General features: G+C 41.0%; 4 protein-coding genes, 1 long non-coding RNA gene and 1 other non-coding gene across 10 annotated transcripts; 3 read left to right on the forward strand and 3 right to left on the reverse strand.

The window, feature by feature from the left end:
* The first annotated feature begins 16,139 nt into the window (after positions 1-16,139).
* Positions 16,140-18,934, forward strand: LOC122045102. Of its 2 annotated transcripts, XR_006129897.1 has the most exons (3): positions 16,140-16,236; positions 16,305-18,608; positions 18,727-18,934. It is a non-coding gene; the product is annotated as an uncharacterized LOC122045102 (long non-coding RNA). The 2 variants fall into 2 exon arrangements; XR_006129896.1 differs by having other exon boundaries at positions 16,145-18,608.
* A 1,372-nt stretch (positions 18,935-20,306) lies between these two features.
* TRNAQ-CUG lies at positions 20,307-20,378 on the forward strand. Its single transcript has one exon. It is a non-coding gene; the product is annotated as a tRNA-Gln (tRNA).
* A 41-nt stretch (positions 20,379-20,419) lies between these two features.
* LOC122045103 (WD repeat-containing protein 5-like) lies at positions 20,420-25,936 on the forward strand. 2 transcript variants are annotated; one of them, XR_006129898.1, is made up of 3 exons: positions 20,420-21,135; positions 23,948-24,306; positions 25,116-25,936. XR_006129898.1 is itself a non-coding variant. In XM_042605171.1 (2 exons), the coding sequence occupies exons 1-2, from the start codon at positions 20,494-20,496 to the stop codon at positions 24,233-24,235; spliced, it is 930 nt and encodes a 309-aa protein (XP_042461105.1). In that variant the 5' UTR covers positions 20,421-20,493; the 3' UTR covers positions 24,236-24,444. The 2 variants fall into 2 exon arrangements, 1 of the variants encoding a protein (XP_042461105.1); XM_042605171.1 differs by lacking the exon at positions 25,116-25,936 and having other exon boundaries at positions 20,421-21,135; positions 23,948-24,444.
* A 665-nt stretch (positions 25,937-26,601) lies between these two features.
* LOC122048089 (transcription termination factor MTERF8, chloroplastic-like) lies at positions 26,602-27,768 on the reverse strand. Its single transcript, XM_042609694.1, has one exon. The coding sequence runs from the start codon at positions 27,766-27,768 to the stop codon at positions 26,602-26,604; it is 1,167 nt and encodes a 388-aa protein (XP_042465628.1).
* Positions 27,769-43,408: 15,640 nt separating this feature from the next.
* On the reverse strand, positions 43,409-46,151 carry LOC122045104 (transcription termination factor MTERF2, chloroplastic-like). Of its 2 annotated transcripts, none has more exons than XM_042605174.1 (2): positions 44,834-46,151; positions 43,409-43,897 (listed from the first exon to the last, which is right to left on the reverse strand). In XM_042605174.1, exon 1 carries the CDS (start codon positions 46,040-46,042, stop codon positions 44,876-44,878), a length of 1,167 nt encoding a protein of 388 aa, XP_042461108.1. In that variant the 5' UTR covers positions 46,043-46,151; the 3' UTR covers positions 43,409-43,897; positions 44,834-44,875. The 2 variants fall into 2 exon arrangements, with proteins under 2 accessions (XP_042461108.1, XP_042461107.1); XM_042605173.1 differs by having other exon boundaries at positions 43,409-43,926.
* Positions 46,152-57,980: 11,829 nt separating this feature from the next.
* On the reverse strand, positions 57,981-60,470 carry LOC122045105 (transcription termination factor MTERF2, chloroplastic-like). Of its 2 annotated transcripts, none has more exons than XM_042605176.1 (2): positions 59,152-60,470; positions 57,981-58,215 (listed from the first exon to the last, which is right to left on the reverse strand). In XM_042605176.1, exon 1 carries the CDS (start codon positions 60,358-60,360, stop codon positions 59,194-59,196), a length of 1,167 nt encoding a protein of 388 aa, XP_042461110.1. In that variant the 5' UTR covers positions 60,361-60,470; the 3' UTR covers positions 57,981-58,215; positions 59,152-59,193. The 2 variants fall into 2 exon arrangements, with proteins under 2 accessions (XP_042461110.1, XP_042461109.1); XM_042605175.1 differs by having other exon boundaries at positions 57,981-58,244.
* Between the last annotated feature and the right edge of the window lie 6,846 nt (positions 60,471-67,316).

The following is a 67,316-nucleotide window of genomic DNA, read 5'->3' on the forward strand; positions in this document are numbered from 1 at the left end:
TGGAGTAGGTGAGGACGCGTTCCCCGTAGAGGAAACAGTAGGCGTCGGGTCGACCTACGATTTCCGGTTGGAAATCCGAAATCAGACCCGGACAGTCCGGAGACTGTCATCATACTCTATTATTATATCTATATTGTTTTGTGCTAACTTTATTTTGCAGGGTATGTGTTTGGGACTAACACTTCTTGCAGGACCAAAGGAGCACAACTTAGCCTCGGATGAACAGTGTCCGAGGCGCCTCCATGGAGCTTGGAGGCGCCTCGGATGCAAGGCTGAGCTGTCCACGAAGCAAGCTTGGAGGCGCCTTGAAGGGAGCTCAAGGCGCCTTGGACTGGTGGATGAAGGCGCCTTGGAGAGCACAGAAGACGCCTTGAAGAGATAAGTCACAACCAGTTCAGGCTTGATCCACGCGGGTGACTCGGCTTGTTTAAGGCGCCTTGGATGGGCTTTAGGGTGCCTTGAGCATTGTTTATAAGGAGGTTTCGAGCAGTGGCCTAAGCATCAATCAAGAAAAGCTTTCTTCTTCTGTGCTCTGCTTAAAAGCTGTTCCTGAAGCGCTACAGTGACCTTCCGACGACCTGGAGCTTCTGTTTACATTCTATTGTTGTCGGTATTATTGTTTCTCAATCTTTCACTTATTGTAATACTTGTAAAACCTTATCGAGTTTATAGTTGTTATTCACGGAAAGCGATCAAGGATCGCGGGCCTTCGAGTAGGAGTCGTCACAGGCTCCGAACGAAGTAAATTCCTTCGTGTTTGTGAGCTTGTTCTTATTTTCCGCTGCCTATTACTCTGTTAAGTTTTTCGTACGATTTACGAATTCGAAAAGTGAAAGCCATGAGCGTTATTCACCCCCCCTCTAGCGCTTCTCGATCCAACAATTGGTATCAGAGCGGGGTCGTTTTGAATCAATGCAACCACTATTCAAAATTTTTTTTTCATGGCATTTTCAGATTTTCGGAGTCAAATTAGAATTAGCTTAATAGCTACATTCTAATTGTTTTATCGAATCGGTTTTGCTTGAGGTTGGTACAATACCACTTGAGCTCGTTTTCCCTATTTCTCTCGCACTACTAATCCAAGACCCAGTCTTGGAACTGGTTTTATTGTTTTTGTCGTTCAGATTTTTAATGGCCCAACAGGAAGGTTTCAGCATTGTTCGCCCCCCACTCTTCTCCGGAGAAGACTTCGGATATTGGAAGGGGCGAATGGAAACCTTCCTCAAGACTCAGTTCGATACGTGGATGATAATCAAGACCGGACTACAACTCCCATCCGACGAAGACGACAAGCCGACACCCTGTGAAAAATGGGAACCGACCACAATCAAGAAGGTGGAAGCTGATGCCAAAGTGACATGCACCCTCCAGTGCGGATTGACCAAGGAGGAGCTCAATCGAGTTGGTCCGTTCACATCAGCAAAGGAGCTCTGGGAGAAACTGATCGAACTCCACGAGGGAACTACCGACACAAAAGTAAGTAAACGTGACTTGTTGCTTAATAAATTGTATAACCTAAAAATGCAGGAAGATGAGACAGCCTGTCAACTCCACGCACGGATACAAGACATCCTCAACTCCCTCCACACAATTGGTCAAAAGGTAGAGAATATGGGCATCATAAGGTATGCACTCAATTCTTTTCCTAGGAGTACATTGTGGGCATCAATGGTAGATGCCTACAAAGTCTCCAAAGATTTATCTTCAATTAGATTAGATGAGCTATTTTCATAATTCGAACTTCATGAGCAGACTAATACACAACCTTCCGAGAAAGGAATTGCTTTGCTTGCAGGTACCGATGGAACTCGAGAATCAAGATCACGATGAAGAACTGAACAGGAGCCGGAAGCAGAAATCGACTCAGATGAAGAAGACAATGAACTAACCATCGAACTCATGAACCTTGTAAAGAGACTCTACAAGAAGAAGAAAGGCTTCAACAAAAGAGATCTAAAGAAGGTGATCCAATCCAAGGAAGCTCAACCTAATTCTAAGGTAAATTTTGAGGTGATCTGCTACGGATGCAACCAGAAGGGGCATATCAGGGCCAACTGCCCTAACCAAAAGGAAGCAAAGAAGCAGAGAAGGAAGAAGGCCCTGAAGGCGACATGAGATGAATCTTCTTCAGAAGACGACAACGATGAACTCGATCAAACGAGTTTACTTGCGCTGATGACCCATGACCAGATCAACCTGTCCGAGAGCGAGAGCGAGTCAGAGGCCGAGTCCGAGCGAAGCCACGGATCCGTATCCATTTCCGAAGGGCCCGATACCTCTGTAAGTATCTCTCGACTCAATAATTTAGTTAATTATTTATTACGAAAATTAGCTAAATCAAACCTTAGAGTCAAGTCACTTCTAAAGAAAGTCGAAGTACTTAAAGAAGTGACTAACTCCGAATCTTTGACTGAACCAGTTCAGACTGGAAACTCAACTCAAGTCCAAAAACTTGAAGAAGAGAATTCCAGCCTAAAAATTCAAGTCAAGGATCTGGAGAAAACACTAGAACGGTTTTCTTTAGGTTCCAAGAATCTTGACCTAATTCTTGGGACACAAAGAGTCGTTTACAATAGAACTGATCTAGGATTTAAACCAAAAAGGAAATATAAATCTTATTTATCTCTTGTACAAAAAGCAAATAGAAAAATAGTCCAAGCATGGGTCCCCAAGTCTAAATTGATTAATCAAGTTGGACTTGGTCAATATTGGATCCCGAAGGATCAAATACACTACCTCGATAGACCATATCGAGGTTATGATCCAGGGGGAGCAAAAACAAAAATGATATTAATAAAAATTTGAAATTAAATAAAAAATTAAAAATTAAATTAAAAATTAAATTAAAAATTCGAAATTAAATTAAAAATTAAAAATTCGAAATTAAATTAAAAATTTAAAATTCAATTAAAAATTCAAAATTAAATTAAATTTTTTTTTAACTTAAATCAAATAAAAATAGAAAGAGGATCCAGAATAGCTAGCACCCCCAACTAATCTACCCGGCAGGGTAACCAAACCTTACCTACCCTGCAGGGTAAATAGGGTTAGATTAAAATGGGCTAGGTTTAACTTGACCCACGGTACTGGTGAAGTATTGGATGATAGTACGTTGGGGAAATTTAGTCATCGCATATCTAGGAAGATATAGCTTCGACCTGGTGCATTTGGCTAAGTGGAGCTGACCAAAACTACCCTTTATGGATCCAAACCAGTTAGACCAAGGTTTGGTACTAAGTTCAATGGGTAGGACTATTTGAAAAACCTCGAAGGCATGGTTACTTTAATGATGTCCTTGTGACTCACCATAGCCCAGAAGTTTATCCAAAGAACGCTTACTTGTTGAACCCAAAGCTAAACCTGAATCTAACACAAAGTTAAACTAAACCCTAAAATTGAACCTCAATTCATCTCACAATAATTATAGGATTACCTACTTGAAATTTTAGATCGGGTGAGATGACTAAGATAAATAAAAATTAATTCAAAATTTAATTCATAATTAGAATTAAAAATTAATCAACTTAAAATTATTTTTCAAAATTAATTAAATTAAAATTATTTTTCAAAATTAACTTAAAATTATTTTTCAAAATTAACTAAACTAAAATTATTTTTCAAAATTAATTAAAATTATTTTTCAAAATTAACTTAAAATTATTTTTCAAAATTAACTAAAATTATTTTTCAAAATTAACTTAAAATTATTTTTCAAAATTAACTTAAAATTATTTTTTCAAACTTAATTAACTTAAATATTTTTTTCAAAACTTAATTAACTTATTTTTTTTAAAACTTAATTAAACTTAATTATTTTTCAAATTTAATTAACCAAAAGTCTTTAATCCAAAATTAACTTACCTAATTCAATTATAAATACATAAATAAATAAATAAAAAAAGGCACACGCGGCGCCTGAACAAAGGCGCCTCCCACAAGGGAGGCGCCCTCAACAGCGGCGGGAAATTTCACGCTGACCTGTTTAAGGCGCCTTAAGGAGCTTTTAAGGCGCCTCCAAAGGCGCCTTAAGGAGCCTTTAAGGCGCCTTTATTCCGCGTTTTTGCCACGAACAGAAGCTTATTCTGTTCGTTTTCTACCGAAACACAACCCAAGGCTCTTGTGCGATTTTTCCCCATCCAAGGCGCCTTCAACCCATTTCTTCCTCCTTTAATCCTAGCAATGCCTCCTAGGTACACTCTAAACTCTTCTCAATCATCTATTACATAAATTTCGTGCTAGTTTTGTTATTTTTCTTGTATAATGTCAAAAATAGGAAGCGTAGCATTGTGGATCCTACACCGGCTAGGGCCCCTTCCACGGACCCTAGATTCCCCTCAGAGCAACATAGGATAGATTTTGCTAGGTTCACCTTTGAGTCTATTAAACCTAGATATATTAGTAGGAATATCCCAATTCTGTCTACCCGTAATCCAGATGATAGACTACTATCATCTAGATAAACTGGTTGACTGCACCACTACAGTCAATCAAGACCTGTGTGCCCAGTTCTATCACAACCTTGAAAAGGTTGATGATAACACCTATACCACTAGAGTTGGTGGCACTGACCTTCAGTTTACTCCTTCCCTGCTTCATACCAGCTTAGAGCTTAGGGAGTCCCATTGTACATTTTTGTGTTACCCGAGTAGGGACCTACCTTTCGGTGATCTCTATTCCCACATTACCTTAGATGACATCTACATGCATTTTTTTGGGGAGGAGAGACCCTTTGGCCTGACTGAGTTCAGGTCTACTCTTCTTCGAGTTCAGGACTATGTTATATACAGAGTCCTGATAGCATGCATTCTACCCATCTCATCTCGAGACGTCTCGAAGATGTGATCATCCCACTCATTCTTTTTGTACGCACTCAGTCAGTGCCTAGATATAGACATAGCACTGCATATGTTTCATAACATCATTCTTGCATCTAATACAGTTACATCTGGAGTGATTCATATGCCCTACTGCCATATCCTGACTCAGATATTCTCCGATTCTAGGATAGACATTACCAGGGGGCACTCATACCACTGACTATATATGATGAGTTAGGTCAGCGTAGTCTTAGATTAGCAAGTGCTGAGGTCACTGCCGAGGGGATTCTGGCATGGAAGGGCCGACCACAGCCAGTCGCTGCTCCTGATGCTCCAGAGGCTCCAGAGGCCGAGGACGTACCAGGTGAGGGTGAGGAGTGGCCCGACTTCCTGGCAAAGGACTTTTTCACAGATCCTTCCACCTCTGCCGGACCCTCCACATCAGCTAGGCCCTCGACTTCGACATCACTTTCTATCGAGGACAGACTAGCCCGTCTTGAGGTTCAGTCCATCGAGACTCGATGCGCTGTTCGAGAGAGTCACTGCTTCCTTTGATCTCTTCGATCCGAGATTGTTGCAGGGTTCACGTCTCTCCGAGGTGAGATACGGCGTCAGGGACAGCCTCAGCCTGCACCCGAGCAACCCCTTGCACCACCCCCAGCCGATGATCCCTTAGCTGTTGATCCTCCAGCTGACGATCCGCCTGCTTGACTCTATCTTTTTAGATTGTTTGGATATGTCACTCACTTTTTGGACCTGGATATCTTACTCACCTTTTGGTTGTATCTTGAAGTTGGTAATCTTATATTCACCTTGACCTATGCTTTAACTCAGCACTTACTTGTCACTTTATCAAAATTGTGAGTATAATTTCAAAACCACTTTTAAATTGTTTTGAAAATCATAGGGAAAATATATTTTCAAAATCCCATTTTCTTAGAATTTTTTAAAAATATGGAATTAGCCTAGGCTCTACCCTAGAAATCATGTTCCCCTAGATTTAAGCCAGAGCATCTCACAAACACCTTGGTATACCTTGCTTGTGTTTGAAATACATAGAACGACGTGAGATGCATAGGGTACAACCTGAACTCAAGAATGCTTATATCTGTGCATTAATATGAGTCTGGGTATTAAACACTGAGTAAACATTAATCAAGTCAAGTCTTCCAGCACTAGTCAAATCTAACTGGACCTATTGACTTAACCTGACTAACCAAGTGAAAGCTGCTGCCCTCTAGGTAATCAGCAAGTAGCTAAAGGTTAGACAGTTGGTGAAGGAAATGGAGATTTTAAGATTGAGCATGCTTGTACTTTAGGGCTCTGATACCTGCTCAAAACAATTTGAACAACTTAACATTTATTTAACCTGACTCATGCTTGGACTTAACGACCAACTAAATTTGATTAAATAACCTAAATTAAATATTTAATTACTCCCTCTTGGTCCTAAAATTTAGTAAATTCTTACTCCTATTTTCATCAAAATTAAGTTTTTTAAGCTAAGTACCTTTTTAAGCTGAAACTACATTTTCAAAATTCAATGTTTGCAAAAGGCTTAGCTAAGTGATTCATATAGCAACTTTCAAACTTTCTCAAACTTAGCCACCTTTATAAATTTTTTCTAAAATACTTTTCTAAGTTACCTATTAGATTCATTCTATACTTAGCTAAAAGTATTAAAAAGAATATTTTTTTTACTTGCAAAATTTATCTCATTGCGTTCAAAAGATTTGTGCTAAGTAAAAAGAAACTTCAAATTTTAAAAAATAATTTGGCTCCAAAAATTCTTTAAAATCTAGCTAAGTTTTTCAAAATTTCCTCTAAAAACAACTAAGTTTCAAAAGAAGTCAACCATATATTAACCTTTTAAACTTAGGTGAAAAATATTCCTTTCTCTCCCTTAGCTAACAGTTTTTTCAATAAAATTTAATTATAAGCTAAGTGTTACACAAGCATTTTTTCCTTCTTTCAAAGCCTAATCTGTTAAAACTTGTTTTAAACTGGCTTATATTTTTTGATAAATGGCAAAGGGGGAGAGTAGGAAATTCAAAAGTAAAAATCTAAAAGGAAGCTCTGTATTAAGGGGGAGCTTCACAAAGTTTAAGTGTTAGCTTAAGTTATGCTTTTATTTGAATTTAAATACTTAAGCGTGCTCACTTAAACCTTTTTATATATATTTATGCAATTGTTTTACTTAACTTTGAATTTGGGTTGCCATAATAAAAAAGGGGGAGATTGTTGGTGCGGGAAGCATCCGACGATCGAACCTGAGTTTTGATAATGGCAAAGGATTCAAAGTTAAGGTGTGTGGTGATCTAACAGTCTGAATGAGATTGCAGGAAAGTCCTAAGTGCACTTAGGCAAAAGCCCTAACTATGGTTAGGCAAGGTAAAACCCTAGGGGGTGGTAACCCTAGGTCATAGGGGGTGGTAACCCTATGCGGAAAGTCTTGGTGGGTCGAGTGCTTCAGGCAAAAGTCCTAGGGGGTAACCCTAGGTGGAAAGTCCTGGTGTCGCGAACCAGGTGAAAGACTGGACCAGCCGGGAAGCGGAAGTCCAGCAGAAAGTCCGGAAGCATCGAGCGCTGAGAAAAAGTCCAGTCGATCTGGAGGATCGCACTGGCAATAGGTAAATCTCCTGAGTGGAGTAGGTGAGGACGCGTTCCCCGTAGAGGAAACAGTAGGCGTCGGGTCGACCTAGGGTTTCCGGTTGGAAATCCGAAGTCAGACCCGGACAGTACGGAGACTGTCATCATACTCTATTATTATATCTATATTGTTTTGTGCTAACTTTGTTTTGCAGGGTATGTGTTTGAGACTAACACTTCTTGCAGGACCAAAGGAGCACAACTTAGCCTCGGATGAACAGTGTCCGAGGCGCCTCCATGGAGCTTGGAGGCGCCTCGGATGCAAGGCTGAGCTGTCCACGAAGCAAGCTTGGAGGCGCCTTGAAGGGAGCTCAAGGCGCCTTGGACTGGTGGATGAAGGCGCCTTGGAGAGCACAGAAGGCGCCTTGAAGAGATAAGTCACGACCAGTTCAGGCTTGATCCACGCGGGCGACTCGGCTTGTTTAAGATGCCTTGGATGGGCTTTAGGGCACCTTGAGCACTGTTTATAAGGAGGTTTGGAGCAGTGGCCTAAGCATCAATCAAGAAAAGCTTTCTTCTTTTGTGCTCTGCTCAAAAACTGTTCCTGAAGCGCTACAGTGACCTTCCGACGACCCGGAGCTTCTGTTTACATTCTATTGTTGTTGGTATTATTGTTTCTCAATCTTTCACTTATTGTAATACTTGTAAAACCTTATCGAGCTTATAGTTGTTACCCATGGAAAGCGATCAAGGATCGCGGGCCTTCGAGTAGGAGTCGTCACAGGCTCCGAACGAAGTAAATTCCTTCGTGTATGTGTGCTTGTTCTTATTTTCCACTGCCTATTACTCTGTTAAGTTTTTCGTACGATTTACGAATTCAAAAAGTGAAAGCCACGAGCGTAATTCACCCCCCCCTCTAGCGCTTCTCGATCCAACATAGACTTCTTAGTTCTTTGGAAGAGAAAACCTGAACTAGAGGTTACTTGGGAAAGAGATGTTACACTTTCACAATTTGAAAAACAAATTGAGGTATAGTTGCAAAAGCATTCGACGACGACGTCGAGTTCTTTTGGTGGGGGTGTTTTGTTAGCCCCTTAACTCGTTGGCAAAGCTGGGCACACGGATTGACTTGTTGCTCCTTTGATCCATCTTATTAGGCATGTGCATAAGGCATGCTAAGCAATGACAGGATTGTGGTAGCGCGCAGGGGATGTCCAAGAACAAGTGGAGTAGGAGGTCAACTTGATGGTGGCGAATAAATGAAAAGATTGGATATGCGTATTCTAAGCATTTAGCCAAGCAAGGCTTGTAGAAAAGGAGAGCCATAACATGCAGCAGGGCTCATGTAATGCAGCACTAGGGATGGAGCAATAGGAAGGTTGTTTTCGCCTAAGTTTGTGGTGCAGAACTTAGGTCATGCATTGGGCATGCTGGCTAACTTTGGGCATGATGCCAAAGCAGCCAGTTTGTGGAGTCGGGACTAGGCTAAGCACAAGGGTGTGAGCTGATGTTTGGCGTGGTGCCAAAGCAGTAGGTGATGTAGACAAATAGTTGGGACATGTGGCATGATAGTTTGACGAAACTGCTTTGCAACTGCTTATAACTATTGGAGCAATTCCAATGGTCAATGCGTTTTGGTGTTTGGGCAAAGGGTTTAAGTTAGGATTATCCTCATTATTTGATATGTGTATGTGAGTGTGCAGGTTACAGGATACACATATGACTCAGCTTGATGACTTCAAGTCTAGTGAAGGATGGAGCATCTGAGGGACCATGGACAAGGCGGCAAGGACAAGAGCAAAAGGAAGTGTTCTTCGAAGCATACACGAAGAATGATATTGGGACGAGCCACAGGCTTGGATACATCTGAGAGACGAGAGCCAAAGGAAGTAAACTTGAAGACAAGAGGTCAAAGCTACTAAGAAGAAAAGTCAAGTGAGTCGTGAGGGTCCGAGTGCGAGAGAAATGTACTTGGGAAAGGGAACTTTAGGTTTAAGGTTATACCAGTCGGCTGGTCTGGGATCAGTCGACTGGGGGAGGGCACAAAGAGCTTCTGTGCCCGAAATGGCTGAGATCAGTCGACTAGTACATGACACCAGTCGACTGATAGAGAGTCATTGGGCTGGTACCAGTCGACTAGTGCAAGGACCAGTCGAATGGTAATAGTAAAACCGCAAGGTTATTTTCTTCCAAGCTCTATAAGAAGGAGATTGGGATGGCTAGCCAAGGTGACGAAATTAGACTTGGTTAAAGCCTAATTAGTAGTCATTAAGTGCTCAAGGTTCTCTTGTAGCCAAGTGTTCTTGGTTGGTGTTGTAGTGAGGTTTCTCCACCCACAAGGAGTTACTTGAGTAGCCAGAGTTTGTCGGGAACAAATCCACCGAAGAATCAGGATCATCCACCTCAAGGACAGCCGTAGAGTAGGAGCCCTAATCAACGAACCATGTTAAATCGACGAATACGTAGGAAGAGATCAATTAGGGTCAACGTCTATTCAACCCCCCTTCTAGCCGGCCACCGTTCCTCTAACGAGTGGTATCAGAGTAAGGACACTCTCCTTCGGACTAACCGTTGAGGAAGCAAGGATGCCCAACTTGATTGAACCGTCGAAGTTTAACTGAGGCTTATGGGACGTCACCTATTGGATGATGAAGATGGAAGTCTTCTTCGACATAGATTGGGATACCATGATGGTGGTTAAGGAGCCGTTTGAAGTCCCGAAGGACAAGAAAGGGAAGAAGCTTCAACCATGATATTGGACGGAGGAGCAAACCACACAATCATAGGCAAATTCAAAGGTAATATCTATTTTGATTGATATTTTGCCTAATGATGTGATGAGTCTTGTAGGTGAATACGAGAATGCTCACGATTTGTGGAGCAAGATAAAGAAGGTTCAATGGGAAGAATCTATGCCTACACAAGAAGAAAAAGAACCCAAGGAGATGTGTTCAATTGCTCAAGGAAAGGAGGTGGAGCAACCGGAAGTTGAGTCATGCTCAACATTCGAGGAGGAGGAGGATGAGGAAGCATCATCAACATCCTCAAGGGTTGAAGAAGAATCCAAGACGGATGAAAAAGAGGTCTTGGAGGTCAACTTAGTGAGCGTCTCCATCGAAGTCAAGTCAAAGTACCACATCATTTGCTTCGGTTGTAATGAGAAGGGACACTACAAGAGTAGGTGTCCATTGGGTAAGAAAGAGATATCTCCTAAACTCAATTCAATTTCTTTAGAATCTAATTTGAGTTATAGAAAGAAGAAGGAAAAGAATCACATTAGGTGCTTTACATGTGGTGAAATGGAACACAACCACACAAGATGCCCAAAGAAGAGAGAGCTCAAGAAGTTGGAGCATTTGAAGAAATGTGAGAATAAGAAGAGAAGCTCAAGTTAAGGGGGAGTTTCAAGGGTAAGGGAGGTATACCCTAATTTGAAGTGTAATTCAAATTCAAATTCTTATACTCTCATGCATGCTAGAAATAATTTCATTATTTACCCATACAAAATTTTGGATTTAGATATCATGATAGAAATAGGGTAAATGTTAGAGATAACCCTAGGAGACCTATGCATGATAAATCTAGAAATGGTAGACTTAAGGAAAACCAAAGTATTAATCCCAAGAAGGGGAGACACATGGCTAGAAAGGATAGGTCTAGGAATATCCAATTTGAACAAATCAACTCTAGGGTTAGGGACCTAGAAAGGAAAAAATCAAGCTTTGAAGGTAAAACTTGATCAATTAGAGAAAACCCTAGATAGAATCAATGTTGGATCTAGAGGGTTATGTATGATGTTGGGTAGCCAAAGAACCAATAATGATAGATCAGATTTGGGATACCGATCTAGTGTCTCCAAGACTAAGGAAAAGTCTTATACTAGGATTGCATATGACTATAGTAAGGAGAAGCAAATGATGTCTGTAGATTGTATACACTTGTTTAGCATATTTTGACGCACATTCACATACTTTGTACATGCTTTATCTATGCACTTTCGTACTTCCAGTTTTCCTTTTGAGCATATTTACTCTTTTTGTTCAGAGATATGCTTTGTGCATTTTGTGTATACAGGAGTCTAATTTGGTGAAGATTTTGACACTTGAACAAGGAGGGAAGGCACAAGCCCTGTGAGCCACACGACCCTGCTATGGGGGGTTGCCCAGGCCGTGTGTGGATCACTGCCTGTGTGACTACAGAAGGAAAGGAAGTGGCCTTGGCCGCGTGAACCTCGCATGGCCGTGCCAAGATGGGAAGCCAGAGGAAGCCAGGCCGTGTAGATCTACACGGCCGTGCAAGTCTTCCAGAGCCGAAGAATGCCCTGGCCGTGTGCTTCACACGGCCCATGCAACAATTCCAGAGGCCAAGAATGCCCTGGTCGTGTGCTTCACACGGCCCGTGCAAGGAGTGCAGTGGTAGAGCCAAACATGGTCATGTCTCACACACGGCCGTGTGAGACAGGCAGAGAGGGGAGTGAGCCAGGCCGTGTCCCACACATGGGTAGGTCCTGGGGCCGTGTGGCGCCCGAGTTTCCCCCTCTATATAAAGGTTTCTTCTTCATTTCAAGGGGGATCTTCTCACTTTTGGGGGGAATTGAAGATTTGGGCGCTCCTCCACCTACTTGGAGTGATTTCCAATGATTCTAAGGGCGGATCTTCAACGTTTCGACTCCGGGGAGCGAGGATTGGATCCGAAGATGGTTCTTCATCGTAGATAAGCTTTTCTTCCCTTTCTTTCTTAGATTTGGGGATCAAGATGTTTTTCTTTTCTTGTTCTTTTGAATTCTTTCCTTGTTCCATGGATTAGATCTCTTATTTTAGGATGGAGGGAGTATTTGTAATGGAGATTTGATGTAAACTCTTGTGGATTCGCTAACATTTCTATTTCTACGACTTTACCCTGTTTGTATCTATTCTTTCTTGTGTGGATTGTTGTGATTAGGGCTTAATTACCATGCTTGATTGAATGTTTGAATATTTTGTGGATCTTGTAGAGGTAATTCCTCATTCGATTTTCTGAGGGACATTCGTGACAGGAACATACCCGTGTAAGGACGTTTGAGGGGTAATCTTGAAGGGGAAATTAGGTATTTCAAGAGGGTAGGATAGATTGTATGCATTAATCTTTATATCTTAATGAGGTTGAGAAGTAGTGGATTTCTATGTTGATTTTCCGAGGGACGCACATGACAGGCAAGCCCGTGTAAGGACAACATAGGGTTCATTCCTAATTGATCGCATTTAGATATATTTCAGTCCTACGCTGGTTGTTTATTGCAAGAGGGAACCGACAACCTTCTACAAATGATGGACAATTGAGAAATAAGATTTGGTAGATCATTACATTGAATAACATTACAAAGAAACCAAAACTCTTAGAACATACCTTTATCATTGCCCTTATTCTTGTTTCTTATTCCTTCATTTCTTTGTTTACATTTCATAGTTACACTTAGATTTTGTTAATCAATTGATTGGTTGTTTAGCTAACTCGCTTTGAGACATCTTCAGTGCTTATTCCAGTCCCTATGGATTCGATATCCTTTATTATTACTTACGACATATCCGTACACTTGCGGAGGTCAACAACAAATAAATGGGAAATGAAAGCCATTTAATGGTAAGAAGAAATTAACCAAGGATAAGGTGTCCAAGGTTAAAAAGGTTAGGTTTGGTGCACCGATGTGGCCTAGCAATTGTGGATGAGTCATCTAGGGAGATGACCAAGGTTAAGAGCTCTTGGGGGAGATCAAAGAGTCAATTTAGGACTCATGCCCAATGAATCTCAAGTGGGTTTTACTTGGGAGTCTAGAGGAGCCATGAAATGTGTCAAAAGGTTTTGGAGACGGATTTGAGTCTTAAACTTAGGGAATTGACACACGTAGTTTGTGTTTCATGCAAGAAAAGATGACATTGGAGTCATATTGCATGATAATTAGTTTTGGATGTATAGATGCCATATAAACCAATGCTAGGGATGCATTGTGGGTTAGTATGAGCAAATACATCAAGAGGAAGCCAAAACTAGGACTTTAGGTCAAGGTTCAATTGGACCATTTAGATAATTTTGAGTTTTGTCTCAATCTTGGGATCCGAGATATATACATTTTAAAATGTATTTGTTCTAAGTAGATATTGGTAAAACAGATCTCTCCACAAAATTTAAAAATTTTTAGAGGTTTGTGGAATTTCTGGTGTATTTCTGAATTTGGGTCAGAAATATTAAAAAAGATTGGAAAAGGGTACCAGTTGATTGGTGCAGTTACCAGTTGACTGGTAACAGTATTTTTCGACCATAGAATGCTTTTGTAAGGTTGTGTCCAAGGGATCAGTCGATTGACACTTAGGGGTAGTCGACTGATACCAGCTTGAAAGTGTTTTCAGCGCTATTCTTAACCGTATCAACTCGTTTAAATGTATGAGATCCATGGGGGATAAATGTATGAGTTTAGGGTCAGTTTGGATGATCAATTTTCAACAATTGGAATATTGTTGGAGAGCTTTTTGAATGTTAGGTAAAGGGGGAGAAGTAAAGTTTAGTTGGGAAAATCTTTAGTGTCTTTGCATATGGAGAGCCTTGTGATAGGTTTTTAAAAATTCCTATGAGAAAATCCAAATTCATTGGGGAGCTTAGGTGTAGGGGAGCATTGTGATAGGTTCCAATGCATGTTTGCATTTTGTTTCGACGGTGTAAGTCCAAGTGTGAAGCCTTGACAACGTAAGTCCATTCGGCAGTGTAAGTCCAAGTGTGTAGCCTTGACAATGTAAGTTCATTGTCTCTTTTTAGCATGTTTATTTGCTATATGTTTTCTCTAACTTAAACGTATTGTCAAATATCAAAAAGGAGGAGATTGTTGGAGCAATCTCAATGGTCCGTGCGACCATGTGTTTTGGTGTTTGGGCAAAGGGTTTAAGTTAGGATTATCCTCTTTATTTGATATGTGTGTGTGAGTGTGCAGGTTTGTAGGATATATATACGCCTCAGCTTGATGGCTTCGAGTCCGGTGAGGGATGGAGCATCCAAAGGACTATGGACAAGGAGGCAAGGACAAGAGCCGAGGAAAGCACACTTCGAGGCATACGTGAAGGATGACATTGGGATGAGCCGCAGGCTTGGATGCATCCGAGGGACGAGAGCTAAAGGAAGTAAGCTTGAAGGCAAGAGGTCAAAGCTGCGACGAAGAAAATTCAAGTGAGTCGTGAGGGTCCGAGTGCGAGAGAAATGTACTCGGGAAAGGGAACCCTAGGTTTTGGGTTGTATCAATCAACTGGTACTGGGATTAGTCGATTGGGAAGAGCACAGAGAGCTTCTGTGCCTGAAATGGTTGAGATCAGTCGACTGGTACATGACACTAGTCGACTGGTAGAGAGTCGTTTGGTTGACACCAGTCGACTGGTGCAAGGACCAGTCGACTAGTTACAGTAAAACACTAGGGTTGCTTTCTTCCAAAGTCTATAAGAAGGAGTTTGTGATGGTTGGCCAAGATAACGAAATTAGACTTGGTTAAAGCCTAATTAGTAGTCACTAAGTGCTTAAGGTTCTCTTGTGTCTAAGTGTTCTTGGTTGGTGTTGTGGCGAAGTTTCTCCACCCACATGGAGTTGCTTGAGTAGTCGGAGTTTGTCGGAGGCTAATCCATGGAAGGATCGGGATCGTCCACCTCAAGGACAACCATAGAGTAGGAGTCCTAATCTCCAAACCATGTTACATCGACGTGTATTGGCTTGCATGTTCTTTTTTTTTGTTTTTAGCTTTCGTATTCATATTAGTATTTGTATTTCCACTTGCGCACTAACGAATACGTAGGAAGCGATCAATTGAGGTCAACGTCTATTCAATCCGCTCTTTTAGGCGGCCACTGATCCTCTAACAGTAACTGCCAAGTCAACTTCTATCTATGCATTATAAATAGAGGAATGTATGAGTAACCTATTAAAAGTCCACTTTGTAATCTTTTATTGTGAATACAAAAGATTGAAAGTTTTTCTTGTATATTGGGCATTCTTGCTTATGACTGATTTTATGCCCTTATCTCGTGTATTCTCTTGCACTTTGGTAGTGTGTTTGTAGGTTAAATTAAGCATTGGATTTTATCATCGTGTCAAAAATTTGGATGGTAGAAATTATTCATGTGACAACTACCAATATTATAAAAAATGAGGAAGGTAAAATATTCTAGAAGAAAGAGTTATGATTATTATGAAATATTAATATGTGATAAAAATTAATAATTATAAATTCATCTCTATACTAATTTAATAAAATAAGTGAAAAGAGATGAGGGAGTTAAGCTATCTATGATTTAATATCATTTTTTTTAATAATTATATTTTTAGAAAATGTAATTTTAAAGAATTCTACAGTATTTTTTTTTCAATCAACCATTTTCTGATTAAATTATGGGTTAAAATTGGAATAACATTATGCGAATTCTTAACAAAGGCAACAATTGAGTATAGAAATAAAATATATATTAAGTATAGAAAATATTAGTAAATTTGACTACAATTTTGTATAAAAAACTTTATTAATTAATTAAAAAAACGAGGGACTTTTTCGTTAAAGAATTGGGCGTTGAACCGGCATTCTCCAATTCTCACACGGCTATTGCATGGTCGCGCGAACAAGTCGGTTTTGGCGTGAGCCGTACGCAATCATTGACCCAGTCTCCCTGCTCTGACAAATTAAAATCCGCCACGTGTTAGACGTCCATAAACTATTCGTAAGGGCAAGCGCTGGCTATATAATATCCACACGCAGCTTACCGATTTAGGGTTTCTTGCGATCTGGATCTGGCCCTCAACCTGCCCTTCCTTGATCTGCAAATCGCAGGTGATCTCGTCGAGTTTGGTTGGCTTTTTCTCCCTCACAGGTGTTCGAGTGTTCTTGTTTTTATGTAGAGATCCTGGTGAAGTCCCTTTTCACGATCCAAGCGGTTCTCTGCGGTGTGGTTCTTCGGTGTTTTGCGGATTAAAGATGGTTATTGCTTCCGATCAGTTTCTTGCGTTTCGTTCTGTTCTTGCTGCCGAGGAAGCACTACAGGCGCGGAAGCAGATCTGCGGCTTGAAGTTCGGATCGACGGGCGTCTTCGATGCACAAACTCCAGTTTCCAGGAAAATAAACGTTGTTGGCCTGAATGATTAAGTTCTTGCTCAGAACTTATCAGTTGTGAAGGAGTGGGTGCCTCTTGGGGATCATAACAAGACGGATGGGCTGGGTTCTTGATGATAGATTGGGAAGGTAATATGCATTTGAACATGTTGCATCGACCTTTGCCATGTTGGGTGCGCTCGCATGGCAGGTCACCCCTGCTTAATAAAAAGTAATATTTTTTGGGTGCTGGCGGGGAGATCGCACGGGCCATTTGATTTTATTCCCCGGGTTCTCCATCGCCTGTGTGTGTGTGTGTGTGTGTCTGCCTCTACCTCTTTGAATTTCATGTTCCCTATCGTCCCATCTCGCTATCAGTTAAATGCGGTTTCATGGCGATATCAGCAATATCCCGATTCAACTGCTGCATATTCAATTGCCCATCGCCTACGCATCCATTCCAAGTGGTGAAATCATGGGGTCCCCATCAATTTGAACCATTTTCTGAAATGATAAGGTACAATTCTTATAAAGACTCAGTAGCTCAGTTTGGTATTTGCTTAACATGATTAGTGGATTAATTCTTTAGTGATATGAGACAGACGTATACATGTTAATTTCGCCGCAATCTGACTGAAGAGGGGCAAGTTTTTTGATAAAAAGCAACGTGAGTGAAAGAAAAATAGAATTCTATGAATCTTTATTCGTTTTAGGTTGCATTGTATATAGAATGGAATGAAATGGTTCATTTCCTCTGATTTATTCATTATTCCACTACATTCAAGTATATCACAATGTCAAGTTATCATTTCAAAACTAAATGTTGATAAATTATATGAGTGGCTTGGACTGATTTGACCATCGATATTGGGTCAATCCTATCTAGTAAGACAATCTGGCTGGCTAATTCAATTGAGTGAGCTTGATGGTCAGTTCCTTGGATTTGACATGTTGGTTGGTTTGATCTGATGGATCAACCAAGCTTGGCATGCCAGAAAGACAAGTAACTCAGGCACATTGAACTTATCAAAACCAAGTAATATTGATTACGCATGATTAAAACAAAATAATGAATATAAATTGATTATTCCTCTTAATTTCATTCCGTTCCTTTAGTTTTATTCTAATTATATTTCATTCGATTATACTCTATTAAATTTACTCATTATATGGGTACATTCATTACAATTTTGGTTCATTATTTTGCAGACTGATTCATTTAAGAACTAAAGATTATCAAATTTGCATAATTTTTTTTGTCGAACTTACAAATCACTGGTATTGTTAGATGTGGTTCCTCTTCGTAATCCACGGTTTGTGACTTAACCATTGTAAATAGTTTCTCAAATACAGTAAATTGCAAGGTTTTTATGTTGACTAATACTTTATAGCAAATGATACCTTACATCAAATTATTATAACTAGTTTGAAATGTTTTAATATGGATCAATGTCTTAAGAAGTAATTTTTCAAATGACAATCAATTTCTTGTTTCTTAAAAAGTAATTTTTGTAGTTAATATACCTCCATTAGTTCCATATCATCATATACAGTTGGTAAAACTTAACCAAAGCTAAATATGTTGAAACAATTCCATTGAAGGGTTCAAATATATTTGCAAGTTCATGATCGATGTTGAGATTGCTTAAAATTTTACTGTCATCTCTGCTGTTTATTTCTACATTTTTCTGTGGGCTGTTTCCTATTTAATCTTATATAACAGTTGTAAAGTCGGGTCTGATTGGGTGACGGGTTTGTTGGGAAAAAAGTGTAATCATGATTGGGGTAATTGTTAATGTAAAATCATGTAGTAGAAAAGGCACTTATGCTCTACTAATTACATGCATTACAAGAGGCTTGGGAGTTCCTGAGGCTTGGGAGTTCCTGACGACCGGGGTAAAGATTTTGCAGCTGAAGCTCTTTAGAAGTTTGTCAATTGTATTCAATGTTACAGATATTGCTGCCAAAGATTGTCTGTAGTTCTGTCAATTTTGTTTGAGATTGAAGATTTTGCTGCTTTCTAAAGCTGTCAATTGAACTCGAGGCGCATGTAAAATAACTGGAAAAGACTTGGAAGTCATCTCACCGTTAATTTTGGTGGAATTCAATTCGCGGTACAAGATTCTGACTACTTTTGTAGAGATTTAATACATTTGAAAGTTTTTCTCATGTATATATCTCATTTTGGCTGGATTTCTTGCTCTAACTAACTATGGGTATATTTCCTTGTAGCTTTGGATTTGTTGGTACCTGAAGCTTACAATTTCATTGCCACATCTCACCGAAATTGAGATACATTCATGGAGCAAAAATTGGGGCGTATTATGACTATTGTTTTTGAGCACTCTTATTAGATGTCAAGTTCTGAAGACTCCTGTAAGAACAGATTTGAATTTGTAAGCCTGTTTTTGGACTTAAGTTCTAGATTCCTATTTGGTAATAGTCAAATTCGTCAAACACTTATAATTGTTTGTGATTGCAACTTTAACTATATCATTAGCCGATGACTTTGACAACCATTTTGAATTGCTGATTATGCACCCTATTTGGTCGTTTTATTTGAGGGAGTAGTAACATTTAATTTATTGATTTGGACGATTTATTTTATTTGCTGTGAAAAATAGTTTTTTTAATTGCTAAATTTTATACTATTTTCAATTAATTACTGCAAATCTATTTTTAAAAAGAATTGGTTGAACCTTGTACAGCATCTGTGGCTCTGCTTAGATATATATATTTCGTTTCGTCTTTCAGAATTTAACGGATCTGCGGAAAGTGTTTTTTAAACGGCTTAAACTTGCACATCAGTATCTGTGGCTCTGAATTTCAAGGTATCTATATTTTCTTCTTGTCAATTACAGAAGAAATTTGTCTAAGAATGATTGTTTTTCATATAACACCATCGTTTTGCACTGGGTCTTTAGCTCAAAATGGTAGAGCGCTCGGTCATCCATTGTCCTGTGATGGCTTGAGGTTGGTGGTTCAAATCCACCAAGATTCGTGTTCGTGGATTTATTTTTTATCATTATTATTTTATTATTGTTTTAATATTTTGTCCTATTGAATTGAACTGGCTGAAAGTGAAAGGAGGACCAGTAAAGATAAATGATTTGAGCAATTGGTAGTAATTGGTAGAATTTATCTCTCACTGTTAGTCTCATGATTAGGTAAAAATGAGTTTTTTCGGGGCGATGCGATGGTTAAGATATGGGGTATTGTCACATGAGGTCTTGGGGTCGAAACTAGGCGTGACCGAGCATAACCTCCTCCATGTCTTGGTCATTTGCACTAATGATTAGTAGCCATCTGTGATTTACCTCCTCCGTGTTGGCCTAGGGACGAGTTGACGGGGGCGCTGGGGGCGAGCGAATCACCTTTTTACCACATGATTAGGTAGAATTTTGTCATATTGAATTGCCATTATGAGATCTGGGGTTCGAATCTCGACAAAGCCGAGTAAATGTTTCCTTTATATGCTAGTCACTATTCCAAAGGCTAGTAGCCATCCGTGATTTGCCTCCTCCGTGTTGACCCTGTGACGGGTTGGTGGGGGGCACTAGGGACGAGCGTATTCATCTTTTGCCATCATAATAAGATAAATCGAAAAATTACAATTAATGGAGGAGGATTTTTTTTTTCTTGATTTTATCAAGATTTGAGCTCTTAGATAGTAATTCTGTTCTGCATTAGCCAACTAAACCTTATTGAGTAGGTTTCGAGCTAGTTGAGCCATTTGGAATGGCCAGTGAGTTGGAAACTTCAGGCATAAATCATTAGATCATATTAATAAATCTATTAATTCTTTTCGTTGAGGTCCCATGGTCTAGTGGTTAGGACATTGGACTCTGAATCCAGTAACCCGAGTTCAAGTCTCGGTGGGACCTTAATTTTATTTTTTAAGTTCAAGGAGCCTATTCATTTTATTTGGTCTCTTCCTTTTTTTTTTGAGGAAAATAAACCCCAATTTTCGCACTTCGCCACCCGAAAACCCTATCAGCCATGCCGGAGGCCGACGCCATTCCCCAACCTTACGCACTGCACCGCACCCTCAACGGTCACAAGCACGCCGTCTCGTCTGTCAAGTTCTCCCCCGACGGCACCCTCCTTGCGTCAGCCTCCGCCGACAAGATTCTCCGCGTGTGGTCCACCTCCGACTTCTCCCTCCGCGCCGAGCTCTCCGGACACGATGAGGGAATCTCGGATCTCTCCTTCTCCGCTGACGCTCGCCAACTTTGTTCCTCCTCCGACGACTTCACCGTCCGCATCTGGGACCTGGAGACTGCCACCGCCGTCAAGACCCTCTCCGGCCATACCGACTACGCCTTCTGCTGCTCCTTCAATCCGCAGTCGGACTTGATCGCATCAGGCTCCTTCGACGAGACCGTCCGGGTGTGGGAGGTCAGGTCCGGCAAGTGCCTCCGAGTTCTCCCCGCCCACTCTGATGCTGTGACTGCTGTCGACTTCAACCGCGACGGAGGCCTTATTATATCGGGTAGCTATGATGGGATGTGCCGGATTTGGGACTCGGCCAATGGGCATTGCGTCACTACGCTTGTTGAGGATAAGAGTCCGCCCGTTTCGTTTGCCAAATTTTCCCCAAATGGCAAATTTGTGCTCGCCGCTACCCTTGATAGTACACTGGTATGTATACACAAACTGCTCAAATGGCTAATCCTTCCTGTTTAAAACTCGGAGATATACGAAAGATATTGGTTTCTGTATCTACGTTATTTGTAACCAGAGAAGCTTTTGCTAAAATGGATTTTTGATTAGTCTCAATTAGTGCTGGACCTCAAAGTGAACTCTGGTGCAATTGACGCATTCCAGATCCTTTCTTTGGCTCTAGTTATGTGTATTTTTGATCAGCATATTTGTTTTTTGTTTTGGCTTGTAATCTTGCTGGAGGTCAAATTGGATCATTTTCAAGCTTGTTTATCACAAAGCTTATCAGCCTAGATACACGCTTGGTCTTGCAATGATTTTTGAATAACTTGATCCAGCAAATCAAATAGAATGTAGTTGTGAGCTTATTAAAATTATTATGATTAATTTAAAACAGCTCCATTTGTAAATTTTGTCTGACCACAGACCAATTGGGTTGTGTTTTTTGAGTATATGCATCTCATCTCAACCTAATTTTTTTTTACCTTTCTTAATGATCTTTTAGAGTTAATTAAATAGTGTTTTTTTTATTGTAGCTTTTCTAGTAGTTGTGTACATCCATCATACGTCTTGCAATATATATGTGAAGATGGAGTAATTAGAAAATAGTTGATCTATGTATTGCTGATGTACATGAAACACGACAGTTTGGAGATAATACACCTGTTACTATATAAATATAGATTATCTTTAATCTAACATAAAGACCATGTTTCTATACATTGTTCAAATACTACTGATGGGATCTTTTACATGGAAATTCTTCATTAGTTGGTTACAAATGAGCCTCGCAAACTAGCCCATTTTGAGTGTGTTCATTTTTTATTTGTTTATTAATTGTAGTGCAAAAAGGTTTCCAAGATTGTAGGCCAATCAAACCTAATATGAGCTCTCATCGAGCCTTGTACCTTGCTCGTTAATGTTTTGTTCAGTAATAACCATATACAAGGATCCATTATAGTATGAAAGAAGGGAAGGGGAGGTAAGTTGAGAAAAAGAGAATGGAAGAGTATTATGGAGAGGAAGCATGATATTATCCCACTCAACAACATGAGCTTCTCTTTGTATTTCTGTTGGTTTTTTGAAATGCTTCATTCAGGTTGATATGTTGTACATATATATCAATTTTTTTTTTTTTTTGCAAACCTTGGATTCCAGCATCAAGGTACTTTTGGCACATTAGTGTATCGAAATAATGTTGCAATATTTGATCATTTTTCCATCACCCTCTTGTTCTCAAATTGGTCCATTCATTGACTCTAAATATGACAATATTGTAAAAGAATTGGATTCCATACTCCCCAATTTTGGACTAAAAGATTTTTTGTTTTTTGTAGCTCAAAATTCTTCATCCTTGTTTAATTTTGTGATTATAATTATTAGCATGGGATCTAGTTCCAACTTGACCTAAAGGACTTGAGGTTGGCTAACTGGTCTAGTTTGAATTCATCATGACAAACTCAAATGGTTAAAGAAAATTTAACATGGATTGGACTTGGCAAAATTTACAACCTATCTCTATAGAAATCTACTAGGCTCTTGTTTTAGCTCCGACCTTTGGTTGTGGAAGAAGATCATGAACATCATAAAATAGAAACTAGTGCTTACTATGTTTATATTAATAGCACTTTTTCTAGTGTCAATATAGTGCCTCATTTATGATTATATCATTATTGGGGTTTTAATAAATGCAGTAAGCCATCAGATGTATCAATATTATGTTCTATTTCTGATTTTATTGCCAACATGTTTTAGAAAGCACCCACCTAGGAAATATCAGATCGAGTTATTGAAGTTTGAACAAATTTTGGTTGAAAAGAAAATGGCCCTTTTCTTCATTTATCTTCTTTAGAATGAGGACTTCTATTAAATGATTTTCTCTTCCTAGAGAGGACTTTCTTATGATTGTGTAACACTAGACTGTTTTGGTTGTGGTAATATGGAACTTATAAGTGTTAATCACTTGTTTTGCAAGAAATTGACGCTTTAGATATTAATTATATGCATATTAATTTTAAATAAACCTATTTCTACATTGTTATATTATGTTCTTTTACTTTTATGAGTAAATTATATATGTGGGGAATTGTGAATATGGTGAATATACTTTTATTTCAAATATATGTTAGTCATTTTATCAATATAAATATATTTATATTATTAAATATGTATCATGTTTTGCCTCTTGTATATTGCATTTGTGCTATACAGAGGCTTGACTGCAAAATGTCTACATATGCTGTTGAATCCTTGATCATTATGCTAAAGGCTTGAACCAATAGGTTGAATAGCTGCTCTCCTTGACGGATTTGGGAAGGAACTTGTAGATGAATTGAAAAAACCAAAAATCTCCTATTTGGTTCATCTGACCTAGTTTAGATTGAACCAAATTGGCTTGAAGTCCTATACTACCCTATTTGGTGGTTTGAACTATTTAGTTATTAAACTACGTGTATGTTATGTACTCATCTATTCTACAATGTCGATTGATAGTGATTGTTATATTTCAAATATTTTGCATTAGGATATAAATCAGTAAATCTAAAGTAAAAGCCATTAATATGTTTCTTGCCTTCATTTTTGATCTGTGGTTATTGCATGCCTTTCACTCAACAGTGTAATCTCTTGATGTTTGAACTGATTCGTGTAATATATGGTTATTGTTGCAAAGCTTTCTAATTCGTGCTTTTTTTTTTCTATTCTGATTTCAGAATTCAGATTAAATATTATATTTTTTCCATAGAAGGCCTGAAATCATGCCCAACCTTTTTTGAATCCATCTTCAATGCAGAAACTCTGGAACTTCTCCACGGGTAAGATCTTGAAGACATATACTGGACACGTTAACTCAAACTACTGCATTCCATCTACATTTTCAATCACAAATGGCAAGTACATTGTCAGTGGTTCCGAAGACAATATCGTCTACCTGTGGGATCTCCAAACAAGAAAAGTAGTGCAGAAACTCGAAGGTCATACTGATATTGTTATAGCCGTGACATGCCACCCCTCTGAAAACATGATTGCTTCGGGTGCGCTCGATAAGGATAAGACAGTTAAGATATGGGTTCAGAACTAAATTACCTGGTAACAACCTACTACTAATATGTGACTCATCAATCCAATCCAGTAATCTTCATTGTTGAAGAGGTAGAATTCATGCATTTACTTGGTTCATATTTGAAACATCTGTACCCGTTAGACAATGTATGGATCTTCTTGAGTCATGATACCTTCCGCAAGCTCTTCAATTTATAGATTGCAATCATAGGAACGGCTTACTTTTCAGTTTTGTGCTTTTATCTCTTTTGGTCTTTTTGTTTTTTCAGCAGTACATTGGCCTTTTCTCATATGACCTGATTCAAAGTTTCGCTATACATGATTTTTCGGCACAATGATGTTTCTCTTACTCATGCTTATCACCTTTGTGCTTAAAGATCATCCATATCAGTTTCTTAGAGTAGCTAATATAAAGATTTTTTTTTTACATAAATTTTATATTTAGAAAAATTGATATAGATGCTTTAATTAGTGTGATTGAATAATAATGAACATGGCTGAGACTTTAGTTGTTAGATGATAAGCATGCTACACCATTGGAACTCAGTTCTATGGATAAATTAGTGCCAAAATCTGAAATTCATCTTTTATTTGTATATTTATTAAAAGTGATGACCTTATGTTGATTAGCATGTAACCCTTCTTCTAGTGGTTGATTGAAAATTGAATAGTATCATTGAGATTATTTATTTTTGTCAATTAGAGATTAAAAATCATCTTAATTGTGATTGAAAGGTATACAAATGTTTACTTTCAAGAAAGTTTACCTCAAATTTTAGCAAAATGAATTGCTCTTTTTTATTAGCTTGAGAATTTATATCATATAATAATGACTTTAATTTGATTTTCTATGTATAACATATGGACATTATCAAATATAAATTGATAATCTACATTAGAGCTCAAACTGGAGATGATCTGTTCACCAAGAAGCAGCAGCCCCCTTCGATATCTCCGGCGATCATCCGATCGCTTGATCGCTTGCTTGCCGGTCTCTTCTTCCATCTTTACTAGTTGCAGAAGCTTAGGAATCCCATGTATTCATGGTGCTTGATCATAGAAATGGATTTCTCTGTGCCAACAACTCCTGGAACATTACAAGAACAAAGAACACAATGAGTTAGTGATTATGATCTAAAGTAACTGCAACTCTGTTGGTGGTAGAGAGATCATACCCATGGTCAGAGCACTGGCGAAGATGACCGAGGAGAAGATGAAGACGATTATCGACGAACTGGCCCCAGAATCCAGCCAAGACAGACGGCGATGAGGTAGCAAGCTGCGTGGAACAGTAAGTATGAATGTTTCGATGCGGGCAGGCATTCGAGCAATTACTGGTGTTCTTGCCGTAAGGGATGGAGAATCTCTTCAGGAAGTAAAACTCCGGCACCGATAAGGACGACGAGAACACCATCACCAATGTTGCTGTGGCACTGACCACCTGGAATTTAGAAATATTGTAAAAGATTAGATTTTGGAGGGATTTTTGGGGAGTTTTTTGTTGATTTATTTTGATAGATCGGCACTTGTGAGAGCTTCATCAAGCAGGGAGGAGGAACAGTAGCACTGACAATTGTGGTTTTCTCCGGCCGAGGAAGAATAGGCTCGTATTTGGCGGCGACATCAACATCCCTGTTGAAGAAGAAATTGCGTGATCATAAATCGATCTCTATAAATTGGATAAATGTTTCTTTTGGCGTATTGCCATGTTTTTGATTCATCTCAATCTGCAGTGGCCATGTCGATAAACAGAGTGTAGAACAGAGGAAGAATCTAATTCATGAGAGAAACATAAAAAACTGAACCTTGAGGAGAGTTTCCTGCTTCCACATCTGAACGCCGCGGAACATTGATCTTGAAGAAGTGCCTATGAAGAGGATGATGACGACGACGGTGATGAGCCAGTAGGGGAAGATGACGCTGAGGTCAATGCCGACGGTGATTCCCAGCATGAGCATGGTTAAATTGTTCCTTGGTTAAATTCATTTCACTCCACTATCCTAGGAACAGTGGATGAGCGAATGCACAAGGAACTGAGAACACTGATAAAATCTTTCATGGAATCAAAAGAGGATAAAGCAATTGTAATTAGTTAAGGCACTATTAACCAATATCACGTCCGCAAAAAGAAAATACATGATCATGTAATGACAGTAGGATCAACAACATAAATTGAGTCTATAGGGCCAACTAGATCAATCAAAAATCAACTTTCAAATGCTTCATAGTATTCATCCCACATGCCATGAACTGCGTTTAAGTAAAAGACAACAAAATCTAGCAAAGATGCATGCAACAACTGAACAATTCAGATCATCTCAATGGATGGTGTAAGAGGAAAACCTTGTCGTACATAAGAGTTTGCTCGTTAGCAGATTTGTCTAGTCATATATCTGATTTCAGTTTTTGATAAGCTTCAACTATCTCTGGAGCTTTCTCCTGATAGTTGGTCACAAATTGCATCATGAACTTCTTGCTCGACATCAGAAAATGATACCCTGTGAAGCCAGGCTTGATTAATCCCTTGTGCATGAGAATGCTCAGGACGGCATACCTGGGCATCATCCTCTTCTCCAGGCTCATCGAAAGAAGACTCGGATTCTTCACTGTGTTCTCCGGTGTCCATCCCAGCTTCTCTTCCACAAACTTCGCAGTCTTCCTTATCTTCTCAATCGATGCCAGTACAATGTGAGGATGCTTTGCGAAGGCCTCCAAGATATGATTTTGCGACCACCCCAATTCCCTCAAGTTCTCCACTTTCTCCTCCCTCGTCTTCTTGGACAATCCAGTAAGCGCCCCGAGGGCATGGGCGAAAATGGGTTTCTTCTGACAGATACCCATCTTCTTTATCTCGTCAAAGACATCATTGAATCGAGCTGCATCTGTCAGCAAAGCGTAGCCGTAGCGGGTAAAAAGCACCGAGATTACCTCATCGGGCACGCCGTATGCACGCAGAGCATCGACCTTGGGAAGAACGACAGTTCTGGTGTCGAAGGTGATCAACCAAGGCGTATGCTTTAGGGCACCCACGAGGTTCGCATTCGTTTTCAAAATCGATTTGAGGAGTTCGGCGTTGGGGAGCAATCGGTTCTCTACACTGCACGTGAGGAGAAGCGAGGGGCTCGCTGACAGGATCTCCTGGAGGGCGGTTCCGACGAGGCTGATCCCGCAATAGAACTCCAGCTTGGGCTTCAAGGTCTTCTCGACGTCCATCGAGAGGACATGAGGAAGGCGGTCGACGAGGCGGACTAGATGGGCGTCGTCGAAGCCGTAGTCCTTGAGGAGGGCGAGCACCGATACCGCTTGGTCAAGGCCGTCGAGCTTGACTTTCTTGGAGATGGAAAGGGCGGCATTGTCGGAGATCTCGCACGATCTCGTGAGCAAGGAGGCGGTCAGGGATGAGGGATCAACGGCGCCGACGGAGGAGACAGAAGAGGGTTTCACAAAACCCAGAAGGTGTGGACGAGAGGCGGCGGCAGCGGTCCGACGATGGCCGAGACTGGAGGCCACCTGAAGTTGACGGTGGACGGCGGCCCAGAGACGTCGAATCATCGCTGAGTTCGCTCAGTCGAACATATCGTTTGAGGTTAACGAAGGCCGTAAATCTTTAACCTTCTGTTTGAGGGTGAGGAGGTGAGGAAAGGGTAAATAGGGAAAGAGGAAATAACAGTAGGAGAAGTAGGGATGTAAATGAACCAATCATTGAATAAATTTGGTGTTTAACTTGGTAAGAGTTTGTTTATGTTCATTCAATATACATAAGGTTAATTAAACAAACAAGCTTGAAAAGCTCGTTAAGCTAAACAAACAAGCTTAAATACATGTGTTCAACTTATTAATATTCGTGAACAACGTTCATGAACAATGTTTGTGAACAATATTCATGAACAATATTCACGAACCATATTTATTAATAAAACTCTTTTCAATATGATAAATAAACGATAAAATAAATAAATAAATAAATAAATTTAAATTATCAAATTCAATAATCAATCAAACAACTAAAAGTTTCAAACAATCAAACAAGCTTGAATCGAGAGTTTGATAACATCTAAACGAATCAAGCTCGAACCCAGCTCAAGCCGAGCTCAAACCAAACTCAAACTAAGCTTGAACCAAGCTCAATCCAAGCTTGAATTGAGAGTTTGATAACGTTTAAACGAACTAAGCTCAAGTCAATCTTCGAACAAGCTCAAACTCATAAAAAATAAATCAAGCCAACCTTGAACACTTATTTCAAAAGCTTGGTTCATTGTAAGCTCGACTCGACTTGATTACCTTATCAAACAAGTTTGAACACCCTAAAACTCGACTCGACTTGACTTATTTATAACCCTAAGGAGAAGTAAGATATAGACCATCTCTAATTCATTATCGAAATATTAAATTTAGTGTAAAATTAATATTAAAATGTTTCAATCCAGATACCAAATTTTACACTAAATATGATATGGTATATCACCATATTTAGTGTGAAAGAGAGTTTTTATTTTTAAAATTTTATTATAATTAATAAAATCAAATGTAATTAATTTATAATTATTATTTTCTTTATAATTTAAATTAAGTATATTTAGTAGCATATTTAAATTTTATTATTTATATTTATAAAGATTTAATTTATTAAAATTATTATTTTTTAATTTATTTAATATATTCTAATTATAATTATATTTATAAATTATATCATTAATTTCATAAAAAAATTAATCAAATATTAAAATTTTTGATATGCATAAATGTAAAATACATTATCCATTATATTGACATATAAAATAAAACTAGTAACGACACTAAATCAAAATATTAACAATTAAAAATAAAAATTATATTTTTATATATATATTAGTTGGATGTTAAATTTTAAAAAATTTAACCTATCAAACATAAGAAGTATTAATTTTAAATATAATAATTATCATATAAAAATATTAATAAATTTAAATGTAGTCATAATTAAACTATGAATAAGAAAAATAGAATATTCTAAATAATATTCCTTTGATGTGATATGGTGTGGATGGGTTAGAGCTAATAATGTTTGGTGCTGAAATTGTATCATTTTAGTATGAAAATTATACCAAATATGATGTTATGAGTTGGAGATGATGTTATTATTTGAGAGGGAGGGAGGATTTATTGTTACATGTGTGGGAGGAAAGAGGTCCCCAGGGCGTAGCACAGCTGGGGGCGTATGGTTTCGTGGCCGAAAGGTCCAGGGTTCGATCCTCGGAGTGTCATTGCCTGAGGTTAACGTCCCGGCTATGCGCTTTCAGCTGTGTACCTGTATTTACCTCCCTCCATATCCGTGGAACCGATTTTAGGGGGATCGTTGATGTGACGATTCCACATGTGTAGAAGGAAAGAGAACGTAATAAAAATTAAATATATAAAATTATAAAATTACTCTCACCTTTTAAACACATGCCCATTTTTAATTTTTTTTTCTTCAATACGCGGACAATGAAATGGTGACGATGATAGGTTAAAATGATGATCTGGACAGTCGGTAGAATAATGCTTGGCTGACTTGACAAAGCTTAAAGCTACTAGTTATCCGTCATTAGGATAGCATTAAAGAATTGCTACTTCTTGGGATTGCTTCAAATTCACTTCCTACGAAACTCAACCAATCAATCGAGCCTTGTTTCAATAACATTCTTTGTAATTTCCACCCGACTCAACCTAAGAAATCAAGCAACCCTTTGACAACAAATCTTCTTCATCCATGGAGTAAAAGTACACTCATATCATTTCCCAACTTACATAGCTCAACTAATCAATTGAATGACATTTTGACAATAGTATTACATGCTACAAAACTTTGACTCATCTTCCAACAGAACAATGCTTCAATGATATTTTCTTTTCAATCCTTTGAACAATTTCCAATCTTAAGCATATAAAAAAAAAAAAAGACAGAAAGTATAAATAACATAACAAATAAATCATCATAAAACAAAACATCTACTATTCCACCATAATAAGCACAAAGTATATCCAATTATCAAGTAACAAGTGTTGCATTAAATAATAATAGTTTAACAAACATCCAAAATCATCCAAGTTCATAACATCCAAATATATAATATATAGCATCCAAATATATATCACATAACAAGAAACAAATTAATAATGCCATAGATTTTTCTCCATCCAATATTTGAAATAACAAATTTTCACGATGTTCAAAAAGACATCCAAGTAAAGCTCTTAACATCTTTGGACGTTGAACAAAATACAAATAACATGTAGAAATTATATGTTGTTCAACACCTAATTGAGTCAACAAACTTCACACTTCATGCTTAAAGGAAGTTCATTTGACTTAACTATTTCATGTGTTTAACTAATAATGGCTTGAGCTACATGGTTAATTGCGTTACTTATATCGTCATCATCAACTTTACCTTTCTTTGTACTTTACTTTACCTTTCTTTGTACTTTTGTTCTTTAATGATGCTCCAACAAAAGAAATAGTGAGCATAAAAAATAAATGAACAACCATTTCATGTGATAATGCTTTGACTCTACTGTTTTGATTACTCATCTATAATAGAATAAATGCGAAAACTAATAAATTACAAAGAGAACAATAGTAAACATAAAAAATGAAATCAATTATGTAAAAATGTCATGCTCCGGGAAAGTCTCTGCCAGAAAAAATTTCGATAGCATCTCCCTTGTACCAGTGACAATCTGAATCCTCAATACAATACAAGATCCTCAGCCAACATAACCGGAATATATACACACAACAAACAAACATTCCACGCAGTGCCTACCCCGCTAACAACATTCAACACAGTTTATAAAAGTACAGCCTCCGGCTTACTTTACAATATGAAAAGAAATCGAAAACAACATCCAAACTTACCTCTTCTGCCGACTGGCAGACGCGTAGCTAAACATACCAAATAGAAAATCCATCGAGAAAGCAAAAGTTCAACTATTACAATACCTTAAAACAAAACACACAAAATTCAGAGTGCAAAATGAGAACAAGTCTGAAACATAGCTCTAAGCAAATAAACGGAAACCAAAAGACCAAAGCGAAAATCCTTGTGGCAAGGGGACTAAATAACTGGAACCTCCTAACGACTTCAACTTGAAATAAGAATAATCAACGAAGTGAGTCAAGAATTCAGCGGATACCGGATAGACATGCATAATAAGATATAATTAACAACAATAATCTTGAGGTACAATTTTCTGAACAATAAAAGGAAATGCAAACTGAAAAGGGTTGAAGAAAACTGAACTCACCAGAACCTCCTATCTAAATATAAAGGGTCATCAGACCAGATACCAAATGTCACCTGTATGCATGTCAAACATATGTAACCCAAACAAATGCAACATCTAAAATGCAGCAATGACAAACAATAAATGCAATCTATTCAGATGATACAAAAATGACTCCTGACGCTAGTCAGCCATCTCACATGCGATGGTGAGACCTAGTGCATAGGGCTATGACAACTGTGCACTATGCCATCACCGCTCCTGAGTGACTGAGTGGACAGGATACTGTTGGAGTACACCTATCCTCCTACCCCAAACAGAGTGGGGGAGCTCAATGCTCTCATCTCCTTGTATTATAATCAAGGGAAGAGATCCCTGCCCGCTACGCGCTGCAGTCATCGCTACCCATGAGCGGACCAGCGGAGTCCTGACAGAGCAAACTGCACACACCCTGCCTGATGTACCACTAACCCATGAGTGATTGTGTGTGCAGATCATGTAACTGGCGATGCGCTCAACAATAATGGAGCCGACAATCGCTCAACATGTAATCATGTAAGATGGTGCATAACACTAAACTTGTAGATATAGACAGTATACACCTCCATATAAAATGTACCAAAAAGGAAATAAAATCATACAATGATCTAGGTACACAAGTCAGACATGACAAATAACAAGTCTACTACACAGTAGGTCAATGTATGTCACTATTTCTAAGAATAGGAGTACACATGTCAACAATCAAGATGATATAAGCATGAATGTATAACAAATAAGAATATAGGCATACTACAAGAACCAAATAGTGACATACCAAAACAAATGCAAACATAATCATTGTTACTAGCTATATACTATTATGCATATATAAAATGACTATATCAAAGAGATAAGTCAAAGTACCTGCCTCAAAAGAATGTCATATCCGATAAATCCCAAGTCGTGATGTCGTCTTAAACAGATCCTGCATCAAAGTATTTTATTTAGCTAAATTCCTTTGAATTAAATAGCTAAATAAAATCCCTCACACTAGTTAGGGAAACCTTAATCAAAATAATTAACCTAATTCATTAATTTAATTAGGTTTAACTCAAACCATGATTCTTTCACATCAACCCTACTTATGAGTTAATCAATTTAATCATGGCAATCCTCTACGATCAATACACACTTAATTCATCCACACTATCAATTGGGCAATAACTCCATCCCTAACACAATTGAGCATTAGATCTAATTCTATGATACACACATTAAATCTGAAATAAAATCTAATTACCAGCCCATTAACTCTTCTTTTTCATCGATCGATGGTGGCACAACTCGAACTCGCCACTAGTAGAGCCAGCAACTGGTTGTCGACGGTGAGGTGGCCGGAACTAAACGAAACGATGATCCTCCAAGACAATAACCCTAAATCAGTATCATGTGAGGATCATGGTCGGCAATCACATGGAGACAGGATAGGAGATGGAGATGCTCACCTTGCTAGTTGCTTAGCGAGCGATCTGACGAACAGTGGTGGCACAAAGGTGGCACCTGGTTGGGATCGTGGCTTGCTCCAGTGAAGGGGGAATCAGGCTGAAAGCTAGGGCACAACGATGAATAGGAGAGAATCAACTGTCGGCGCTAGGGCACAGATCCTCTCCTTGGCCAAAGATGACTCCGAGGAAGGAAGGAAGAAGCTTGGTCGGTGGTGGTTCGGTGGCTAGGGCACGAAAGGACGTCTGCTTCGGCGTCGCGGGAGGGAAGAAGGCGGAGGGGTCGGGGAAGAGAGGAGAGGGTGGCGGTGCGAGCTTGACGAAGGAGAAGGGTTCAGCGGCAGCGCGGAGGAGAGGAGGAGAAGCGGCTTCGATGTCGGGGCGAAGAATCGGCTAGGGCACGGTGAGGAGGGGGTTGGCGCGTACGAGGAGTCAGGAGGAGAAGGAAATAAAAAAAATTAACTTAGTTTTGATTTAATTAAAGCTTAAGTTGGTTTCTCAATCAGCTCCCATCTTTGGGTATTCCAAACGGGCTTTTCCCAAACCTATACGTGCATCCTCTCCAAATATATCATACGAGCTCCGAAAAATTCTCAGAAAATTTCTAAAAATTTTTAAAAATTTCGTTAAGGTTATTCGCTTATTAAACCTTATTATTAAATCTTTATTTGGTGTACCATATTTTACATTCTCCCCCACTAATAAAAATTTGGTCCCAAATTTTATTTTTTACCATCAGCAAATACTAGTAATAACCAACCAAATAAATAATGAACAGAATTTAACCCACATACTTCAAGTAAAAAAGATGGGGGTATCGAGCTCGGATCGTATCCTCGAGCTCCCAGGTAGCCTTCTTGTCAGAATAATATTACCATCCAACTTTAACTAACCGGATAGTCTTGTTTCGTAACTGACACTCTTTGTGGTCCAGAATCCGTATCGGAACCTCCTCGTAGGTAACGTCAGGCTGAATGAAAACTGATATATCTAACAGAACATGTGCTGGGTCGGTTACATATCTCCTCAGCATCGACACATGGAATACATCATGAACACCTGCCAGAGCCGGTGGTAGCGCTAGACGATAAGCTACAGCTCCAATTCTCTCCAAGATCTGAAAAGGCCTAATGTATCGTGAAGCTAGCTTACCTCGGAAGTCAAATCTCTTCACCCCTTTCATGAGTGAGACTCTGAAAAATACATGATCGTCAATAGAGAACTCTAGGGGTCTACATCTCCGATCAACATAACTCTTTTGACAGTCCTGCGCCTCGGAAATCCTCCGTCTAATAGTGCGAACCAACTCAGCCTCTTGCTGAGCTCTCTGCGGTCCTAGCAGCAAGGCCTCCCCGACCTCCTCCCAGAGGGTGGGTGTCCGACAAGGTCTACCATACAATACTTCAAACGGTGTCATCTGGATAGCCGAATGATAGCTATTGTTGTAGGTGAACTCTACTAATGGCAAGTGGTCCTCCTAGCTGCCTCCGAAATCCATAACGCATGACCTCAGTAAGTCCTCTAATGGATGAATGGTCCGCTCTAACTGTCCATCTGTCTGCGGATGGAATGTTGTACTGAATCGAAGCTGTGTGCCCAAAGCCTGCTGTAGACTCTGCCAGAATCGGGGCGTGAACTGTGGGTCTCTATCCGATATAATGCCCAAAGGAACACCATGCAATCTGATGATCTCCCGGTAATACAGCTCTACCAATAGATCCAACGAATCGGTCTTCTGGATCGCTAAGAAGTGTGTGGATTTGGTTAATCGGTCAATGACTACCCAAATCGCGTCATGGCCTCTTCGTGTCCTAGGCAATCCCACCACAAAATTCATAGTGATGTGGTCCTATTTCTATTCTGGAATCAGAATCCTTTGAAATAATCCGACAGGTCTCTGGTGCTCAGCCTTCACCTACTGACAGACTAGACATCTAGCTACAAACTCTGCGATATCTTTCTTCATGCCATTACACCAATAGGAACACTTCAAATCTTGATACATGCATGTTCCGCCTGGGTGGATCATAAATCGGGAGCGATGAGCCTCCTGAAGTAGCTACTCCAAGACTGGGTGAGACTGAGGTACGCATAACCTGCCTCAGAAATAAATGACACCCTCATCATCTCGGGTGAACTCCGTCTGCTACCTGGAAGCTACCTGGCTGCCAATGAACTGTAAGCATTGATCACCAGCCTGGGCCTCTCGGATCCTCATCCTGATCGACGACTGAGCAACCATGGTAACAAGAATACCCTGCTCTATCTATCCCTGTTTCTCAAGGCCCAACTCAGAGAAACCCTGAATCAAGTCCGTGATCCAAACTCGGTGGCCAGCTAAAGTCTCTCTGGACTCTCGGCTAAGTGCATTGGCAACCACATTAGCTTTCCGCGGGTGGTAGCTAATAGTACAATCATAATCCTTCAGGAACTCCATCCATCTCCTCTGTCGGAGATTGAGTTCTTTTTGAGTGAAAAGGTATTTGAGACTCTTATGATCAGTGGGAATCTCAAATGTAATACCATATAGATGATGTCGCCAAATCTTTAATGTAAAGATAATAGCGGCTAGCTCTAAATCATGTACTGGGTAATTCTTCTCATGCTCCTTCAACTGACGAGAGGCATAGGAGACTACCCTGCCGTGCTGCATCAAAAAAGCACTCAAACCCTGTAGAGAAGCGTCAGTGTAGAGTACGAATCTGTCCTCTCCAGAGGGCAAAACTAGTACTGGTGCCGACACTAATCTCCTCTTCAGCTCCTAGAAGATGGTCTCGCAGGCTTCTGACCACGTGAACTTCATGCCTTTCCTGGTCAGGCGTGTCAGCGGCATAGCAATGCGAGAGAAACCCTTAACGAACCGTCTGTAATATCCGGCCAATCCCAGGAAACTGTGGATCTCCTGAATTGATTTTGGCTGCTCCCAGCTGGTGACAACCTCGATCTTCTGAGGCTTTACAAAAATACCTCTGTTAGAAATCACGTGTCCCAGAAAACCGATTAAGGATAGCCAAAAATCACACTTGCTAAACTTCGCATATAGACGATGTTGTCGAAGAATCTCCAAGACTATGCAGAGATGTTGTGCATGTTCCTCTTCGGAACGCGAGTAGATCAGAATGTCATCGATGAAAATAATAACGAACAGATCTAGATACTCCAAAAAGATGCGGTTCATCAAATCCATAAACACCGCTGAGTATTGGTAAGCCCAAATGACATTACCAAGAACTCATAATGTTCGTATCTGGTGCGGAATGCTGTTTTCTGAATATCAGAATCTTTGACTCTCAGCTGATGATATCCGAACCTCAGATTAATCTTAAAATACACTGATGTACCTCTGAGCTGATCAAACAAATCTTCGATCCATGGAAAGGGATACTTATTTATGACGGTCATGACATTTAGCTGTCTATAATCGATGCACAATCTCAAAGTATCATCCTTTTTCTTGACGAATAATACCGGGTAACCCCACAGAGATACATTAGGACGAATAAATCCCCTGTCCAATAACTCTTGGAGTTGGACCTTTATCTCATCTAACTCTTTCGGTGCCATACGGTAAGGAGCTTTTGATGTTGGTGTGGTCCCCGAAATTAGCTCAATAGCAAACTCCACTTGTCTTCGGGAAGGCAAGCCTGGTAGCTCATCTGTAAATACATCCGGATACTCTCGAACCACTAGAATGTCTGAGAATTGAGATCTACTGATGTCGTCAGTATTAATTAACGACAATAGAAATCCTTGACAGTCATGTGACAACAGTTTCTGAGCCTGAATCACATAAATGGTCGATATATCATCATCCCTGATGCAGTGAAATCCCACAAGGGTTGGTTTGGAGGTTGGAATGTGACTACCCTCATCTGGCAATCAACCGTGGCATAGTATGCTGACAGCCAATCCATGCCAAGGATAATGTCGAACTCAACCATTTCCAGTACCAATAAATCTACAGTGAGTATATGGTTGTCGAAGTCCAATGGGCATCCTCTGACCTCTTGGGTGACGTCTAATATATCACCGGACGCTAGGGAGAAGGTCAGTCACTGCGGTCTAAGAATAGGTAGTCTACCAATCTCTCTCATAAATACCTGAGAAATAAAGGAATGCGAACTACTAGTATCAATTAGCATATCAGCAAAAAATACATAAAGTAAAATCGTATCACGGAAAACGGATCCGTCGGCCCACTGTGCATCCTCTCTGGTAACCGCGTGAATTCGTCCAGTCGCTGGAGGAGGTGGAGGTGGTAGCACTACCATAGGTTGTTGTGCTTGAGCCGGAATCTGAGCCTGCCACTGAGACGGTGCTGGATACTGAGCCAGAGATGGATATGAGGGCTGCGACTGATATGGGACTGGTGGATGGGGCTGCGTCGGGTACTGAGCTAGTGACTGTGGCTGCAGCTGATACTGGACTAGTGGCTGAGGCTGCGACAGGTACTGGACCAGTGGCTGGGGTTGGGGCTGCAGCTGATACTGCACCAGTGGCTGAGGCTGCAGCTGATACTACACTAGTGGCTGAGGTTGCGACTGATACTGAGGTCCTGAAACAGAACCTTGCGATACAACATTGGAAGGCTCCTGTCCGTGTATGCCATATGCAGCTACTACCGGGGAGGGGTTGTCCTTTGCGGACGATGCAAAGATAGGGCTTTCTGCCCCCTCGCTAAGTCCCTGTCTGACTGAACTGTCCTCCTTGAATAGAAATCCCGGAAGCCACATGCTGAGCCTTAGTGAGCAATCTCGGCTCATGTGCCCAGGCAGTTTACAATAATAGCAAACTGACTATCCTAGGAAGCAGGCTGATGTGATGTGATCTCTGGATCCACATCGGGTGCAGTGCATGTCACTGGAGGACTATTTCCGATTCTGCTGAGAAGACTGGAAACGTCCTGAGGAAGTCCGCCTTGATTTCTGAGGTCGGCTAGATGCCCTAGAAGTACCCTGACCCAACTGACTGTGACCACTCTACTGCTGTCTGATAGCCTGTGGTTGCTGGGTCTGTCATAAGTCGGATTTGTCTGCTTCCTTTTCTTGTCCGCATTCGCTCTCTACTAAGCCACCTCAATCATAAGACCTCTATCGAATGCCTCTATATACGATGAATTATCAAAACTTGCAATCTTTACTTGAAGATGTCCATCTAGTCCCTAAACAAACTGAAGCATACAAGACCTGTCCTCAGCAACTAACTCTGGACAAAATCTGGCCAACCAATTAAATTCAGCATTGTATTCTGTCACCGTGCGGTTGTTCTGCCGAAGACTAAGAAAATCCTGACGGCGTGTCATCTGATATGACCATGGAAAGTATTGGCTCTTAAAAACCTCTCTAAATTTCGCCCAAGTGATGTGCTGCTCGCCTATAATCGAGCGCTGCGTATCCCACCAGATGTAGGCCTCGCCCTGTAAATGGTAAGCAGCCAGCTCTGCCTTCTCCCACTCGGAGCAAGCCATATAGAAGAAAGTATACTCCAAAGTCTCTATCCAAGACTGAACTACACTCGGATCATTCTCCCCGCGAAAATAGTGTGAATCTGCTCTTCATCGACTCTGCCAAAGCTGGGATCCGAGCTCGTGCTACAACCATATCAATAGGGTGAGTAGAAATCACCGCGGGAACTGGAGGAACCACTGGAGCTGATACTACAAGTGGTACCACTGGATAGGCCAGGGGAGGTGCCCTTGGTGCTGCATAAGTTAGGGCAGGTACCGCTGGTGGCACTGCAGGGTCAATATATGTAGGAGCGGCTAGAGGTATTGTAGGTGGCACGAGGGTTGCTCTACCTCCATGAGTCAGCACCCACCACCATTATCCACCACGACATCAAGGCCAGCAACATCTTGCTTGACGACTGGTGTGTAAAGAAAAAAATAGGACCGACAAGATAAAAAACTTGTCACTCCAAGCGAATCGAAATGACTAACCGTGAAGAAAACTCTTGATATGAAGAATAACGTGAAGAAATTATCAACAATAATTATTTGAAAGATGGAATACAAGAAAACTCTCTCACACCCTAACGAGAAGGAAAAAAGCCTATATATAGGCTTTACATCAAAATTCTTCAACCTATCACAGATCCTATAAAATAGGATTAGGATAACACCAGATCCTATAAAATAGGATCACACACGACATGTTCTAAACGCCTAAAGACTCGGACAAAACTATCAATGATTAAACTTCCAAATTATAAAATAAATCATTTAACACGCAATAAACTAGATTAACTTAGTCTTCTAAGAACATCACTTTATAATTCAACACTCCCCCTTAAAGTGATCCGCGCTTTGATCACAGATCTTCGAATGCACCCTTCGAAAGTGATTTTGTAAAAATGACAGCAATATTATCTTCACTCTTAACTGCAATTATATCAATAATGTCATCGAGCACTTTCTCACGAATGAAATGATGCTCAAGTTCAATATGTTTTGTTCTTGCATGGAAGACAGGATTAGAAGTAAGCTTGATTGCACTTAGATTATCTCCATGAATAGGAATAGGTTGATCAATGGGTATGTGCAAATCTTCAAAGAGTCTACGAAGCCATATACACTCTTGAGTGGCATGAACCTATGTTTTGTATTCTGCTTCAGTCGTGGATAGAGATACCGAGCCTTGCTTTTTGCTACACCATGATATACTTGTCGTTCCACACTTAAATACAAAACCAGAAGTTGATCTCCGATCATCCAAGTCTCCACCAAAATCAGCATTTGCAAATCCTTGCAAGGAAAACTCTACACCCTTCTTATAAAATAGACCCAGGTTAAGAGTAGAGTTAACATACTTTAGGATCTTCTTTGCCTCTTCAAAGTGTGGCTTCTGTGGCTCTTGCATATATCGGCTAACCATACCGATGGAGAAGGCAATATCTGGTCTTGTTATTGTCAAATAAATAAGACTTCCCACAAGTGCACAAAAGGGACGAAGGTCCGATAAACATGTTCCTTTATCACGACGAAGTCTTGCACTCACATCAAGTGGTGTAGACCGTTTCTTTCCATCAATTAATCCAAATATCTCAATGAACCCTTTAGCATAGTTGAACTGAGACACACAAATTCCCTGTTCCAGATTTTCAATTTGCAACCTAAGAAAATTTTTTAGCTCCCCAAGTTTCTTCATATCAAACCGCAACGAAAGTTCTTCTTGAAGACGAGTGACCTCTGCATAATTGCTACCTGTTAGAATTATGTCATCCACATACAATAAAATAATCACTATGAGTCCTTGACGTTTCTTGATAAAGAGACTTGAATCTGCTTCAGAAGCTACATATCCGCATAATCTTAAATATTCTGCAAGTTTTCCATACCATGCACGTGGAGTTTGCTTTAATTCGTAGAGGGCCTTCTTCAACTTACACACAAAATCCGGATGATACTCGGACACAAATCCAAGCAGTTGATCCATATAAATATTTCTATCAAACTCTCCATATAAGAAAGCATTTTTAACATCCAACTGCCACAATTTCCAACCCAGGCTGGCTGCTAATGCTAGAACAATACGTACCGAAGTTATTTTTGCCACGGGGCTAAATGTTTCTTCATAAGCTTCCCCGTACTTTTGAGAGAAACCTCGAGCTACTAGCCTTGCTTTGAATCGATCTATGCTCCCATCATCCTTCCTCTTTATTCGAAAGACTCATTTACATGAAACTGGTTGCACTTCAGGGGGTTTAGGAACCAAGTCCCACGTCTGATTTTTCTGCAAAGCATCTATTTCTTCTTTCATGGCAGCTTCCCATTCTTTTACTCCTTTAGCTTCATCATAAGAAGAAGGTTCGTCATCATCAATAGGATTAGCAAAGAAGCACAAAAAATTTGTGACAAAATTATCATCTCTCTAACGAGACGGTCGCACAATATTTTGTCTCAGCCGTTGGATGATTGTCTCCTCATGAGAACCATCGTTTTGAATAGAATGCAAGTTCTCCCTTTCTGCTTGATTTTCTTCAGATATATTTTCTGAGTTATGGGATAATGGCAAAGTTACTGTATCATTTTCTTCCTTATATACATCTGTAGAGTCATGGACAGAAATCTCATCAAAGATAACATCGCGAGAAATAACACATTTGTTAGTTGTAGGATCCATACACCGCCAGCTTTTTCTTTGTTCGTCATAATCGACGAAAATACATTTAATTGCTTTGGCATCAAACTTACTCCTTTGAGACTCAGACACTTGAACGTAGAAGATTGAACCAAAGACTAGAAAATATTTCACGTTTGGTTTAACACCGAAGAGCAATTCATAAGGTGCCGTATTATTGGTTGGACTGAGTGGCACCCGGTTAATAACATAAGCTGCACACTTCATACCTTCTGCCCGTAACTCCTTGGATAAATTCTTCGATGCAGCCAACATTTGCAGGTCTCCACAAGATGTCTAATTTTTCTTTCAGCCACGCCATTTTGTTGCGGCGTCTACGGATAAGACATTTCTCTTTTAATGCTATTATTTCGGCATAATGAGAAGAATTCATTTGAACAGAATTCTCCTCCATTACCTGTCAGCAAAATTTTGATTTTTCTACACAATTCTCCTTCCACAGTTTCTTTGAATTCCAAAAATCTTGAAAATACCTCTAATTTGTGTTTCACAAAATAAACCCATGTGAACCGCGGTATAGTCATCCATAAACAGCAACATATAGTGATATCCAGAATAAGAAGCAGTTCGAGTAGGACCCATCAAATCACTATGGATTCGTTCCAGGGGAATTGTGCGCCGTGAATTTGAGATCTCAAAAAGAAGTCTATGTGCCTTTCCAAACTGACAGCCTTCACAAATTTTGCCATCCTCAACCTTTGATTAATCAGGCAAACCATCAACTAATTTCCTTTGAATCATTACCTTCAACTTAGTCATGTTTAGATGACCAAGTCTTGCATGCCACAAGGAGGAATTATCATTGTTACTCATCTTTTCAATGTATGAATTTGATGCAGATAGAACAAATAAATCATTTACACGCGTACCAGTGTGAACAACGTCTGTTTTAATTTCTTTGACGTTCCGAAGAAACTTCACACCTCACAATCCGAAGAGCACGAAGTTTCCATCATCCACTGTATTTGCAACAGAAAAAAGATTCTTTTGTATCCTCGACACATGATATACACTATTTAGTGTGATTGATTCTCCACGATTGTTGTCAATAACAACGGTGCCTTCTTTCTGAATTTTATGAATTGTATTATCAGCGGTGATAATACCCCTGCCACTATCATGTAACTGAGAACATGAAAAAGTTGATTCGTCTTCGGTAAGATGATGACCACAACCAGAATCTACAATCCATTCATTTTTGGGTGGATGCTTTATGTGAGAAGTTCCTTCTGCTATTAAGCATGTTTTTCGTTGAGTATCAACAATATCAGTAAGGAAACAATTCTTCCAATCATCTTCTTTTTCAGATTCTTTGGCCACATCGGCCAAATTTGCATAGTTTTCTTATTTCAATTTAACTCGACAATCCTTTCTAATATGACCAAGCTTGCCGCACTTGTAACATTTGAACGCCTTCTTAGGTGCATTTGAATGATCTGAAGTACCTTCTTCTATCTTACTTTTTCCTTTATAAAAATTCCCTTTTTTTAACAAATAAGGCACTCTTTGACTCCTCCTTAATATTCATTGTAGCCATTTGTTTGGCCAATGATTCTTGTGATGCGAGAAGATTTTCAAGTTCTTCTAGTGATGGTTGTTGAGCCCATCCTTGAATTGAATTGATAAATGGAGTATACTCAGGCTGAAGACCACAAATAATATATCGCTTCTTTCTTGCTTCCGAGATTCGTTCTTCAGAATTTAGAAGAGAAATTTCTGAACATAAACTTTTTACTTTGAGAAAATATTCAGAAATAGAGATACCATCTTGCTTTGCAGCCGCCAACTCGTTTTCGAGTATTTGCAATCGAGCCTCATTCCTTTTATTGAACAACCAATCGAGAGTTTGACAAATTTCACGGGCAGACTCACATTCGATTACATGCTCAAATATTCCATGAGAAATGGTTCTCTTCAAAACAAATTCTGCCTTAACATTTTGTTGCTTCCATTTCTTAAATGCTTATGCGTTCTCGGTGATATTTGCCGGAGCGACAACTCCATTAGTGGAAACGACATCCCACAAATCTTCACCGACCAGATATGACTTCATACATGTCTTCTAAATTCGATAGTTGGACTGATTCAATAATTCCAAAACAAGTCCCGCTACACGACCAGTGCCTTCCATATCGAGAGAGCAATAACCTTCTTCACGAAAATAACCTGGCTCTGATACCATGTAAAGAAAAAAATAGAACCGACAAGATAAAAAAACTTGTCACACCAAGCAAATTGAAATGACTAACCGTGAAGAAAACTCTTGATATGAAGAATAACGTGAAGAAATTATCAACAATAATTATTTGAAAGATGGAATACAGGAAAACTCTCTTACACCCTAACGAGAAGGAAAAAAAACCTATATATAGGCTTTACATCAAAATTCTTCAACCTATCAAAAATCCTATAAAATAGGATTAGGATCACACCATGTCCTATAAAATAGGATCACACACGACACGTTCTAAACGCCTAAAGACTCGGACAAAACTATCAATGATTAGACTTCCAAATTATAAAATAAACCATTTAACACGCAATAAACTAGATTAACTTAGTTTTCTAAGAACATCACTTTATAATTCAACACGATGGACGCCCAAGATCATTGACTTCAGCATGGCACGTCAGTTCCCAAAGGACTATACCCACGTCCACACCCGTGTCGACGACGCCAACTGCTACATGGCCCCTGAGTTTGTCACGAACGACGCCCTCTTTGTCAAGGCCGATGTTTTCAACTTCAGCCGCTCCTCCTCGAGCTCGTTGCCGGCCGCAAGAACTCTGCCTTCGCCTCCCTCCTTGACCCTGACGTGAGCGAGCGAGCAAGTTGGGCACTAAAAATGATCATGCGTATCTTACGTGAAAGATTCTATTAGAGAAAACAGAAGAATTGACAGTGGTGATAAATTTGAGATACTTTGTAAAACATGAGGGACATAAATGGCTCCGCAAAAACTTTAGGAACATAATCAAGACTCGAAATATTAGAGATATTTTAATGAATTATTCCCCCCAAAACCTTTTATTGCTAAGGTTTGATAGCATGAGACACACTAAGTCACTATGTCTAACGACTGAACATGTTTTCGATAGCATTTTATTGCTAAGGTCGCAAATTCAGTCTAAGCAAATTGGCTCGCATTTGAAATACTATCAAACTCTATTTGTTTCTCGTAAACTTTAAGGTTGTAGCTTCATGTAGCTCACATGCGTTTCAAGCATAATTATCATCTTTTTCTCCTATCCCCCATGGGATTAATAAATATCACAACCATAATAGAACCTTAAGAAAATGTACTTAGTCCTTAAAGTAAAACATTGTTCCTTGGTTAAGTTCATTTTCACTCCACTATCCTAGAAACAGTGGATGAGTGAGTGCCCAAGGAACACTAAGATCACTGATCAGATCTTTCAGTGAAATGATTTTCTTCATTCCATCCCACATAGTCACACTCTCAGAATCAATAGAGGATAAAACAATTAAAATTAGTAAAGACACTATTAACTAATATCACTCCCACAAAAGGAAAATCAACAACATAATTTGAGTCTTATAGGGCCAACTAGATCAATCAAAAATCAACTTTCAAAAGCTTAATATGAGTATTCATCTCAATCATACTCTAAGCAACAATCTACATGCCCTAAACTGAGTTTAAGTTAACGCAACAAAATCTAGCGAAGATGAAGGCGACAACTGAACAATTCAGATCATCTCAATGGATGGTGTAAGAGGCAAACCTTGTCTTACATAAGAGTTTGCTTGTTAGCAGATTTGTCTAGTCATATATCTGATTTCACTTTTTGATAAGCTTCAACTATCTCTGGAGCTTTCTCTTGATACTTGGTCACAAATCGCACCAGGAAGTTCTTGTCCGAAATCTTGAAATGACTCCCTATGAAGCAAGGCTTGATCAATCCCATGTGCACTAGAATGCTCAGGACGGCATACCTGGGCATCAACCTCTTCTCAAGGCTCAACGCCAGGACGGACGGATTCTTCACTGTGTGCTCCGGTGTCCATCCCAGCTTCTCTTCCACAAACTTGACAGTCTTCCTTATCTTCTCAGTCGATGCCCGCACAATGTAAGGAAATTTTGCAAATGCCTCCAAGATATGATTCTGCGACCACCCCAATTCCCTCAAGTTCTTCATTTTCTCCAACCACTTCTTCTTGGGGAATATAGCGAGCACCCCGAGGGCATGGGCGAATGTGAGTTTCTTCGAACAGATACCCATCTTCTTTACCGCGTCAAAGGCATCATTGAATCGATCTGTATCTGCCACCAAAGCGTAGCCGCAACGGGTCAAAAGCACTAAGATTACATCATCGGGCACGCCATATGCGCGCAGAGCATCGACCTTGGGAAGAACGGCAGTTCTGGTGTCGAAGGCCATCAACCAAGGCGAGTGTTTTAGGGCATCCACGAGGTTCTCATTCGTTTTCAAAATCGATTTGAGGAACTCAACGTTGGGGATCAATCGCTTCTCCAAGCTGCCCGTCAGCAGCCGGGGTCTCGCTGACAGGACCTCCGGGAGGGCGGTTCCGACGAGGCTGATCCCGCAATAGAACTCCAGCTTGGGCTTCAAGGTCTTCTCGACGTCCATCAAGAGGGAACGAGGAAAGCTGTTGACGAGGCGGACGAGATGAGCTTCTTCGAAGCCGTAGTCCTTGAGGACGGCGAGCACCGAGAGCGCTTTGTCGAGGGCGTCGGGCTGGACTTTCTTGGAGATGGAGAGGGCGGCATGGTCGGAGATCCCGCACGATCTCGTGAGGGAGGAGGCGATTAGGGATGAGGGATCGTCGGCGGCGACGGAGGAGACAGAGTAGGGTCTGACAAACCCCAGAAAGTGTGAACGAGAGGCGGCGGCGGCGGCGGTTCGACGATGGCCGAGAGTGGCAGTCACCTGAAGTTGACGGTGGACGGCGGCGGAGAGACGTCGAAACATTGCTGATTTTGCTCTGTAAACAAACTGCTCGACCTAACGGCGGCGGTAGATCTTTCGCCCAAACTTTGGTTCGCTGAAAAAGTTGTGCCGGGGGCTGTATATCTTTCATTTTTCTACGAAAATCACAACGTTTACTTTGTCCCATAGTTTTGGAATTGAAATTAATTTGGGGTCATTAAATCGGTCGGATCGTATAGATTTTATCAATTCAAAATCAATTTTTTTTTTAATTCTCTCTTCACTCTCCTGTATCCCATGCACCCCGTACATACCTAAATTTTGTTTTTTACAAAATTTTATTGATGCAATAGAGCTTAAAAAAATATAAAAAAAATATCAGATATATTTTGATATGTTGCGAATTTATACGCGCGGAACAATCCGGATGATACTTAGGACATCTGAAATTGATCTAGATATTTATTGGTGACATGATTTAGGCGTTTAAAATGAATTCAAGCGCCTGTACTTATTTATTATTTATTATTTATTATTTTAAAGTATATTATATATATTTATGATTTAAAATTTTAGGATTTAAGAGTTGTTCATACTTCCTTTGATTTATAGTATTCCAAATTAAAAATTTAATATAATTATGAAATATATTATATATATTTAGGATTTAAAATTTTAAAATTTAGGAGTTAGGGTTATAATGAATTTAAGTTAATAATTTTTTTTAATCTTCCTGTTATATATAATAATAATAATAATAACATTAAATATTAAATCTTAAATCTTAAATCTTAAATCTTAAGAATATTTTGTTAGTTTATTTTATTGGATGATCAACGTCAACAAAACGATTAACATAGTGAAAGTTATTGAATTCTTTGATTTGAACACTGATACGGTGATAAAGGAGCCCACTAAGTGCGGGTTAAATGACAGAGATAGCAGTCGATATGGAGATCAAAGTCAAGATGGTCAACGCTAAGATGTCAAAGGGCTTACTTATGATGGCCAAGTGGAGGTCGACTATGATGGCTGATCGGTGCGGACAATGTCCGATCGGCAAGAGGTTTGTTCGAGCCGACCCCCATCCAGCTCAGAACAATAGGCAAGATCGCTAGATGCTCAGTGTAGATCGGCAGAATGCTAAGGTCACCAAAGCGCTTGTTCGAGCGGAAGGAGACAAGCTACTATACCCAGTCACCACAAGGAAGAACAGCCAAGGACGACCGAGTGGAGGAGTCCTCGCCGAGCGGCTACCTCGCTTGGTCGAACTGTGGGATCATTGTCATATCTCTCAATGTTGGTGTTGGAACCCCAAGGTGTTTTGATGTGATCAAACAAGTTAAGTTAGGTCCTGTTTTGTCTAACCCTTGTGTCTAAGTGTGCAGGAGCTTAGGAACACAGGAAGTCGAGTGGAAGACGCGGTTAGCGAGAAGGACGGCACGGGGAGAGAGCTGACGAGCTCGGTGTGTCCGAGGGACGAGGTGACCATGGAAGAGTACACCGGTGGACGAGAAGAACGTACGCGACGTTCGAGGGACGAGAAACCGAGAAGGAAGGCTGCTCGAGGAGAAGGCCGGAACTTGGGTTCGGGTGAGCCCATTCCGGATGCCTAAGATCACCCAAGCTAGCGGAGCTGGAGGGAAAGACCCGGAACGAGACGAGCTGAATCGGAGCAGTGGTCCCGGATGAAGAAAGTCAACTTCTGTTGACTTTAGGGCTCCGGGCGTCCGGAACAGCTCGGGGCGCCCGGAACCCTTCCGGGCGCTCGGACAGAAGATTTTGACCAGATCGAGTCAAACTCGATCTGAACGTTGGGGGATAAAGTTTTATCCCCCAGGGCTCCCGAATCCTTCAGGGCGCCCCGAACAGTGCTATAAATATAGCACTGATCTGCACAGTATATGTAATTCAACTTGTAATCCATTTTCTCTGTGCTCTTCTATTCTATTGTGCTGTCAACGCTATAAAGAAGCTACTCCGCCCAGAGGAGATCGTCAGACATTGAGCTATACTTTCCTTAGATTAGCAATCCCTTGATTGCAAACCAAGTAACTCTTTTGTGTCTGCTGTTAAGTAGTCTCTGTTCTTTTTTATTACAAGTTTTGTTTTCTAGTTAAAAATCCGAGAAAGGGTGTTTTATTTTTCAGGGCAATTCACCCCTCCCCTCTTGCCGGCTTCCAAAGGGACCTACAAGTGGTATCAGAGCAAGGCGCTTCAGGAGGACTAACCGTTGATCGAAGCAATTAGATGGCCGGACCAAGCATTGTTCCACCAAAATTCGAGGGGGACTTCACACACTGGAAGCGTAGTATGGAGTTATTCCTGAAAACTGATTTCGAAATTCGGTTAATTATAAAGTATGAGTTTGTAGCTCCGACGGATCAGAATGGAGAAGTAAAAGAAGAGAGCCAGTGGACAAAGAAGGAGCAGAATGATTCCGTAGTGAACAACCGTGCGGAATATCACCTGCTGAGCGTGTTGCCGCCTCAAGAAGTCAACCGCATCGGAATCTACTCGTCGGCCAAAGAACTCTGGGAGAAGTTCCTGGAGCTTCACGAAGGAACATCTGAAGCCAAGCTAGCAAGAAGAGACATCATTCGGAACAGACTGACGAACATCCGTCTGGAAAAAGGTGAGAAGGTAGCCAATCTATACGCGAAGGTAAAGGAATTGAGTATTGGTCTCGAGAACCTTGGTGAAACGGTAACGAACCGGGACACCATACGCTACGCACTTAATGCGTTTCCCAGAACTCCCGAATGAACATCAATCGTCGATGCTTACTATATTTCAAAAGACCTGGAGGTAAATACTTTAGAAGAATTGTTCTCTACTCTTGAATTACATGAAACCAGGTGTGCAGGGACAACAAAGGAATCAAGCCAGATGATCGCACTAAACGCAACCAAAAAGGATGAACCCAAGTCAGATTCAGAAGAGGATCAGGAAACGTATATGGTAAGAAATTTTTAAAAAAAATTTAGATCTAATAAATTTAAAGAAGTGCAGAATAAAAAGAATCCAATAAATAGAAGAAGGATGCGTTGCCACCAGTGTCAAAAGGAAGGACACTTAAAAGAAGATTGCCTAGAACTCAAGAAGGACAAAGTCAAGATATCCAAGAAGCACAAGAACCTAAAAGCCACTTGGGACGACACTTCATCATCTGAGTCTGAGATACAAGAATATTTCGGGATAACACTGATGGCAAGCTATGAAGGGCAAAGTATATCAGAACCCAGGATCGATGAAGGGGGAGCGACCTCAGATGAATCCAGCGAAGCAGGGGGAGAGTCAGACTTCAAGTCTGATATGGTAAGTGAGGTATGCCTCTTACCTCATGATCAACTTTACTTTGGTATTAAGGTTATGGCAAAATCCATGTATAAATTAGAAAATAAAAAATACCAAATTAAAAAATGAAATTTTAGAAACCAAAAGAATTTTGATAAAATCATGTCTAATAGAGGATTTTGATAAATTGAAACTTGAAAATGAAAAATTAAAAGAAGAAATAGAAAATTTGAAAAAGTCTACCTGTTCAAATATTTCTGCTTTTAAAAAGTATAGAGGACTAAACTAGTACTATAGGTTTCACCAAAGTCAAATTAGAAAAATATCAAAAGCCTATGTACCTAGGAAATACTTGATTAACCCTGTAGGTAGGAACTTGTATTGAGTTCCGAAAACATGTTTAACTTGAATTTAAAATTAAACTTAGCATTTTCAGCGTAAAAGTTAAACAGATAGTTTCTTTATGAGGCTTTGTCTAAGGAAGTGATTGTTGCTCTAATAACCAAGAAGGCCTAGTGCCTCGCCATTACTTGGAAGCCAAAATATTGAAATCGAATGTTTAATTAACTTTCTGGAAAAAGTATTAAAGTTAAAATTAAATAATGCTTAAAAGTTTTTAAACATTTGTTTTGAAAATTTTGTTTAACTTAGAAAATATTTTTGTTGCAAATTAAAAAAAAAATAAAACAAAAAATAATAATAATTTGCTTTAAAAATTTTTATGGAAATTTCTTCCAAAGAAAATTTTGAATTATGTTGGAAACTTATATTTTTTTATCTTAAATTAAAAATTATGTTTAAAATTTAAAAATTATGTTTTCAAAAACTTGGAAATTTATTTTTTTCAAATTTTTTTTTATTGCAATTTGCCTTAGAAAAATTTTACTTATGATTTTTTTTTTTACAAAACTTAAACTTTTGGAAAATTCTCAAATCTTCTAACTTTATTTTTTAAGGTTAGAATTAACATTAGACTTGTTAAAAAGAACCCCATTTTTTATGTGATCAAAGGGGGAGAAGTATGTTAAGTCTAGGGGGAGGTGGTATAACTGAAATTATTTTTGGACTTATTTGCAAACTGAATTATTTCTATTGCATTTGTTTACCCTAGCCTAACTTGGGTTGCTCACATCAAAATGGGGGAGATTGGTGGAACCCCAAGGTATTTTGATGTGATGAAACAAGTTAAATTAGGTCCTGTTTTGTCTAACCCTTGTGTCTAAGTGTGCAGGAGCTTAGGAATACATGAAGTCGAGCGGAAGACGCGGCTAGTGAGAAGGACGGCACGGGCAGAGAGCTGACGAGCTCGGTGCGTCCGAGGGATGAGGTGACCGTGGAAGAGTACACTGGTGGACGAGAAAAACGTACGCGACATTCGAGGGACGAGAAACCGGGAAGGAATGCTGCTCGAGGAGAAGGTCGGAACTTGGGTTCAGGTGAGCCCTATTCCGGATGACCGAGATCACACAAGCTAGTGGAGCCGGAGGGCCCGGAACGAGACGAGCTGAACCAGAGCAGCGGTCCCGGACGAAGAAAGTCAACTTCTGTTGACCTTAGGGCTTCAGGCGCTTGGAACCATTCCGGGCGCCCGGATCGAAGATTTTGACCAGATCGAGTCAAACTCGATCTGAACGTTGGGGGATAAAGTTTTATTCCCCCAGGGCGCCCGGACCCTTCAAGACACCCCGAACAGTGCTATAAATATAACACTGATCTGCACAGTCTATGTAATTCAACTTGTAATCCATTTTCTCTGTGCTCTTCTATTTTGTTGTGCTGTCAATGCTGTAAAGAGGCTACTCCGTCCAGAGGAGATCATCATATATTGAGCTATACTTTCCTTGGATTAGCAATCCCCTGATTGTAAACCAAGTAACTCTTTTGTGTCTGCTGTTAAGTAGTCTCTGTTCTTTTTTATTACAAGTTTTGTTATCTAGTTAAAAATCTGAGAAAGGGTGTTTTATTTTTCAGGGCAATTCACCCCTCCCCTCTTGCTAGCCTCTAAAGGGACATACAGTTGGGAGATAGTGCTGCTGACACATGACATGGTCTACGGGCGAATCGTACGACGGAAACTTCTACTGTCTTGTCAGGGATATACGTACCCTGTTAAGGTATGATGTCAGATGCACTTTCCTAACAAATTGGAGAATGTGCCCACGCGCATTTGGAGAACGTGCCCACGCCTCGAGAAGCACGTACGTCACCCATCAAGGTATTATATAAAGGGGGTCCATATATCGACGGAGGTATGCATTCTTTACTGTTCACGGCTGTGTCTACTGTTGCTCAATCTTTTCCCTTTTCCGGTCACTGACTTGAGCGTCGGAGGGCCAACGCTTTCCCTGGCTCGGCACTAACATTTCTTGTATTTGTAGAGCAGAGCGAGGTCAACATCCAGTTAACGCAACAGCCATATCCCCAGCCAACCATCTCCATAACTTTCTGATAGGATCATATTGGCGCAGTATGTGGGAACGTCGCCTGCATCCGAAATGTGAAAATGGAGGACATTGGATGACTCGCCACGATGACTTTGACAAAGGAGGAGCTGGATGTGCTCATACAAGTCCAAGCGGCTAAATTGGTGGAGCAACAGCAACAGGCACTAGCTGAGCGCTAGATACAAGAGCCTGCGACTTCAGCAGCGGGTCATCAAGCCAGATATGGAGACCGAGCGGATCATGTACCCGTTTGGGAATAGAGTAAGAAGCTGACCAGCACGTATGGAGACACGCCCAATGCGTCGATCCCCTTCCATCGGGCGCTATTCTGCACTCCATTAGAGGAGCTAGGCCGAGCATATTGGGAACGAGGATCCTCTTCGGACGATGCACCCGTTCAGAACGTGAGGAAAGGGAAAACACCAAGGAAGGATGATTCACACGAGCGGATCAATCAACAGTTCTCTCAAGGGATCTTGGATAACCGTCTACTAGAGCATTACACATCGTTGACGATCGGGGAGTACAATGAAACGACTGATCCGGATGACCATTTGACCAAATTTGATGACACGATCATACTTCATCAGTATACTGACGGGGTGAAGTATCAGATCTTCCTCACGACCCTCTCCGAATCAGCGCAACGATGGTTCAAAAGATTGCCGAGCGGATCAATTCATAGCTTCAAAGACTTTCGAGCGGCGTTCTTACATCACTTCGACAACAGCCACTGCTACCAGAAGACGAGTGTTAACTTGTTCGCATTAAAGCAAGGACCCAAGGAGGCATTGACAACTTACATCAAGTGCTTCAACCAGGTGTCCATGGATATTCCATTGGTCTCCTCTGAAATATTGGTGAACGCCTTCGCCCAGGGGCTCACCGAAGGAGAGTTCTTTCGCTCACTCATATGGAGGCCATCAAACGACTTTGACAATATGCTCAGGAGGGCCATGGAGTACATAAACGTGGAAGAGACCCAAGCAACAAGAAGAAAGGAGGCGCCTGTCGGACCCGTAGTTGCACCTAATTGGTGACCACCTAGTAGCCATCAACCACCTGATGTGCCATCCGCCTATAATGTTCTATTGGGTCGATCGGCCCTTAACGAGTTCCGAGCGGTGGTGTCCACTTTCTGCCAGAAAATCAAGTTTATAGTGGACAATGAGGTGGGCGAAGTTAAAGGCGATCAACTAGCCGCTCGACAGTGCTACATCGAGATGGTCAGGTCCGAAGCAAGAGCCGCATGGAAAGACCTCGCGCTTGGAAGCGAATGCCATCAGGGAAGAGCCTCCCATGCTGGCCTACGAGGAAAATGAAGAAGTCCAAATTCATCCCAGCTGATTGGAGGCCACCACCTTCGTCACCGCTGACCTAACAGAGGAAAGGAAGGGAGTGCTGGTCACTTGCCTTAGGCGAAATCACGATGTATTCACTTGGTCGACCCACGAGCTCCCGGGCATCTCGCTAAGTGTAGCTCAGCACGAGCTTCACGTCCGACCGGACGCTTGGCCGGTTAAACAGCGGAAGAGAGACTTCAGTGCGAAGCCGAACCAGATCATTCAGGGGGAAATAGAAAAACTGCTGGAAGCCGACCACATCCGCAAGGTTTAGTTTCCGAGCTAGCTCGTCAACATCGTGTTGGTCTTCAAGTCAGGCAACAAATGGTGAGTCTACATCGACTTTCATAATCTGAACAAGGTTTGCTCGAAAGATTTCTATCTCTTGTCCAGGATAGACCAGATGGTGGACTCCACGGCGGGTTGCAAGCTGATCTGCATGCTCGACGCATACCAAGGTTATCACCAAGTGTCGTTCGCCCGGGAGGATCAAGAGAAGGTTAGCTTTATCACTGCCGACGAAACTTATTGCTACAATGTCATGCCGTTCGAATTGAAGAATGCTGGCACCACCTATCAGAGACTGATAAACAAGGTGTTTCGAAGGCAGATCGGTCGCAACATTGAGGTATATGTCGATGACATATTAATAAAATCCCTCCAAGCTGCTAACCTTTGTGCAAATATGGAAGAAACTTGCCGAGCCTTGAGGGCGTATAGAATCAAGCTGAACCTGAACAAGTGCTTGTTCGGGTCAAAAAGTAGTCGCTTCCTCGAATACATCGTCACCGAAGGGGGATCGAGTCGAATCTAAGCAAAGTAAAGGCACTACAAGACATGCCCCCGTCCCGTAACTTGAAGGAGTCCCAACTGTTGACCAGGAGGATTACTGTACTATCAAGGTTCATCTCCAAATCGTCCAACCAGAGTCACCCATTCTTCAAGATACTATGTCGAGCGACTAAGTTCCAGTGGGACGTGGAATGCGACAAGGCATTGGAAGAGGTCAAGAAGTACCTTACCTCCTTGCCTGTATAGGCCAAGCCCATCGTTGGCGAGCTACTATGGATTTACTTGTCATCCATCGAGTATGAGGTCAGCTCGGCTTTAGTGTGTCAGAATGGCTCCGAGCAACAACATGTATATTTTCTGAGTCATATATTAAAAGATATAGAGTCCTGCTACACCAGTCTTGAAAAATTAGCATACACACTAGTACTCGCCGCTCGGAGGTTCCGTTCGTACTTCCTATCACATCCGATCGTCGTGATAACCAATAGCGCCTTGGGGAGAGTCCTTCTTAACCCAGAGGCATCAAGATGACTGATCAAATGGATAACCAAGCTGAGCGAGTTCGATATACAATATCAGCCTCGGACGACGATCAAGGCCCAGACCTTAGTTGATTTTGTCACTGAGGTCCAGAAAGCCGAGCTGAACGCTACTTGAAAAATATATGTAGACAGATTGTCCACTCGGCAAGGCAGTGAGATTGACATTCTTTTGATTTCACCATGGGAGGACAGGATGCAATTGTTCGTACGACTAAAATATTGGGCTATAAATAATGAAGTCGAGTACGAGGCCCTGATAGTCGGCTTGCAGGTGGCTCGGCATGTCGGAGCTGCAAAACTCTTCATCCACTCAGATTCTCAGCTGGCTGCTCAGCAGCTATTGGGGGCATTCGAAATAAGTAGCTCCTAACTCAGGCTACATGCAGAAGCTTTCGAGAAGTTGAAGGCAAACTTCCAGGAAGTTGTTATACAAAAGATCTCTTGATTAGACAACCAGGCCGCAGACAAGCTGACTAAGTTATCCAGTTCATTATCGCTGGTCATAATAAGTCAATCGATTAAGTAGTTCTCACTGGCGGCACACATTGATAGGATGGAAGAAATAACCTTTTCGAGTGACTAGAGGACCCCATTGATAGAGTTTCTCCAATCGGGTAGCACTCTAGCCGATCAGGAAGAAGCTCGCTTGTTGAAAAAGAGGGACGAGCAGTTCACTCTAATCGACAACTAGGTATATAAAAGAGCTTTCTCAAGACCGTTGCTCAAGTGCTTCGGGTTAGAGGACATCGAATATATCTCGAGGGAGGTTCATCAAGGCTCCTACGGAAGTCACCCGGACGGCAGATCGCTTGACGAAAGATCCTGCTGGCAGGATACTTTTGGACCACCTTGCAGTAGATGAAGGCATCCACGGTGTCTTGTCCGTTCGACCAATGAGGTATGGATATCATTGGACCATTCCTAATGGCGATCGGTCAACACAGATTTCTACTTGTCGCAGTAGACTACTTCTCAAAGTGGGTGGAGGTCTAGCCGCTAGCTAAGATAATCGAACATATGGTCATTAAGTTCATATGGCAGAATATCCTATGTCGGTTCAACATCCCTCACTGGCTCATCTCGAATAATGGGAGGTAGTTCGCCGGACGAAGACTCAAGGAGTAGTGCGAGGGCTACGACATTGCTCAGTTTTTCACCTCAGTAGCCTACCCTCAAAGCAACGGCTAGGTGGAAGTCACCAACCGAGAAATCCTTAGGGGTTTACGGGCTCAGCTCGACCATGCTGGAGGCAGCTAGGTCGATGAGCTCTTGAGCGTGTTGTGGGCCCAACGCACCACACCAAGAGAGGCGACTTACATCACTCCATTCCATTTGGTGTATGGCGGTGAGGCGGTGGTTCCAGTGGAAGTTGGAGTAGAATTTGATCGGCTGCAACTCTACGATGATGGAAACGCTGAGCAAAGGCTCATGGAGCTTGACCTGGTGGAAGAAGCGTGGGATAAGGTCGTCGTCCGGCTGATGGCGTACAGACAACGCATGAAGTGAAACTATAATCGGAGGGTGATCCCAAGGTCATTCTAGGTCAGCGATCAGGTGTGAAAAGAGTGAAGCCGGTCGGTGACGTCACCAAATTGGAGGCTCCATGGGCAGGACCTTTTAAAACCATTCAGAAGCTCCGCTTGGGAGTGTACTATTTGCAAGACGAAGATGGAAGAAAGTTTGATCGACCCCGGAGTGCAAACCATCTCTAGCCCTATAGGGCCGGGTGAGAGGTACATGGTTAACTCCTAATGTACTTGTATGAATATATGTCTTGTGGATGCAGGAAGACGACAATGAATAAAAATCTCAAGTGTGTCAGACTCTTGTGCCGCTCGGCCAAGTTAAAAGTCGAGCGACAACTATAAACCTTTATCTTCGTTAACAGTTGAGCGGCAGCGATTATGAACCCTTGTCTTCATCAACAGTCGAGTGACGACTATAAATCCTTGTCTTCGTCAACAGTCGAGCGGTGACTATAAACCCTTGTCTTCTTCAACACTCGAGTGGCGACTATAAACGCTTGTCTTTGATAACAGTTGAGCGGCGACTATAAACCCATATCTTCGTCAATAGTCGAGCAGTGACTATTAACTCTAGTTTTATTCAACAGTCGAGCGGCGACTATAAATCTGCGCCTTCAATAGCCGAACGACGACTACAAACCCAAGTCTATGCATCAACAGTCGAATGACGGTTATAAACTCAAGTCTATGATAATAATAGCCGAGCGACGACTCTAAAACTAAGTCGGCGATGAATAAGGCCGAGTGGCTTCCTAAAGCTATAAAGTAAAGTTAACAACTCGAGTAGTGACCAAAGCAGGGATGTATCTGTTGGTGTGGTTAGCACTAACTGTTGGTGCAGGAAGCATCTGACGATCGAACCTGAGTTTTGATAAATGACAAAGGGTTCAAAGTTAAGGTTATTTGTGGTCTAACATGCTTGAATGAGTTTGTAGGAAAGTCCTAAGTGTACTTAGGCATAAGTCCTAGCTGCGGTTAGGCAAAGGGAAAACCCTAGGCGATGGTAACCCTAGGTCATAGGGGGTGGTAACTCTAGGCGAAAAGTCTTGGCAGGTCGAGGGCTTCGGACAAAAATCCTAGAGTCAGGGACTCTAGGTGGAAAGTCTTAGTGTCACGAACCGGGTGGAAGACTGGACGGGTTGTGGAGCGAACGTCCAGTAGAAAGTCCTGGAGCTTAGGGCGCTGAGCAAAAGTCCAGTCAGTCTGGAGGACTGGTCTGGCAACAGGTAAACTCTCCTAAGTGGAGTAGGTGAGGATGCGCTCCTCGGTGAGGGAACAGTAGGCGTCGATTAGACCTAGGGTTTCTGACTGGAAATCCTAATCAGAACCGGACAGTCCTATGGTTGTCAAATTGTTATATTAATCTTGTTATATTTGTTCTAACTCTATTTTGTAGGATATAGTTTGTATTTTGTTCTAAGATATCTTGCAGGGAATGAAAAAGTACTACAAGCCTGGATGAATAGTGTCTAAGGCGCCCTCCATGGAGATTGGTGGCGCCTCGGGTGCCTTGGCTGAAGCAGTGCAGGAAGCAGGTCGAGGGCGCCCTCCATGGAGCTTAAGGACGCCCTGGACGACCAGTGCCTTCCATATCGAGAGAGCAATAACCTTCTTCACGAAAATAACCTGGCTCTGATACCATGTAAAGAAAAAAATAGAACCGACAAGATAAAAAAACTTGTCACACCAAGCAAATTGAAATGACTAACCGTGAAGAAAACTCTTGATATGAAGAATAACGTGAAGAAATTATCAACAATAATTATTTGAAAGATGGAATACAGGAAAACTCTCTTACACCCTAACGAGAAGGAAAAAAAACCTATATATAGGCTTTACATCAAAATTCTTTAACCTATCACAAATCCTATAAAATAGGATTAGGATCACACCATGTCCTATAAAATAAGATCACACACGACACGTTCTAAACGCCTAAAGACTCGGACAAAACTATCAATGATTAGACTTCCAAATTATAAAATAAATCATTTAACACGCAATAAACTAGATTAACTTAGTTTTCTAAGAACATCACTTTATAATTCAACACGATGGACGCCCAAGATCATTGACTTCAGCATGGCACGTCAGTTCCCAAAGGACTATACCCACGTCCACACTCGTGTCGACGACGCCAACTGCTACATGGCCCCTGAGTTTGTCACGAACGACGCCCTCTTTGTCAAGGCCGATGTTTTCAACTTCAGCCGCTCCTCCTCGAGCTCGTTGCCGGCCGCAAGAACTCTGCCTTCGCCTCCCTCCTTGACCCTGACGTGAGCGAGCGAGCAAGTTGGGCACTAAAAATGATCATGCGTATCTTACGTGAAAGATTCTATTAGAGAAAACAGAAGAATTGACAGTGGTGATAAATTTGAGATACTTTGTAAAACATGAGGGACATAAATGGCTCCGCAAAAACTTTAGAAACATAATCAAGACTCGAAATATTAGAGATATTTTAATGAATTATTCCCCCCAAAACCTTTTATTGCTAAGGTTTGATAGCATGAGACACACTAAGTCACTATGTCTAACGACTGAACATGTTTTCGATAGCATTTTATTGCTAAGGTCGCAAATTCAGTCTAAGCAAATTGGCTCGCATTTGAAATACTATCAAACTCTATTTGTTTCTCGTAAACTTTAAGGTTGTAGCTTCATGTAGCTCACATGCGTTTCAAGCATAATTATCATCTTTTTCTCCTATCCCCCATGGGATTAATAAATATCACAACCATAATAGAACCTTAAGAAAATGTACTTAGTCCTTAAAGTAAAACATTGTTCCTTGGTTAAGTTCATTTTCACTCCACTATCCTAGAAACAGTGGATGAGTGAGTGCCCAAGGAACACTAAGATCACTGATCAGATCTTTCAGTGAAATGATTTTCTTCATTCCATCCCACATAGTCACACTCTCAGAATCAATAGAGGATAAAACAATTAAAATTAGTAAAGACACTATTAACTAATATCACTCCCACAAAAGGAAAATCAACAACATAATTTGAGTCTTATAGGGCCAACTAGATCAATCAAAAATCAACTTTCAAAAGCTTAATATGAGTATTCATCTCAATCATACTCTAAGCAACAATCTACATGCCCTAAACTGAGTTTAAGTTAACGCAACAAAATCTAGCGAAGATGAAGGCGACAACTGAACAATTCAGATCATCTCAATGGATGGTGTAAGAGGCAAACCTTGTCTTACATAAGAGTTTGCTTGTTAGCAGATTTGTCTAGTCATATATCTGATTTCACTTTTTGATAAGCTTCAACTATCTCTGGAGCTTTCTCTTGATACTTGGTCACAAATCGCACCAGGAAGTTCTTGTCCGAAATCTTGAAATGACTCCCTATGAAGCAAGGCTTGATCAATCCCATGTGCACTAGAATGCTCAGGACGGCATACCTGGGCATCAACCTCTTCTCCAGGCTCAACGCCAGGACGGACGGATTCTTCACTGTGTGCTCCGGTGTCCATCCCAGCTTCTCTTCCACAAACTTGACAGTCTTCCTTATCTTCTCAGTCGATGCCCGCACAATGTAAGGAAATTTTGCAAATGCCTCCAAGATATGATTCTGCGACCACCCCAATTCCCTCAAGTTCTCCATTTTCTCCAACCACTTCTTCTTGGGGAATATAGCGAGCACCCCGAGGGCATGGGCGAATGTGGATTTCTTCGAACAGATACCCATCTTCTTTACCGCGTCAAAGGCATCATTGAATCGATCTGTATCTGCCACCAAAGCGTAGCCGCAACGGGTCAAAAGCACTAAGATTACATCATCGGGCACGCCATATGCGCGCAGAGCATCGACCTTGGGAAGAACGGCAGTTCTGGTGTCGAAGGCGAACAACCAAGGCGAGTATTTTAGGGCATCCACGAGGTTCTCATTCGTTTTCAAAATCGATTTGAGGAACTCAACGTTGGGGATCAATCGCTTCTCCAAGCTGGCCGTCAGCAGCCGGGGGCTCGCTGACACGATCTCCGGGAGGGCGGTTCCGACGAGGCTGATCCCGCAATAGAACTCCAGCTTGGGCTTCAAGGTCTTCTCGACGTCCATCAAGAGGGAACGAGGATAGCGGTCGACGAGGCGGACGAGATGAGCTTCTTCGAAGCCGTAGTCCTTGAAGACGGCGAGCACCGAGAGCGCTTTGTCGAGGGCGTCGGGCTGGACTTTCTTGGAGATGGAGAGGGCGGCATGGTCGGAGATCCCGCACGATCTCGTGAGGGAGGAGGCGATTAGGGATGAGGGATCGTCGGCGGCGACGGAGGAGACAGAGTAGGGTCTGACAAAACCAAGAAAGTGTGAACGAGAGGAGGCGGCGGCGGCGGTCCGACGATGGCCGAGAGTGGCAGTCACCTGAAGTTGACGGTGGACGGCGGCGGAGAGACGTCGAAACATTGCTGATTTTGCTCTGTAAACAAACTGCTCGACCTAACGGCGGCGGTAGATCTTTCGCCCAAACTTTGGTTCGCTGGAAAAGTTGTGCCAGGGGCTGTATATCTTTGATTTTTCTACGAAAATTACAACGTTTACTTTTTCCCATAGTTTTGGAATTGAAATTAATTTGGGGTCATTAAATCGGTCGGATCATATAGATTTTATCAATTCAAAATCAATTTTTTTTTAATCCTCTCTTCACTCTCCTGTATCCCATTCACCCCATACATACCTAAATTTTGTTTTTTACAAAATTTTATTGATGCAAGGGAGCTTAAAAAAATTAAAAAAAATATCATATATATTTTGATATGTTGCAAATTTATGCGTGCGGAACCATCCGGATTGTACTTGGGACATCTGAAATTGATCTAGATATCTATTGGTGACATGATTTAGGCGTTTAAAATGAATTCAAGCGCCTGTACTTATTTTTTATTTTTTATTATTTATTTTTTATTATTTTTTATTTTGAAGTATATTATATATATTTATGATTTAAAATTTTAGGATTTAAGAGTTGTTCATACTTCCTTTGATTTATAGTATTCCAAATTAAAAATTTAATGTAATTATGAAATATATTATATATGTTTAGGATTTAAGATTTTAAAATTTAGGAGTTAGAGTTATAATAAATTTAAGTTAATAATTTTTTTAATCTTCTTGTTATATATATAATAATAATAATAATAATAATAATAATAACATTAAATCTTAAATCTTAAATCTTAAATCTTAAATCTTAAATCTTAAATCTGATTTAAATCTTAAATCTTAAATCTTAAGAGTATTTTGTTAGTTTATTTTATTGGATGATCAACGTCAACAAAACGGTTAACATAGTGAAAGTTATTGAATTCTTTGATTTGAACACTGATACGGTGATAAAGGAGCCCACTAAATGTAGGTTAAAGGACAGAGATAGCAGCCGATATGGAGATCAAAGTCAAGATGGTCAACGCTAAGATGTCAAAGGGCTTACTTATGATGGCCAAATGGAGGTCGACTATGATGGCTGATCGGTGCGGACAATGTCCGATCGGCAAGACGTTTGTTCGAGCCGACCCCCATCCAGCTCAGAATAATAGGCAAGATCGCTAGACGCTCAGTGTAGATCGGCAGAATGCTAAGGTCACCAAAGCGCTTGTTCGAGCGGAAGGAGACAAGCTACTATACCCAGTCACCACAAGGAAGAACAGCCAAGGACGACCGAGTGGAGGAGTCCTCGCCGAGCGGCTACCCCACTTGGTCGAACTGTGGGATCATTGTCATATCTCTCAATGTTGGTGTTGGAACCCCAAGGTGTTTTGATGTGATCAAACAAGTTAAGTTAGGTCCTGTTTTGTCTAACCCTTGTGTCTAAGTGTGCAGGAGCTTAGGAACACAGGAAGTCGAGCGGAAGACGCGGTTAGCGAGAAGGACGGCACGGGGAGAGAGCTGACGAGCTCGGTGTGTCCGAGGGACGAGGTGACCATGGAAGAGTACACCGGTGGACGAGAAGAACATACGCGACGTTTGAGGGACAAGAAACCGGGAAGGAAGGCTGCTCGAGGAGAAGGCCGAAACTTGGGTTCGGGTGAGCCCATTCTGGATGGCTAAGATCACCCAAGCTAGTGGAGCCGGAGGGAAAGACCCGGAACGAGACGAGCTGAACCGGAGCAGCGGTCCCGGATGAAGAAAGTCAACTTCTGTTGACTTTAGGGATTCGGGCGCCCGGAACAGCTCGGGGTGCCCGGAACCCTTTCGGGCGCTCGGACAGAAGATTTTGACCAGATCGAGTCAAACTCGATCTGAACGTTGGGGGATAAAGTTTTATCCCCCCAGGGTTCCAGAACCCTTCAGGGCGCCCCGAACAGTGCTATAAATATAGCACTGATCTGCAAAGTCTATGTAATTCAACTTGTTATCCATTTTCTCTGTGCTCTTCTATTCTGTTGTGCTGTCAACGCTATAAAGAGGCTACTCCGCCCAGAGGAGATCGTCAGACATTGAGCTATACTTTCCTTGGATTAGCAATCCCTTGGTTGCAAACCAAGTAACTCTTTTGTGTCTGCTATTAAGTAGTCTCTGTTCTTTTTTATTACAAGTTTTGTTATCTAGTTAAAAATCCGAGAAAGGGTGTTTTATTTTTCAGGGCAATTCACCTCTCCCCTCTTGCCGGCCTCCAAAGGGACCTACAAGTGGTATCAGAGCAAGGTGCTTCAGGAGGACTAACCGCCGATCGAAGCAATTAGATGGCCGGACCAAGCATTGTTCCACCAAAATTCGAGGGGGACTTCGCACACTAGAAGCGTCGTATGGAGTTATTCCTGAAAATTGATTTCGAAATTCGGTTAATTATAAAGTATGAGTTTGTAGCTCCGACGGATCAGAATGGAGAAGTAAAAGAAGAGAACCAGTGGACAAAGAAGGAGCAGAATGATTCCGTAGCGAACAACCGTGCGGAATATCACCAGTTGAGCGTGTTGCCGCCTCAAGAAGTCAACCGCATCGGAATTGTAACGCCCGAAAATTCTCAAAATTATTTTAGAAATATTCTATGATTTTTCTGGAATTTTAGGATATTTTTACAGAATTTTTAGAGTAGTAGAAGTAGCAAAAATAAATAGAATCATAGAATAGCCTACGCGAGGATTGAACCCGAGACCTATTGGGACCTACGACTTAAGGAGAACTCTAGTAACCAGGAGAACCCAGCAGGGCCGTGCTGAAAGGAAAGGGAAACAATTTTATTTAAGTTAGAGTTGGGTGAACTAATTCCTTAATATAAATAGGGAATTAAGTGAGGAGTTTTATTTTTATCGTGACTTACCTCTTCTCCTCACCCTAATCCCGCCGAACCTCCCTTCTCCCTCATCTCTCGGCGCCAACCACAAGGAACCTAGGGTTCAATTCCAAAGGCCGCAAGAACACCTTCCGGCGATAATTCCGGCACGAGGGCGTTCCTCTCCGTGAGAAGAGCACGTAGACGCAAGAGGATCGTCGAGGGAAGCGTCTCCACCTGAAAACTAGCGACTAGATTCGTAAGAAAACTAGCGCAGGAGGTAAGAAACCCCTCACCTGCAGTATAAGTAGTTCTCGTGTGATTGCATGCTTTAGTTTAGTAGTATATGGATTTGTGGCACATAGGGTGTGCAACAGCGCACGCCAAGTGCCCGATAGTATGTTCAGCACCATTAAAATGTGACTTAGGCATTTTAATAGTTAGCTAAATGCGATAGAAGCATTTATTTAGTATATGCAGCTTTAGTACAACTTATATGGGACTACGGTCCAATGGGTGGGCTCCCACAGTCGCCTCTAGGTTCAGATTACCTAGCTCTAGGTTCAGATAACCTAGAAATAGCAAGATAAGAAAATTCAGCTATAACCAGTATTTTATTTTAGCAGTGACACTGTACTGGATCAGATATCCATTGGGTTGGGCTCCCACAGTCGTCCCTAGGTTTAGATAACCTAGTAAACCCTACTAAATTCGGGACTTGCAAACCCGGGTCTAGATAGGGATGCGCGCATAGCAAGTACAGTTGTCGGGCCCAAACAGTAGCATGATTATTATTTTAACCTATTTATGAAAATAGTTTTCAAAACTTCACAAATAGTTATGTGATTTCAGTACAGCTTTAGCATTAGTTAGAATTAGCTCAGCTCAGTTTTTGTATCAGTTTAGTTTCCTATTGATACAATATGATAGCTTATGTTAGCACTTGTTGCCATGACTAGTTTGTTTGTATGCCATGCTATGCTTTTACCTGTTCAGCATATATTTCAAATAGCATGTTTTAAAAACATAAATTGCATCGTATGCATGTTTTAGTGAGGTAGATGGTTTCTTACTAAGCATAAAGCTTACAGATACTTCTTTCCTTATACTGCAGATAATGGTAAAGGAAAAGTGGATTAGCGGAGGCTGGAGGTTAATGCGATGAATATGTGTGTGGAAGGAACCTGGAATGAAGATCTTGGATAAATTAGCAAACTAAGACTTTAGTTTTTATATAGTGTTTTTTTCCGCATTTCTAGTTATTTTAATGCCTTGAATCATGAAAGACTTGCTTAGGTTGTTAGTACTTATGCTCATAATCCTAGTTATGTGTTATTGGTATGTTTCCAGCTAATATAGAACTCTTGTAGGTGAGTTTGGCACGAAACAGTGCTGAAATCAGAGTTTTGCTGCGAAATCAGAAACCCCGATCAATCAGTGGATCGATTAGGGTCCCTCAATCGATCAGCGGATCGATTGGGAGCCTGGTTCCGCGAACAGTAAGCCTCTGGATCGATCAGCCGATCGATCCAGTCGCATTCTGTCACAAACAGAGAGTTCAGGGATCCATCAGTCGATCGATCGATCAGCCTGGATCGATCAGCCGATCGATCCAAATTATCGTCCCGGGCACATTATTATCTGGATCGATCACTGTAGCGATCTGAATCGATCTATGGATCGATCCAACAGCTTGCAATCGATCGAGTTCAATCTGGATTGATTGGGAAGTTGGGTTTCGACCAAGAGACCTTGTAATTCAGCTTCTTGACCATAGGGGATGTAGGATATGTCATGTATACCTTAGATTGCATCCCTTAGCACATGTAGTACCAAGAACTTGGATTAGCTTAGCAAGGTTTTAAATTGGTACAGTTTTCCGCACCTAGACTTTAGTAATGGTCATGGATATAGCTTAGCACAGCATAATGTGACGGTCCGGCCTTACAGCCTAGCCAGTAGAAGGCGGGTCGTCACAGAGTGGTATCAGAGCAGAAAGTTCCATACTTCCTACACACACATCAGCATTGAACCTGCAGCTTCCAAGTAAGAATATCTCTCACTTGTTATGTTTATTGCTTTCATGTTTGTAGATAACTAAAGTATGCTTATCTGTAATAGTAACAAATATGATAGTATTAGCTATGTGACATGAACATTTAGTTATGTTGTCCCTTGTTCCTTTAGAAATGGCAAGAGGACGCCCAACTAGAAGGGCACCAGCTACTGAGCCCCAGCATGAGGCAGGCAGTTCAGTGCCTCCCCCAGACCTTACAACAGTAGTGGCACAGCTGCAGAAGCAGCTAGCAGAACAACAACAGGAGATAGCCACCTTAAAGGCTAATCAGCATAATACCCCCACTGTTACCCTGGAACCAAACATAGCAACCCCAGTAGTTATAGAGGTTCCATCAGTCCAGCCTACAGCACCAGTAGCCCCAGCAGCAGAGGCAAAGAGAGAAGCCTATCTGATCCAGTGGCAGAGAGTCAAGCCTGAGAACTTCTCAGGCACCAGTGAACCATGGGATGCTCAAGCCTGGTTCCAAACGATGGAGAGTACGATGGAGCTTCTGGACTGGCCAGAGCATGAACAAGTGAAGTGTGGCTCCTTCTGCTTGACAGGAGATGCACGTATGTGGTGGGAGAGAATTAGAGCGAAGCGCCCAGTGAACCAGATGACATGGGCTGACTTCAAGAAAGAATTCTTCGAGGAGTTCTTTCACATGCGGGTCACAAACCGCCACTACGACGAGTTCACTGAGTTTCGTCAGGGTAACCTATCAGTTGAGGAAGCTGTGAAGAAATTCAATAGATTGGCTCGTCTATGCCCCGAACTAGTCAGCACAGAAAAAGAACGAGTCTGGTTGATGCTCAAGATGCTGAGGCCATGGCTGGCGGCGTTCATAGGCCGCAAACCACCGAAGAACTAGTCAGCAGTGCTCTGACTACCGAGCACTACCAGAATAATATCAAGCAGCAGAAGCAAGTCCTCTCAGAGTCCAAAGGGCAAGGAGGCTCAGGTACTCAGAAACAACAGGGCCACAGCTCTAACTGGAAGGGGAACTCCAGCAACAAGCGCAAACCAGGGAATTACCCAAAGGGAGGACCAGCCAGCAAACAGCCTAGTTATCCCAAATGTGCTACTTGTGGGAAATTTCACCCAGGAGTTTGTCGCAAGGGCACACGAGGATGCTTTGAATGTGGACAGGAAGGGCATATGGCTAAGCAATGCCCGAACAAGACAAGTCTTCCTCAACCACAGCCGATACAGTATGGAGGGCAGCCAGCACAGCTACATCAGATGCAGGCCGTTTTAGATGGTCCACACATCAGCCAGGGCAGACTAGAAGCCCCTCCAGCTATGACGAATGCAAGGATCTACTCCTTAACCAGAGAAGACGTAGTGAATGCCTCGACAGTTGTTACTGTTGGTTGCTACTCGGAAAGCCTAGAGGTTCCACTGTACAAAAATTTTGTACAAAGGTCTGAACCTTTTCCTAGCTACCATGTGTTCTTTTAAATTAAATTTTGGATCGCCTGCGGAACTTAACACGTTTGATCCAAAACTTAATCTATTCGTTCTTTTAGGTTTTGACTTGGGTCTCCTGCGGAACTTAACACGTTCGACCCAAATCACCTTAAGTTATTAATTCCATTAAATATTAATTTCCATAATCGGTTCCCAGTACTGACGTGGCGAGGCACATGGCCTTCTTGGATATGGGAGCAACCACCACCGACTAGACAAAACCTTTTATAGAAAGCTAATATTTAATTTCCTAAAATAACTTTAGGTTAACCGAAAAGAACAATCAAATCACAAGGAAAAGAAAAAACAAAAGAACACAACATCGAAAAACATATTCGAAATTCTAGAATCGTAAGCCTCTTGTATTTGGTATTATTTCCATAAATAACTAGTATGATTCGGAAAGAAAAATTACTAGTTATACCTTTTAGAAAGACCTCTTGATCTTCTACCGTATTCCTCTTCTAACCTCGGACGTTGTGTGGGCAACGATCTTCCGAGATGACAAATCACCAATCACCTTCTTCTCCTCCTAGCTAGGTTCGGCCAACAATAAGAAAGCTTCACCAAGGAAGAAGATCAAAACACCAACCAAGCTCCAAGAGATGCTAGCTTTCTCTC

The sequence above is a fragment of the Zingiber officinale genome, chromosome 2B, assembly GCF_018446385.1.
Source record: "Zingiber officinale cultivar Zhangliang chromosome 2B, Zo_v1.1, whole genome shotgun sequence".
Lineage (NCBI taxonomy): Eukaryota > Viridiplantae > Streptophyta > Magnoliopsida > Zingiberales > Zingiberaceae > Zingiber > Zingiber officinale.

What these genes read in the sequence shown, in the direction of transcription:
- LOC122045103 (XM_042605171.1), top strand. Translation starts at nt 20,494, where the DNA reads ATGCCGGAGGCCGACGCCATTCCCCAACCTTACGCACTGCACCGCACC. An exon ending in CTACCCTTGATAGTACACTG is followed by an intron (nt 21,136 to 23,947) that starts GTATGTATACAC and finishes TCTTCAATGCAG; the next exon opens with AAACTCTGGAACTTCTCCAC.
- LOC122048089 (XM_042609694.1), bottom strand. Translation starts at nt 27,768, where the DNA reads ATGATTCGACGTCTCTGGGCCGCCGTCCACCGTCAACTTCAGGTGGCC.
- LOC122045104 (XM_042605174.1), bottom strand. Translation starts at nt 46,042, where the DNA reads ATGTTTCGACGTCTCTCCGCCGCCGTCCACCGTCAACTTCAGGTGACT.
- LOC122045105 (XM_042605176.1), bottom strand. Translation starts at nt 60,360, where the DNA reads ATGTTTCGACGTCTCTCCGCCGCCGTCCACCGTCAACTTCAGGTGACT.